Source organism: Nicotiana tomentosiformis, chromosome 2 (assembly GCF_000390325.3).
Source record: "Nicotiana tomentosiformis chromosome 2, ASM39032v3, whole genome shotgun sequence".
In the NCBI taxonomy this organism is placed as follows: Eukaryota; Viridiplantae; Streptophyta; class Magnoliopsida; order Solanales; family Solanaceae; genus Nicotiana; species Nicotiana tomentosiformis.
In genome coordinates this window covers 39,318,357-39,379,304 of record NC_090813.1, presented here as the reverse complement: position 1 = coordinate 39,379,304, position 60,948 = coordinate 39,318,357, and the positions used below count along the sequence as shown (strand labels likewise).

The window sequence follows — 60,948 nt, the reverse complement described above, 5'->3', positions numbered from 1 at the left end:
ACCGGGTCAAATGGTCCTTGCCCGTTTAACCCATTTGACCCGCGGTCCCGGACCTGGATCGGCCCACTTGCCACCCTTAGTGAAGTGAATGCACTATGTTATTTTTCTTTCTCTCTCTTGTTTTCTCAGTTAATTCCCTCTTAGGGTATCAAGCGGCTTATTCCCTCGTTATGTCTCCTTAAACACTGAAATTACAAAATTACCCTTGAATTAGAAACACGCAAATTGACGCCCAGATGTCTGCTCTTCGCTATAATATAAGAGTAATAGAAGAAGAAATACAAAGAAAAAACGCACTTCTTTGAGATTGTGCTTGTTAGCTGAACAAAGTCTTAGTGTTTGAGATTCTCTGAGTTGGAGGAAATGAATGCGGATGAGATTGAGGAAGAGGAGTTTGGGTTCTCAAGAAACTATTTTCTTGCTAAAGAAGTGGGCTCTTCACGAAAAAAATCAGTTCGTAAGCTCTCTGAAATCGATCTTGTGGACGAAGAGGTCTATGTTTGCTTTCCATATTTTCTCAACTGCTTATATTATTAGTTGCTAGATCTCAACCAAGGTGGACTGTGTGAAGTACCATTGCTCCCAATAGGGGATGCAAACTTAATGTAGATTACTTCTTTTTAAAAATTGTCCAATTGTATATACTGCTGACTTGACGGTGAGAGAGGCGACAACCAACACGAAGCGATAGTTGCTAATGGCAGGTGACGGCTATGGAAGGAAGCAATGTGACCTTGAAATTGAACTAAAAGATTCAACAGAGAGAGAGAGGCAGCGAAGATTTAAATAGGAAAACTGTATATTAAAAAAAGGAGAGTTCTGACTGGTTACTCAAGACCTTGTGGAAAACTTGAACACACTTTGCCAGCAGGCTAAGCGTCGTGATTGTTTCAAGCGGGTTCAAAAAAAATTTTATACATAAGATTTTCTTAGAAAGATAAAATTTACTTATATATACAGTATTATTTTTCGACGAAGCGGGTTCATATGAACCCTCTTTGACCCCATGTGGGTCCGCCCCTGATATCAACAAAGGGTCAGTGGACAATACCCTCGAAGATGAGGGGTAATATGCATTTTCCAAATTACACTTGCTGTACATGGTTGTGCCCCTGATACATGTTTTAATCTTTCCTGACCAATGCATAATGGATAAAGTTCCAGTTATAATTCTTCTTACTGAGAGTCCACAATGATGATTGTTGAATGCAGGAATTAAGAGAGGTGGCAGCTAATATTGAGCCCAAACATGAGAAAGAAGTAAATGATTTGATCAATAGCTACAAAAGTTTGTTTTCAGAATGGCTTTTCGTGCTAAGGTCTGTGTCGTGATGTATAGGTTTACTCCACGATATGCTTTTTCGATAAGTTTTTTATTTGCCTTGTATTCATTTGCTATCAAATGTAAACCTGGAAGGTTTTCCTTTCCAATTCTTTACTACTCTGATAGGTGTGGTTTTGCACTTTTGATGTATGGCTTTGGATCAAAGAAAGCTTTGATTGAAGATTTTGCCACAAGATCTTTAACTGAGTATTCTGTTGTTGTCGTCAATGGGTATCTCCAATCTATAAATCTTAAACAGGTATTCACCCTATTGTTTTCTTGTTTAAAAGTGCTGCTTGCTTGGTACCCTTGTTTTAGAAAATAATTTTGGTGTAGAAAGTCTCAAAGCCAGGATCTTCCACTTTGCAAATTTTCTGAAAAACAAAGTTATATGCCCGTGTTTTTGGGTTAGACAGATTACTACAAGAACACTGATAATGACAGGAGCTTTTGCTTATGGAGCTATGCTGTTTAGTTGCAAACTTCCTCCTTTAGTGCAGCACATGCTCGCTGACATGGATTTTTAAGTTAGCAGTGATAATTTTTGAAGTTTAGTTGTTATCTGGTACATACCAAGGCTGTGCCACTGGATTTAATGAGAGGGCAATAACTGAAGATTTCACATTTGCTGGTCCAATATGATTTTATGCCCAGACTTCAACAACAACCCAGTGAAATCCCACAAGTGGGGTCGGGGAAGGGTAGTGTGTACGCAGACCTTACCCCTACTCCGGAGTAGTAGAGAGGCTGTTTCCGATAGACCCTCGGCACAAGAAGATGGAACGAGACTATGCGCAGTAACAGCAAAAGAAACCAGAAAAGATAACACCAATAACACAATAACCAAGAAATAGAGAGGAAAGCAATAACACTAAGCAGTAATAAAGGCACAGTACTACAGACGCAATGGAGTAATGTGGATAAAACAAGAGCCACTAACATCCTAAGACAAATAGACTAGCTTACTACAACCTAACCTACAACCCTAATGAAGTACTAAGGACGCAACTGGAGCCACTAGCAGCGTAAAACACAACATTATCAGACTAGCCTCCTATCTCCTAACCTACAACCCTAATGTTCGACCTCCACAACTTCCTATCAAGGGCCATGTCCTCGTAAATCTGCAGCCGCCCCATGTCCTGCCTGATCAACTCTCCCCAATACTTCTTAGGCCGCCTCTACCTTTTCTCATACCCGTTAAGGTCAGCCGTTCACACCTCCTTACCGGGGCATCCAGGCTTCTCCTCCGCACGTGCCCAAACCATCTAAACCTAGCTTCCCGCATCTTGTCTTCCATGGGAGCCACGTCCACCTTCACTCGGATATCTTCATTCCTAATCTTATCCAGCCTAGTGTGCCCGCACATCCATCTCAACATCCTCATTCATGCAACTTTCATCTTTTGGATATGGAATTCTTGACTGTCCGCACTCTGCACCATACAACATGGTTGGTCTTACCACCGCTTTATAGAACTTGCCTTTAAGTCCCGGAAGCACCTTCTTGTCACAATTTACTTGGTGTTATGGAGGCTATCAATACTTGAAACACATATTTTTGACACAGTTCATTTGATTCCTTGTGCCTGGGTCTTGATATAACAATAGTAATTTCCTTTTTTAATTTATTATACTTCTTAATATCAACAATTATTGCAGTTATGAGCACCCCCTCTTTTATGATATTTTATGATAAGATACGCATGAGATGCACAATACACGGGTTGCTGGCACAAAATCATTCTAGTAATACTAAGAGATCTGCTATTGTTGATGTTTTATTGCAGGTAGTGATAACACTAGCTGAGCTCCTTTGGGATCAATTAAAATTGCGAAGAAAGACAACCTCTGGAAATCCGTCTAAAATCCAACAACCATTTAACCCCAAATCCATGGACGACCTTCTTGCTTTTCTAGACAAACCAGATCTAGGAGATGAGTGTTTTGTTTGCATCATTGTTCATAACATTGATGGTCCTGGATTGCGTGATTCTGACAGCCAACAATGTCTTGCTAGTATCGCTGCTTGTTCTCATGTCCGTATGGTTGCTTCCATTGACCATGTCAATGCTCCTCTTTGTAAGTGTTTTCTGCACGCGTGTGTGAGCATGTAAATGATTGGACGTATGCATAATAGAGGATGTCTAGAGGTGTAAGGGAGCGTTTTATGAAGTCCTTTTCCGTAGTTTGCATGTATTTGTGCCTTTTGCTAATTTTACCTGGTTTAAGAATTACTAGGTATTACTGCCTTTTGCTAATTGCTGCTTGACTGTAAATATATATCACCTTAACTGTACCATCTGATGCTGAAATGTCAAATTCTGATCATTCCTTAGTATCTCTCTTAACACCTGGTATTAGAACTCTTATATTTATTATGTGCATGTCACATTGAAAAAGGTCTGACATTTACTACGTTGGCTATGTCATATATACTAGTGTGGGATAAGAAGATGGTTCATACACAGTTTAACTGGTATTGGTGCCATGTTCCTACTTTTGCTCCATACAAGGCTGAAGCAATGTTTTTTCCTTTCATTCTCGCTCATGGGGGCACTGCTCAAAGTGTGAAGACAGCTTCAATTGTCTTACAGAGTCTGACACCAAATGCTCAAAATGTTTTTAAAGTTCTTGCGGAGCATCAATTAGCCCATTCTGATGAAGAAGGCAAGTTCTTTCATACGTTCGTTTCCCCCATTTCTATTTCCATTTCCATGTTTGTTGAATGCAATAGATCTATCATTCATTTAAATTGGACATTGTTCTTCTCAGGGATGCCAATCAATAATTTGTACACTACAAGCCGAGAACGGTTCCTAGTGAGTAGTCAAGTTACTTTGAATTCACATCTGACAGAATTTAAGGACCATGAGTTGATCAAAACCAAAAGGAATTCGGATGGTCAAGATTGCTTGTGTATTCCTCTTACAAAGGAAGCCCTTCAGAAACTTATTGCGGAGATCATTTAATAGAGTTTCTATGCAAGAAGAGAAATTACTAAGTGGCAAATTTAAAGCAGATGCATGTTTATGTATGGGAAAAATTTTATGTGCAGAAAAGTGCATCTATTCACTGCTTGTGCGTAAGAAATACTAGCCTGGTTCTCCGCTGACTGTCCCATTGACATGTTAGGATATCTGTTAAGTATGGGAAACCTATCAAGCATCTCTAAGAGGGAGCAAGGTACAGCATTCTCCTGGTTTCAGTTGTATATGGTGTGTGGTTTATTAGATCCTCTCGTATTGTTGTAATGGTAGTAATTTCTGTTGACCGTCTTCTTATTCGAAGATTCAGCTTTGTAAAAGTGCCAATTACTTTTTATGTGCTTATGAACATACTTGAGCACCGTTTAATGTTATGTAGATTCTTGCTTCTTTAATGATCCAGGAGTTGTAAATCTGGACTAGTTATAATGTATTAATGATCATCTACCTGATGTATAGCTCTGAATCTGTTCATGATGTTAAAAGATATGCGTAGAGCCTACAGAAAGGTGTATTCACAGCTAGTTGCATGCACAAATATGCTATATGAGGAAATACAATATAACTGGAGACAAAAGTCCAACAAGAACTTATAAAGAAGTCTGTTAACTCCCTTGCACATTAACTCTGTAAGTGTGGAAATGCCCAAATACTCTAACAGAGATTAGAGAACCAATAGATAGTGTGCGGCCCATTATTACCCTAACCTCCAGCTCCCTCTTTTCTTCCTTATATATTATATCACAGAGGGAAGCAAACTTCTTGTATTCGCAAATAACAATGGAAGGAATTAACTTAAATAGCGGGATTCTTTCTGACCGTTTGACCAGAGGGATTACACCTACTAATACAAAGGAACTCTCATACAAAGTGGATTGGTTGTTGGGAAGTCAGGTCTGGAATATGTGCATTTTTATACATGGCGGGATAAGGCTCCATATGTGAGTGTTAGTGACCGTTTGGTTTTACCTACAATTCAAAGCTGAGTCTTCAAAATACAGACACACACAATGGCCATAGCGGGGGAGGAGGAAAAACTCAAAATGGTTAGTGGTTATGCGAGTCCCTCGTCGTCACCTCCAACTCCACAATCCCCACTGCCTGTGAGTGTAGGACCTGCACATTTCCCCTACTATTTCTCTTCATCTCCTTCTCCTTCCCCACCATTCTCACCACCCCCCTCCCCTCATACAGATATCCTCCACCCGACGTCTCCTGCACCGCCTTTTTCCGTGGATCGCCAACTCCAACCACATCATGAACTCCATTCCACATGCTCCTGTCTTTTAGACTTGTAAGCAAGCTCCTTTCCCTTGTTAGTGCTCTGCCTTTCATTTCTTTCACCTATGGATGGTGTTTGCCATGTATCTTATTACCTTTAAAAGCTAGAATTGTTACTCTTTTGCCTTTTTAAATTTTTTTATTTTGTTTTGTCTGTACCCCTCGAACTATGGAGAATATGCAGGCTGAAATGGTTCCTTCATAGATGTTGCACTTCTTTTACAGCCAGAAAAGGGTTGAAGACAATGACTATATGAGGGAAAAAGCAAAGCCAGACGGAACTTGCAGGAGCCAGTGCTCAAATGGCTTTATAGGAACCATGATCCTCAGTAAAGGTATTTCACGAAAAAATCCCCTGTTATTGAACAAGTATTTTGGAATTTAAGGGAAAATGTAGTATTTCCTTCGCTTCATCTGGATCCCATTCTTATCATCTCAAATTGAGACTCCAACTATAGCTTCTGGTTTAGGTATAAGGGAAGAACGCGGTACAAGGAATGTGTAAGAAAGATGTGGAATAGCAAATAAGTGCTGATGGCATGACCATCTGATTTACATTTAGTTCTGAATAATGTACAAAGCATGTAATTATACAATCTTCTTTTAACAAATGTTATGTTTACGTAATAAAAATTTACTGCAACAACCTGGCATTGGAATACTGTATCGAGGTCAGTACTAAGCAATACGAAAAGTTAGAGGTTTGGTATGCATATCCTCTTCCTTCTAATTTTAGACACTTCACTGTTGGCCCTGTGGTCTTTGTTGCTGAAAGGAAGGGTGGGTCTGAGGCGTGTTCTGAAGAGGCATCATACCCTGCTGCAGATTCTGTGTATTTTGCGACATGTTTCCAAATGTGCCATGCTGCTGCTGTTGTTGGATTGGCATCATACCAGGATTGTTTCCACCCATATTGAACACTGCAGAGAAAACGACATCCCTGTTTAGGGAAATGTTTTGCAACTAGAAACAAGCTGCACTTTTATTTGGTTGACAACATTTTCTCGTCGGGCTAAAAAGGAAGAAAAATCCATTTGAACAGAACTATAAGAAAGATGAGCAAAGGAGGCGCTTTTACTTTGATCACTCAGGTTTGCAGCAGCAAGATTCCGAGTTCCACCAGATATTCCAAACTGAAAGTAGTAATATGAGGCCATAAAATAATCGGCAACATAATAAAAAAGAAACGTGTAAGAATTAGGTTATTCCCATGCAAATGACTTTCAAAAGCATAACTCTCATATTGGAAATACAAAATGTCCTCGACCATGTGAAAGAGTAACATACATCCTTAATCATATATGGTCAACTTCAAGAAATGTAAGTTAAATGCAACGAAAAGATTATACTTAGCTCACACAAGTTGGCAGCACAGGGAAGCTGCTTCCCATCAATTTACAGCAAATTCACAGTCAAGACAGAATCTCAAAAAATATTTGAGGTGTATAATGCCGATAAAATAGAAAATTCCAATCAACACTCTAAATAAAGACATCAGGATCGCTCTTTACACTCAGAGAAGGCACTAAGTTCACCTCGTCATGAACTATAATTATAAATAGACCTAATAACTCCAACATGCATGACGAAAGCAATAGGTAATATATTTTGACACACCTGCATTCTTGGCGGTAGAGTTTGCGATGTCATCATTGCTGACATATTCGAGATCTGCCATACAGAATAAGTTTAACATGATTCGAAGCAGACTGGATATTTGAAATTTTAAGGTCAAGAAAAGAATGCAGGACACTTTGAGAAATTATGATGCGTACTGACTGAACTGGTTCATCAACAAAACACAGAATAAAGCAATGAACAGCAAATAATCAAAAGATCTAATGAAGCATGACACAGAACAGACCAGATGAGCATTGCATTAGCATGTATACTGAGGAAGTTAGCTATATCTATGTCATAGGGGAGAAATAGACACACAGCTGAGCTAATTAATAACCTCATAGCATGTGCTGTACTGCTGTACAACAATGAGTGCCTTCTGAGGGAAAAACCTAGTTGACAAACTGGGTTGCAACCAAATAGATATGAAAATTTTCTATAACTTTTGTAACTGCTTCAATGCAACAAATATTTAGTTAGAACCGTCAATTTCAAAGATCCCCGAAATCTTCAGTATGTGAAATACCAGCTCAATGCATGTGATAAACAACTTGCAGTTAAACCCAATAGGAACTGTATATGAAGATGTCTTAGTTGGTAGAATGCGCAGTAAGAATTAGAAAGAAAGTTCATCTGCACCAACATGCTGTTGAAAAATACAAGTAAATGTCACCTAATGCACATAAGAGGCAATCGGAATAAGTATGTCACTTCATTAGACATATCTAGTCTACCAGGAAATAGAACAAGAGCACATAGCACATCAGTTAAAAGATTTAATTCATTCTTCACTTCTGCAACTTCCACAGTAAGAAAACAGAATAAACACATTAATTTAAATAGGCAGAAAACAGCAGAATCCGGTGAATTTGAACTCAAAACTATCAGAAAAAGCAAATAATTCATTACCGATAGGCTGCCTAATGAAGAAGCAAATAAAATAAAAACTGAAATTTGTGACTCACCATCTGAGAGTTAGGTGTACTTTGGGCAGAATTGAATAGTGCAGTATTCATAGGACTAGAAAACTGGTTTAGATGTCGATTCAGCTGATTTGCTTGGTTGAGCTGACTTTGACCCATACCATGATGAATGGCACCAGATGCTAGCTGCCTACCCTGAAACTGCTGTGCTCCCAGTGGCTGAGAGAACTGCATCTGAGGCTGACCATGCAGCTAATAAACAGGCTCTTAGTTATTACATATTGTCCAATGTAATGAACTACAGAAACTAATATACTATTTCAAAGTAAGGTAACATAGTATTCATCAGCACCAAGTTGGTATTGGTATTCAAAAGAAAAAAATGCAAAGATTACAGGGAGCCTTGCATCTTACAAGGAATGAAAGAAATCTACAAGTGATTCTGCATCATCCATATAGTTCTCTTTACACCAGAAGTGAAAAGAAAAAAAACGATTCAGCTTAATTCTTTGAATGGAACTACTTTTGTCCTCAAAACATCTACTATTCCTTTCTCTCCATACCGTCCACCAAATAAGAAACTAATATACTATTACCAAATAGGATAATGATTACATTCAGTCTGAAAAATCCGTTCATGGTAAGCATATTAAGAGTGCAGAAAATCAATGTTTTTTTATGAAAATGGTAACATTGTATTAATATCAGCATAAAGGCTGTGCTGGCGCTATATTTACAATTCAAAAAACCATACAGTATCCTCTGTTCTATCTTACAAGGAATCAATCATGTCAAGTAAAGGTTCTGCATCATCTACAAAGGTTTCTTTACACCAAAAATTAAAAAAAAATACAGTTCGCCATAATTTTCTGGTTTGCAGAAAATCAATATTGTCATGTTTTTTTTTTAAGATTAAAAAGTTCTTACTCTAAAGAATTACTATCTAGATAAGAACTTAACTAACCTGCCCCCTGAAAAGAATTAGAATCACATTTTTATGCTTTTGTATGAGAGAGATGTTTCGCAGTTGGAAGGTAATTCATCAGGCTCTCCCACCGTTAAATCCATTATGGGTTGTCATAAGGAGTCAAGACCAAAAAAGTAGCATTTTTGTGAGAACAGTTGCCTCGGATTCAATTCTCACAGTTGACAATTGGAGGAAACAAAAGAAGATATAAAGGGTGTTTGGCTAAGCTTATAAGCTATAAGCACTTTTTGGCATATCCATACGTTTGGTAAACACCAAAAGTGCTAATAAGCCAGGCACTAAGATAAAATCAGCCAAAAGCCATAAGTTGGTCACCCCCAACTTATGATTTTTCAGCTTATAAGCACTTTTAGGTTGACCAAACCTTTTACCATTTTGTTCCTAATATCTTTTGTAATCTCCAAAATACTATTCCTAAAACAGAACTCCTAATTATCTTTATATTCTATTTCCGTCATTCATCTTTTTTAATGTGAAAATACTTGCATATTTACAAATCTTTAAGGACTTTTCAGTCATTCAGACAGAAAAAGTGCTTATCAGCACCTTTTTACCAAATACACTAACTGATTATAATCAGTTTCAACACTTCTATCCAATCACATAACAACTTATTCATAAAGTTAGTTTCAGCATATAGAAGTGCTATTCAGCATTTTATACTTTTCGGCTACTTTCAATCAGCTAACCAAAACGGGCACATAGTGCGTTGATCCTTTAAGTGTAAAGGGGATAAGAAGTAGCCCATTTATTAATAAACCGTATTTTTGCTGATAAATTATGGGGCTGCTGTTTATAGGTATCTACAATGTTAAAGAGAGCTTGGAATGCTCGAGATCTTAGATAAGGCAGCAAAAGCAGAAAAAGAATGGCAGAAGGCATACAACATGCGATATACTGGACAATCTAAAGCATACAACAGATATTTGAGCAGCGGAAAATCTGATGCTACACAAAGCATTCTTTGTTATTTTTATCGTATTTTCAGAGCACAAAGCAACTCGCAGATTTTTAAGATGATAACAAAAGCAAGTGATCTATACGGTTCTCGCTTGTATACAGCTAGCAATCGCGGTAATCGCGTTATTTTGTTAGTAAAAAAGCTAGCTTAATTGGTCATTAACAAAAAAGAAAAAAATTGACGAAAAGGAACAAGCATATAGGATAACGCAAGAGATACCTTAAACCAGTCAAGATGGTTGTACAAACCCGTACCTGTCCCAGTCCAGGCATTGAGGCTTGCCTAAGCTGCTGTTGGGCAAGAAGTTGCTGTTGATGCTGAGGTAACTGCATTATTTTCTGCCTCTGCTGGAGCTGCTGCTGCTGCTGCTGCAACTGTTGCTGCTGCTGCTGTTGTTGTTGCTGCTGCTGCTGAAGGCTCTGCTGCTGAGGAGATGGTGTATTCATCATGTTAGCACTAGACCTAGGTGAGTTGACATGTGGCAAGGGGGATGCTGTTGTAGTATCAAAGGAAGTAGTCCCACTAGGAGAAGCCGCTGCTCGAAGTGCTCCAGAAGCCTACTCCAACAACAGCACACAGATACTAGAATTGAAGAACTTCTACGGAGATATGGACTCAATATATTAACAGAACTTCGGGAACATTGATTTGTTGTTGTGTATAAGTTAAGGAAAAGAAGGGAAAAAGGATATGATTAATTTGCTTCCTGCAGGTTAATCATTTATTCTTTCCCTAATGCTATTTAGCGCAATGTATAGAGGTAAAGAGTTTCAATCTGATTACTCAAGTATTTAATAGCAAACATGGAGTCATGTCGAACATGTTCACTTAACTTCGGTTCCTCCATTAAATTCAAATAAGTGAGGGAAATAATTCTTACCACCTGCTTCACCCCAACCAAAAAGAAAAGGTGTTAACACTTGCACGAGAAGTAGATGGGTAACCAAGGCAGTGTTGCCAAAAGCGAAAAGCTCTAAAAAGCGATCCAAGTCTATTGGGGTTTAAGCACGAAGCGTAATTAAAATGTGGGCTTTAGTGAAAAAAGGCGCAATGGAGGAAAAAAATAAATATATATGTAATTCAAGAAAAAAGAGTAACATATGCACTCGTAATGTTTATCTTCATTCCTTGAGCAAAATGCTCATTTACGAGGTAATTATAAGAAATCTGACCTGTAACAAAGCTCCCTGACTATTGACATTGCTCGATGAAAAGGGAGAAGTATTCTTCAGATAAGAGCCTGTTTGAACGTAACATCCGTTTCTCTAGTCAAATGTTCATGAAATAAAGTGGAGAGAGCATGACAACATTAGTTGATAGATTACCAGATGAATCAGGGAAAGACTGGGGCCCGTCAGTGATTGTAAGCACATCTACCAAATGACCAGGAAGTGCAGAAGTAATATGCCTTTGGTCTCCAGGTACACGTAACCCTGTGTAAGTACCAGTTTCATGAAATCTGTGAGTATACATGTAATCAAACAAGTCATAAACCAGTGTACCTCCAAACAGCACCGAAGAGATGCTACGAATACACTAGACACGTGGCGGATGAATTTGTACATAAATGTTGTGATCCATAGCAGCAGCATATAGAATCATTTGACTTGAAATTTTCACCCTTCCTATACTGTATCAATTCTTCAACGGAGAACATGTGCAATTTACTGATAAACAAGGCACTCAATGGATATGATCGTTTGCAAGAATCCTTCTCTCTTTCTTTTAGTTTAAGTACAATACACATCAACATAGGGACCATTGGGGTCCAAGAATCTTAAGCCTCAATTTCTCATGCATGCCAAAAATTTAACAAATGCTGAGAGGAAAAAAAAAGTACTATCTTTTTAGGCAAAGGACTCACGACACAAAATTATCACCTTCACCGTGATTTACTGCGGTTCGAAGTAAACTTTCTTGTTCCTGAATTTTTGCTGCTTGTGCCTTGTCAATAGTTGGAAGCAGTGTTGGCCCTTGTCTGGTTCCAAAGTAGGCCTTGCGGGTATCAGCTATGACCTTCTCAGCACTTTCACATGCTGCTCCAATCATATCAATTCTAACCTGCTAATTTATAGGAATCTTAGAATGCCACACAGATAGACAAACATAAGAACATCATCTGCAGAGTTTGCCACCTTCAACTTCTCAATTTGGGCTGCTACTGATAGGTTTTGCATGCTGTGTAATAATTGCTCCCTTTTGGCATTATCTTCGACTTCCATCTCTGGCAGCAGCTTTGATGACAGCATAACAGGTAGAACTGCATGGAAAAGTATTTGCAACTAACAAATGACAGAAAGTATCTTCCAGATTTTCTGTCAACACAAATATCACATAGCCACGACCCAAAAAATATCTGCTTCTTTCTTTCTTTAACCTTTTCGCAAATTTGACAAGATTTGATGCTCAAACAATACCACAAATAATTTGGGATTGGGCATCGTTGATTGATCAATCAATTATGCTCAAACAATCTCACCACATGACAACAGAATTGATAGCAATAGTAACTGACCGCCATGCTATCTAGTTAGCCACACATGTATATCAACCAATCCAAAGCAAGTCAGAAATAAGTAAAAATGCCAAATAAAGAGTCACTTAGCAGTCAAACTAAATATGTATATACCCTTAGGTAGCATCCAAGAGAAGAGAATTAGTAAGACATCAACTTTCTTGGTGATCCACTTTCTTCTAGCCAGTCTATATACTTGCTCATACGCAACTACGAGCCCGTTTGGACATAAGAAATTTTTCCCTTTTTTCCAAAAAATTTCACTTTTTTTCGAAATCAGCATTTGTTCATAAAATTTTCAATTTTCACTTGAAGATGCATTTTGTAAATTTTCGAAAATTTGAAAAACTCCAAAAAGCTGTTTTTCAAAATTTTCACTCAAATCATTCACAAAACTTCAAAAACAACCCAAAATTATATTCATGTCCAAACACAACTCTAAATTTCAAATACCATTTTCACTTGAAAAATGTTTTCCCCCTATTTTGGAATTTTACAATTCTTATGTCCAAACGCCCACTACAAGTATCACTGGTTCGCATGTATATTTACAAAAGGACAACAAAAAGTCCAACTTTACAAATTTACCAAGTGTGAGTGAAGAAGTCCGTACTTGCAGCATTCTCAGCATTTACATTCTTGGGGTGTACAACGAAAGCCTTGGAAACCTTCTTAATATCTTCAACAATGTTAAAAAGCTCGAGATTCACCATAGAAAATTGCCCCAGAATATCTTGCCTGGCAAAAAGGATTTATTAAAACTAATGGTTAACATGTTTGTTGAATGAGTTGGAAATCATGCATGAGTTTTATATACTTCCAACAATCTCTTTCTTTTTTTGATTGGTAATTCTTAAGTATATACCATCAAGTATTACTTCATCTCAATTTCCAACGAGATCCAAATTAGTTAAACGGCGTCTATAGGAAAATAAAGAGTGTGGAAGTGGGAGCTCAGATTTCATGTAAGGAAAATTAGGCTTTATTTATCTCGTGGAAAATTCGGATTCCATTTTCCAAATAATATGGAAAACAGAAATCAGCAGTATAATAAGATACCAAAAAGGAAATCAGTATGAAATGTGCAAGCCGTCCTTCTTATACATCATTCCCTTCTACTAACCAATGTGCAAGTCTATCTTAGGTTGGATTTTTTTTTAATTCTATTTTATAAGGGGAGTTGGATAATATATAAGTGCTAGAGAGTGAAGGTGTAAACTCATTCAATTGTGATAACCCACATGTATAAGCAGATCAATTTCGTATTTCCTCCTACTGTTTCAAATAATAGAAGAAAATAAAGAAGAAAGAACCATTTGGGGACAGCACTGGTGCGAGCGATGGCGTCAAAGTCTTCGAGGATGCGAGAAATAGCCTTGAAGAGACTAATGGCTCGAGTTTTGACGGATTCCAGGTTCAGTTGCTGTTGAACGGCGGGGTTCAGGCCCTCCACCGCCCTGGGCGGCTGTTGCTGTTGTTGATCTTGAGCTGCTTCCATGGCAGCCAACACTGCCCTCGCACCTTCCTTATTCCATCGACTTATATACAAGTCCCATTCGGTTTCTTGCGATGAATAAGTCGCAGTCAATTAGCGATTTATAACTCGCTTTCAAAGTGCGATTACTAAGTCGCGTTTCATAATTGCAATTTATCCTGTAAAGTTATATTTATGTCCACTTACGAAGGAGATACCATAGCTAATTTTGCAAACAAATCTCTATTTTTTCCTATGGTACTCGCAAAGAAGTATTTATTTGAACATATAGTATGTAAAAGCATGTAATAAAACTTAACTATATAAAAGAGAAATAAAATATGGAAAAAAAAACTGCCTTTAAAATTACGTTCTAGTCGGCTCTAAGTCTCAATCACACGCTCCACATGAATCTTCCTTCATCTGCACAATAATATTAAAGACTCGATAAAGAATGACTTATATAAATTTATTAAATATATATTATTTGAAAAAAGTGAAAAGTCTAATAACTTTACAAAAATAACAAATATTAATAAGGAAGTAAGTAGAAAAAGAACAGTAGTATCTATAGAACACTAGAGAAGGGAAAAAGTAGAAAAGAGTTAGCTTGTTTTGCACCTTGAACTCATGTCAATCGGGAACTAAAATAGGATGAAATATTCCAACGAAGTCAAACCTAAAGAAGCCTAAACCTAAAGGAAAGTAACACATTATTAAAGACTAAAGAATGCTAATCCTAAACAAATAAAGCCTAAAGAATCCTAAACTTAAATAAAGTCATCTCCGATAAAAACGGTGATACACGGCAGTTTTGGTTTTATCCCCAAAATTAAAATAAAAAATTAGTAGTGTTACAATTACAATTAGGAAGTATAAAAAAGGCGAACGACATTTCGATAGAGGTTTCGTGCTTTTAATATAGTATAGATTACTGAGGTAGCCAATATTACTGCAATATTCTTGTAGAAAATTTCATAATTCGTGTAAATTTGATAGCTTTTTTTTGGTATTACCACAAATTTCTGTAAAATTCAGGACAAATATTTATGTTCCGGTAGGTGGCAGTCATACCTTGTTTTCATCTGAATCTCTCTCTCGGTTAAATTGTCTGTATACGGTCGAAACTGATTTCGATTTTCGTACGTCTGATCGAGTTGGGATCATAATGGACCGAAGAAAGTCTTCATAAAATCGAGATGGATCCGAAGATGGCACAAACGAGCTTCAGATTTCAGGTGCAGGTTAAACACGAAGCTCGAAGTTATTATCGAGCTCGCGTCCGAATCGAACTATGACGCAAAATGAAGTTGTCGAGCTTATGAGGCAGAGACCGACCAACACTGACCCCGAACCAATACAAGGCTCCGAATCAGAATTGAGCTAAAGTCAAGATCGAGAGCTCGAATCAATATCGATCTCATACACAAGAGTCGTTGCAACCGCACTAGAGGAGAGTTCCTGGCAGGAATCATGGAAAAGCTAATTTATCATGGGTCTCCCACCATGTATTTTTAATTATATCTAAAGTAGGATCCCTCCGCTATAAAGGGGGTGGTTATTATTTCTGTAAGATCAAGTTTTTTCATATTTTGTAACTGAGATATCATACACTCATATATTGAAGAATTATCATTTTTTAGCTTCATAGATTGATTCATCTTACTTAATCCATAAATCATCTTCTTTCTAACTTTACTTATTTTTCATTCTTTACAATCAATATTCGGTACTTCCATTTTACTCTTATGATTTGTATCAAGTTATACCACATACCCTTAGAACTACGTACAAATTCAACTCTATCTTTTTTTCGGGTAAACAGTTTGGCGCCCACCATAGGGCTAAGGATAATAGTGATTATTTGATACGAATCTGAAAATACACACCGTTTTATGCTTATTTTCGGAAGTGCCTTTGATTTCGGATTAGCAACGACAAGCTCTCAAATTAAATGGCTTTGCCTATCGACAACGAAGCTGGCCTTCAAGGTAAAAACAACAACTTGACGCCCAGGGCCGGAATGCCGCTTGTCGACGCCGTTGGAGCTCAAGTCGAAGTGCCAGTAGACGTTAATTCGCATGTGGCCATTGAGACAAACCTGCATTCTGAACCTGAAAATAGCGTCTATGGTGGCACTCGATCTGCAACTAAAAATACACATAACGCCGAAGAAAACGACATCAGCTTGCATATGATTTTCGAAATATTGCAAGCTCAACAGGCAGCAATAGCTCAGTTACTGAGTCAAACCCAGATGTCGAGCAGGCCGGAGCCCAGTCCACCCCGAGAAATCGACCACAGAACAGAACCAGCTATAGTAAGGTCAAATGAGCAAGAGTCGGGGACTAATCCCGAAATTGTTAAAATGTTCGAAGAACTGACCAAACGAATAGAATCAGGAGAAAGGAGGATCAAAGCAAACGACAAAAAGGTGGAAACATATAACTCCAGGGTTGATCAGATCCTAGGGGCACCACCAATATTGAAGAGCTTAGATTCTAAAAAATTCGTACAAAAGCCTTTCCCTCCCAAGCGCGGCTCCCAAACCGATCCCAAAGATATTCTGCATGCCCGAGATTCCTAAGTATAACGGAACTACCGACCCCAACGAGTATGTCACCTCTTACACATGTTCCATTAAAGGGAACGACCTAAAGGACGATGAAATCGAATCCGTATTATTGAAGAAATTCGGTGAAACCCTGTCAAAAGGAGCAATGTTATGGTATTATAATTTACCATCTAATTATATCGATTCTTTTGCTATGCTTGCGGATTCCTTCGTAAAAGCGCATGCCGGGACCATAAAGGTTGAGACCAAGAAATCGGACTTGTTCAAGGTAAGACAAAAGGATAACGAGATGCTAAGGGAGTTCGTATCTCGTTTTCAAATGGAACGAATGGAACCGCTACCAGTCACAGACAATTGGGCTGTCCAGGCTTTCACTCAAGGTTTGAACGAACAAAGTTCGACGGCTTCACGGCAGTTGAAGCATAACCTAATCGAGTATACAGCTATTACTTGGGCCGACGTGCATAATCAGTGCCAGTCAAAAATTAGAGTCGAAGATGATCAGTTGGGTTCCGAACCCGCTGCTAGAAGGGACATCAATCGGGAACACGGTCCGATCAGGGACCGATACCGACCATATAGTGGAAACCACAGGACCAATGAATCGAGACGTAACCCCAGACAAGGCAATAAAAGGAGTGATCGAGGTCAAGGGTCTCGGTGGCTGATGAACAGAGATAGGTTCGACAGGCCTACCGGACCTAAGGAAGCACCAAGTTTATCGGAGTATAACTTCAGCATCAATGCATCCGCCATTGTGTCGGCTATCGGATACATCAAAGACACTAAATGGCCTCGACCCATGCAGATCGATCCTGCCCAGAGAAACCCCAATCAAATGTGCGAATATCATGGCACCCATGACCACAAAACATAGGATTACAGGCAACTAAGAGAGAAGGTAGCCCGGTTATTCAATAAAGGGCACCTTCGAGAATTTTTAAGCGACAAGGCCAAAAATCGTTTCAAAAACAGGGATTTCGGTAAACAAAACAAACAAGAAGAACCAAAGCACATCATCCACATGATCATCGGTGCCGTCGATACCCCTCAAGGACCAGTGCTTAAATGCACTAAGACATTGGTTATGAGAGAAAAGCGACCTCGTACTCAGGAATATGCACCTAGAAGAACCTTGTCCTTTAATGATGAAGATGCAAAAGGAGTCATGCAACCTCACAACGATGCACTGGTAATATGTGTACTTATGAATAAATCTAAAGTTAAGTGTGTGTTAATTGATCCAGGTAGCTCGGCCAATATTATTAGATCGAAGGTTGTAGAACAGCTCGGTCTACAGGACCAGGTCGTACCCGCGATCTTGGTTCTAAACGAATTCAATATGGCATGTGAAACCACCAAAGGTGAGATAATCTTGCCGATAAACATGGCCGGGACCATCCAGGAAACAAAGTTCCACGTAATCGAAGGCGACATGAGGTACAACGCCCTTTTTGGAAGGCCATGGATCCATAATATGAGAGATGTACCTTCGACCCTCCACCAGGTGCTTAAATTCCCAATATCGGAGGGAGTCAAAATAGTGTGCGGAGAGCAACTGGCCGCAAGAGAAATGTTTGCCGTTGAAGAAGCAATTTTGATATACTCACATTTGTCAACAAAGGGATCGGACTCAAAGGGGGAACGAGATGCCAAATATCAATCACAGACGTCAGCTTCAACACAACTAGAAAATCAGAAGATTGACGAAGATGATGATCAAAGGATCCATCAATCCTTCGTGATCCCCGATGATTCCGACACTACCCAATCAACGATTAAAGAACTGGAGCAAGTCATACTAATCGAGCATTTGCCTGAACGAAAGGTATACCTGGGAACGGGATTAACCCCCAAACTCAGGAAAAGGCTTATTCAATTTCTTATCGATAACATAGATTGCTTTGCTTGGTCCCATTTAGATATAACAGGGATCCCACCGAATATAACGATGCATCGGCTAAGTTTGTACCCTAGGTTCAAACCGGTGAAGTAAAAGAGAAGACCCCAGTTCGAGGTAAAGCACGCATTCATAAAGGACGAGATAACTAAACTTCTCAAAACAGGGTCCATTCGGGAAGTAAAATACTCCAAATGGTTAGCCAATATAGTTGTAGTCCCTAAAAAAGGGAACAAACTTAGAATGTGTATAGATTATAAGGATTTAAACAAGGCGTGCTCCAAGGATTCTTTTTCGCTGCCCAACATCGATCGCATGATCGATGCCACAACCGGCCATAAGATCCTTACTTTTCTCGATGCCTATTCCGGGTATAATCAAATCCAAATGAACCCGGAAGACCGGGAAAAAACTTCATTTATCACCAAGTATGGAACATATTGTTATAATGTAATGCCCTTCGGGCTAAAAAATTCAGGGGCTACTTACCAACGCCTAGTAAATAAAATGTTCGAAGAGCAAATAGGTAAATCGATGAAAGTTTATATTGATAACATGCTAGTAAAGTCCCTGCGCGCAGAGAACCATTTAACTCATTTGCAGGAAACGTTCGAAATTTTAAGAAAATATAACATGAAGCTCAACCCCGAGAAATGTGCTTTCGGGGTCGGTTCGGGCAAGTTCCTTGGCTTCATAGTATCGAATCGGGGGATCGAGATCAACCCCGATAAAATCAACACCATCGAAGACATCGCTGTCGTGGACAGTGTAAAAGTCGTGCAGAGACTAACGGGACGGATTACTGCCTTAGGCCGATTCATTTCAAGGTCGTCAGATCGAAGTCAAAGATTTTTCTCTCTACTCAAAAAGAAAAATGATTTCACCTGGAACCCGGAATGCCAACAAGCATTAGAGGAATTGAAACAATACCTATCGAGCCCACCGCTGCTTCACACTCCGAAGACAGATGAGAAACTTTACTTGTACTTGGCGGTATCGAAAATAGCGGTAAGTGGTGTCCTAGTTCGAGAAGAGCAAGGTACGCAATTTTCCGTTTATTATGTAAGTCGAACCTTAGGGGAAGCAGAAACTAGATATCCACACTTAGAGAAATTGGCACTAGCACTGATAAGAGCCTCTAGAAAGTTAAGACCATACTTTCAATGTCACCCCATATGCGTGTTAACCACTTACCCACTTTGTAATATTTTGCACAAGCCCGAATTATCAGGATGATTGGCCAAATGGCCTGTCGAACTCGGTGGGTACTATATCGAATATCAAACCCGGACGGCCATCAAGTTTCAAATTTTAGCGAATTTTGTGGTCAATTTTACGCCGACCCTCATACCCGAAGTTGAAAAAGAACTCTTGTTGAAATCGGGTACATCATCGGGGGTATGAACCCTTTTCATGGACGGGGCTTCAAATGTGAAGGGGTCCGGGCTGGGCATCGTTTTAAAGCCGCCCACGGGTAACACTATTAGGCAATCTATCAAAACTACTAGGTTGACTAACAATGAGGCCGAATATGAGGCCATGATTGCAGGTCTCGAGCTAGCTAAAAGCTTGGGAGCAGAAGCCATTGAAGCCAAGTGTGACTCTTTGCTGGTGGTAAATCAAGTAAACAAAACCTTCGAAGTTCGAGAAGATAGAATGCAAAGGTATTTGGACAAACTGCAGGTAACTTTGCACCGTTTCAAAGAATGAACCTTACAGCATGTACCTCGAGAACAAAACAGTGAGGGCGATGCACTTGCAAATTTGGGGTCATCGGTCGGGGAAGATGAGATCAGCTCGGAGACTATCGTTCAACTCTCGAGATCCGTGATCGAGGAAGGTCATGCCGAGATAAACTCTACAAACTTAACCTGGGATTGGAGGAATAAGTATATTGAATACTTGGAGAATGGAAAGCTCCCATCGGACCCTAAAAATTCGAGGGCCCTATGAACCAAAGCTGTTGAGTTCATATTGACTGCAGATAGAACATTATACCGAAAGACATTCGATGGACCATTGGCAGTATGCTTAGGACCAGGGGACACCGATTACGTCCTACGTGAGATTCACGAGGGTACTTGTGGAAATCATTCCGGTATCGATTTATTAGTCCGAAAAATAATTAGAGCAGGATATTATTGGATCGATATGGACAAATATGCAAAGGAGTTTGTTCGAAAATGTGACAAATGTCAAAGGTTTGAATCGATAATCCATCAGCCCGGAGAGCAACTTCACTCAGTCCTATCCCCATGGCCATTCATGAAATGGGGAATGGATATCACCGGCCCTCTTCTATCGGCCCCAGGTAAAGCTAAGTTCATTTTATTTATGACTGACTATTTCTCTAAATAGGTTGAAGCACATGCGTTCGAGAAAGTAAGAGAGAAAGAGGCTATAGACTTCATCTGGGATCATATCGTATATAGATTTTGGATACCCGCCGAAATAGTATGTGACAATGGGAAACAATTTATCGGCAGCAAAGTGACGAAATTCCTCGAAGACCATAAGATAAAAAAGGATATTATCAATACCGTATCACCCTAGTGGTAACGGATAGGCCGAATCGACAAACAGAGCAATCATTCAAAATCTAAAGAAAAGGTTGAACGATGCTAAGGGGAAATGGAGAGAAATCCTATCCGAATTTCTTTGGGCGTATCGAACAACATCAAAGTCCAGTACGGGGACAACCCCAGTCTCCTTAGTATATGACTCTGAAGCCTTGATTCCAGTTAAAGTCGAAGAACCCAGTGTCGGGTTTCGATATACAACAGAAGAGTCAAATCATGAGGCTATGAATACTAGCCTTGAATTATTGGATGAAAAACGAGAAGCCATTCTCGTCCGATTGGCCGCTCAAAAGCAGCAGATCGAAAGATACTATAGTCGAAGAACCAATCTTCGTCATTTTAAAATCGGGGACCTAGTGCTAAGGAAAGTCACCCTCAGCACTCGAAATCCGAATGAAGGAAAACTGGGTCCAAAATGGGAAGGACCGTATCAGCTACTCGAAAACATCGGTAAAGGATCCTACAAGCTCGGTATTATGAACGGCAAACAACTACCAAGCAATTGGAACGTGTTGCACCTAAAATGATACTATTGCTAAGGTACGACCCTCCCATGTTCATTTATATTTCAAAACTAACCCTTGCAGGAGTTCGATCAGGAACAACGATGGATTATTCAACACGAAGCCTTAGGTCTGAAAGCACGCGTTGCACTCTTTTTTCCTTAGACCGGTTTTATCCCAAATGGGATTTTCGGCAAGGTTTTTAATGAGGCAACCATTGGTCGTGCTAACTTAGAATAATTCAATAGTATCTGAGGCCTCCTTACAATCAACCTCGAATACTGGAGGGGCATTACCCTCAAATACGTCAAGTTCGATACAAGAAATTTACTTCACAACAACAGGGTTTCGATAGGAAGAATTGTAAGAGCCAAATAGTCAAAATGAACCATGCTCATATAGTTTGCTCGATCCCTGGTACAAAACATAAACACATGTATAACGACATAAAGATAATTTCTTACCGATATCTCAAAATCCATCCTCTATTTTGTGATCAATTTTGCAAACAGGCTTAAGGGCTGATCGGGGACTGCCAACCAAAAAATCAATAAGATCAAGTCTCACTAAGCCTACGGACTACTCTTATTTCGATTTCGAGCAATCACTTACTCGACCATTAAGCCTACGGGCTACATTACTTCGAGTTCGAATCATTCACTCGATCTCTAAGCCTACGGGCTATATTACTTCGAGTTCGAAACACTCACTCGACCATTAAGCCTATGGGCTATATCACTTCGAGTTCGAGCAAACAGTCACTCAACTACTAAGCCTACGGGCTACTCTTATTTTGAGTTCGAGCAATCACTCACTCGACCATTAAGCCTACGGGCTATATTATTTCGAGTTCGAGCAATCATTCACTCGACCATTAAGCCTACGAGCTATATTATTTCGAGTTCGAGCAATCACTCACTCGACCATTAAGCCTACGAGATATATTACTTTGAGTTCGAGCAATCACTCACTCGACTACTAAGCATACGGGCTACCTTATTTTGAGTTTAAGCAAGCACTCACTCGGTTACAAAGGCTACAAGGTCCAAATTCGATCAAATTGCCTAAAGCCTTCATAAGGCATAAATGGAACAAAATCTTCACAAGGTAGAGAATAAAATAGAGGCAAGTCGGGAAAAGAAAAGATCTTTATATATATACAAGAATGATTACAATGTCCGAACATGACCCTACACAAAAAACCAAAATAGAAACTAAGGGCTAAGTTTCTTGGTTATCTACCGGGGCAGTCTCTTCTCCATCGGGCTTCTCCCCTCTCTCGAACCCACTCTTGCTCCCATCATCTCCATCATCATCATCGGAAGCCAAGGCTTCAGCATCGGCTTCGAGCTCTTTAGCCCTTTTTATCTCTTCGGTGAGATCGAAACCTAGAGCATAGATCTCCTCGAGGGTCTCCCTCCGAGATCAGCATTTAGCAAGTTCAGCAACCCGATGTGCTCGAGTATTGGCGGTCTCGGCTGCCTCTCTTGCTTGTACCTAAGCAGCTTCAGCATCAGCCCTATAAACGGCAATGAATGCATCCGCATCGGCCTTTGCCTTTTCGGCGTCAGATTTGGCCTTGGCTAGTTCGGAGGCCAACCGAGCCTCGAGCTCATCTATTCTTCTTGCATGAACCGAGCTTTTCTCCTTCATTCTTTGAAGTTGGTTTTTGGCCGATGATAATTGGGCTCAAGTAGTTTCTTTTTCTGCGACAAGACGGTTAATGCCATCTTTCCATCCCAAGGTCTCCGCCCTTATCATATCGACCTCCTCACGAAGCTTCCCAATAACTTCAAGCTTCTGCTGCAACTGTGAGATCAAAATATTATCCATCATTCCAGAATCGAGCCCATGGGTTTTTAAGATTATCATTACCTGCTCGGTCAGGTCGGTTTGATCTTGTTGAGCCTTGGCCAATTCAGCTCAGAGGTCCTTGATTTCTTCTTCCCTTTGTCCAAAGAGGAGTCTAAGGGCGTTCCTCTCATCCGTGACCCGTCGGAGGTCGGCCTAATACCGACGCAGCTCAGCTCGAGACCGAGAACATATTTCTCGATGAACCGTTGTGGCCTACGTAGGAAAGAAGAAAAAAAGTTAGAAAAGAATAGCAAACATAAGAGTAATATCAACGAAGAGAGTTAAAGCTTACCCGATTCAGAGCTTGCTGCACTTTGCAGAAAAGGCCCGACACATCACTAGGGCCAGCAGCGTCCTCGACACCAGTAAACAAATAACAGAAGAGGTCCTCCCCGTCATGAGACCGGCTCATCTCGAGGGCCCCCAAAGCTTGAGCTTCCCGAATCGCCCCTTTAGAAAAGGCAGGGAGAGTGGGCGAGTCTCCGATTACTATTGCACCAAGCGACTCGCTTGGGGCATTCTCCTCAGTTCGGAGAGCTTCAGGACCGGCCCCTTCCGATGTACCCACCATTCGTCAACTTCGGTAGGAAGAATCCCCGATCTCTAATGATTCGGGGACTCTGCTCGAACCTTCCTCCGATATCTCCTCAGTCCGAGGCAGAGCTTTATAAATCACCATCGATTTGGCTGCCTTTGGGGCATCGGCGGTTTTCTTCATTCGGGCGACCAGCACAGACCCGTCGTTTTCTTCTTCTTCGTTGTCTTCATCCCTTAGATGTAGGACTGATTCTACGATCAAAGGAATGGTATTCTTCCTCGGCTTATGATCCATCCTCGTCTTCGGTTTTGGATCTTCGGAAGCGGAGGCCCTTTTTCGCTTATTATCCTTCACAGGTTTTGGGATAGAGGCCGAAGCCTCTTCCTCAACGGACGGAGGCCTCAAAACTACATCTTTACCCACACCTACGTACAGGAAAATTGATTTAAGTATATGGAAAACATCTCGTTCAAACCACCAAAGATACGAGAAAAAGGCTTACCATGATTTTTGGCCTCCCATCGACCCTTTGACAAATCACGCCATGGGCGCTCGGCATATGTGAAGGTCGAAGCCAGATCCCGTACCCAGTTCTTAAGATCGGGAACTGCACCGGGCATCCAAGGAACCGCTGCACCACAGAAAGGGGATATCGGTGAGAAAGAAATGAAGGAGCAAAATAGTAGGAGATAACAACAGAATTACACTTACGCTTCATGTTCCACTCCTCGGGAAATGGCATCTTTTCAGTCAAAATCAGGTCTGAAGTCTTTACTCGAACGAACCTGCCTATCCATCCTCGATCCCTGTCCTCGTCTATACTCGAGAACAGGACCTTGGTAGCCCGGCGCTGAAGTTTTATTAACCCGCCTCGAAAAAGGCGAGGATAATATAATCGAATGAGATGGTCGAGGGTGAAAGGCATCCCCTCAATTTTGTTTACGAAGAAACGAATCAAAATAACGATCCGCCAAAAAGAAGGATGGATCTGACCTAGAGTTATTTAGTGTTGACAGCAGAAATCGATAATAACAGGGTTGAGGGGACCTAACGTGAAAGGGTAAGTATACACACTTAAAAATTCTTTCACGTAAGTGGTAATATCTTCTTCAAGAGACGGGATTACTATTTCTTTATTCTCCCAATTGTAATCTTTCTTTAGTTGTTCGAGGTGCCCCTCGGTTATCAACACATATACCTCGATAGTGGCTCACATCGGCCGGGAACCGACGAGCCTTTGTCGACCTTAAAATCGGAGGTAAAAACACACGCCCTAGGAACACACTCCTCAGGCCGTGGCTCTACCGGTGTTTTGTCGACGGCGGGCTGTGAAGAAGAAGCTTTTTCTTTTTGAGGAATGGTTTTTGATGTTTTTGCCATTTTTGGTTTAAAGATCAAAAATAGAAGGAGGTAACAAAGATTTGGTATTTTTTGAGAGAGACTTTACAGTTAAAGATCACAGATTTATAGATGAACTCAAAAGAAGAACTTGAAAAATTTGAAGATGTAAAAGTGATAAATGGTAAAAGGAGGGGCTATTTATAGATTGAGCAATGGCGGTTCAATATCAGCGGTGGCCGACCACCGTCTGACACGCATTAAATGCGTTGGAAAACTAAACCGATGGGACAGCTATCACGTGCGTCATGATCGAGTCCGATGTAAACGTCAGCTTATATCTGATCGAGCCGTTGGGAAATCATATCGTTTCTCGCCACATCCTTTCCGATAAACGAGGGGACTATCTGTATACGGTCGAAACTGATTTCGACTTTCGTACGTCTGATCGAGTTGGGATCATAATAGACTGAAAAAAGTCTTCGTAAAATCGAGATGGATTCGAAGATGGCACAAACGAGCTTCAGATTTCAGGTGCAGGTTAAACACCGAGCTCGAAGTCATTATCGAGCTCGGGTCCGAATCGAACTATGACGCGAAATGAAGTTGTCGACCTTATAAGGCAGAGACCAACCAACACTGACCTCGAACCAATACAAGGCTCTGAATCAGAATCGAGCTCAATTCAAGATCGAGAGAGCTAGAGTCAATATCGATCTCATAGATAAGAGTCGTTGCAACTGCACTAGAGGAGAGAATCCTGGCAGGAATCATGGAAAAACTGATTTATCATGGGTCTCCCACTATGTATTTTTAATTATATCTAAAGTAAGATCTCTCCACTATAAAGGGGATGGTTATTATTTTTGTAAGATCAAGTTTTTTCATACATTGTAACTGAGATATCATACACTCCTATATTGAAGAATTATCCCTTTTTAGCTTCATAGATTGATTCATCTTGCTTAATCCATAAATCATCTTCTTTCCAACTTTGCTTATTTTTCATTCTTTACAATCAATATTCGGTACTTCCATTTTACTCTTACGATTTGTGTCAAGTTATACCATATACCCTTAGAACTACATACAAATTCAACTCTATCCGTTTTTCAGGTAAACATTATCTTTGATTGCTTCAGTGTTGATTAGTTCATATCTTCAATAATAAATTGTCGTAATAAATTCGAAACAGATTTGACTTTAATGAACCTCACAGATATATGATTTTGAATATTTTTTTTTTCTTCCATTCATGGCTTCTGTATGTTGTTTATCTTGTGATACAAATATACTTCAACTTGTAATGTCAATCTTGTTTTATTTCTGGGCAGAAACTGAAGACATGAGTAGTGAAGAAATGACAATCCTGGATGGAATGAAGACGTTAATATTATCCATCACTGGTAATTAAACTGCTAATTAATCAGTTCAATCAATCAAACTGGTAATTAAATTTATTATGTATTTTTATTTCATAAAGGAACAAAATAACATAGTAACTTGTAATCTCTACTACATGAAAGAAATAAATGGTATCGTTGTTGACTTCTATTTGATACTAGGAGGGTGTTTGGCTAAACTTATAAGCTAGTCAAACTGGCTTATAAGCACCTTTTGGCTTATCTACATGTTTGGTAAACACCCAAAGTGATTATAAGCCAAGTGCTTATAAGCTAAAATGACCCACAACTTATGATTTTTCAGCTTATAAGCACTTTTAGTTTAACCAAGGTTTTTACTAGTTTATCCTTAATAATATTTTTTAATTCACAAAATACTTTTCCCAAAATAATTTTTCTAACTTTCTCTTCGTGCCATATTAGTTGTTCATGCTTTTCTTTACAAAGAATTTTTTTTAATTTATAATCTTTTGTAAACAATTTAAGGGTATTTACTCATTTAAATAAAAGAACAGCTTATCAGAACTTTTCTACCAAACACATCAACTGCTTATTATCAGTTTCAGCACCTCTATCCAAACACGGAAGTGCTTAATTAAAAAATCAGGTTCAACACTTAAAAATATTTTTCAACACTTCAATCTTATCAGTTAGTTACAATCAGCTAATCCACACGAGCTCTAGTTTGCTTTCAACTTTTTCAAAAGGAATCTAAGAAATAGGATATGCCAAGGCCGTGGCGGAGCAATGTGTGGTGACGGGATTCAAATGAGTTATCTTTGTCTTAAAATTATATTGTGCATATATGAAATTTTTTATGTATATAAATAACTTGTTAAATCCCCTTTATTATAAATGCAAACTTTTAGTGTAGTATTTTTTGAATCCTCATATTAGTAGAATTTTTGGCTCCACCGATGAATAAATGGACTTATTGTATTGTAACACTGACCTCCTAAGCCCTAATCATCACATGAATTTGTTATTTATGCGATCCTAAGTGTGATCCTAATTATTAAATATGAAATGGTAGGGGCAACAACTACTTAATTTCTCAGTGGGATACATTAGATGTATGGTGGTAGCATGTTGAAGAATCAGGGCGAATGAGCTTAACTTTTGTAAACAGTTTTTGTAAAAAATAGTTTGTGCATTATCAAGTCATTAACCGTAATAAGTGGAGTTAGTTATTTTGAAAATAAGGTGGATAAACATGCAACAACATGTTGAATTACAATGATTGTGTATACACTCTTTACGTTGTTAATTTGTGTATTAGTTAAATCCAGAGCAATAATAGCAGATTATTACTGCACTCTATTGGGAAAGGAATTTAGCTCATGAAGATCCAAGCAAAGACTGTTTCTAAGTGCTAGTAACCTCTACTTAATCTTCATGTTTGGAATTTGTAATTTATGCAATCCTAAGAATGATTTTCTGATTGTTGCTTTGTTCTTGTAATTGCAGTAAGTTTATGATAAGGATATATTTTCTCTCGGTGATAAAATGGGGGATGCACAACTAGACATATTTTTATTTATAGATGTTGTGAGAAAACACTTCGAGAATATTCCGAATGGAAACATAGTCATCAAAATAAGGTCAAGCAGGCAAAATTACTTCTCTGAAGAAAGCTGTATTGAATGAGAAAATGGTCAGGTTGTTCAAAATATGTTTATTATTTAATTTGCATAATGTTGAAAATAGTCAACTACACTGGATAGATATTCCTCGTTCTAAGGGCCTATAGTTACTTGTAACAACCTGTTATTCTGTCTATCCATCGTGTACAATTAGTATGTTTTCGTGGTTATCTAATTAGATTCATCTTGTATTAATCTCCCTTCTTTAATCTGTAAAGTTATGGCGAGATATTTGTGGTACCTTTTGCTAAAATTCTATTTCTATGAATATTAAAGATACATAATGAACTAGTTTATTATTATTAATCTTTACATTGTGACACTATTATGTCTAAGATATGCTTCTTTTGGCTTGATTATTGACGCTGAACAACATATCTAACTATATCCCCCCAAAAAAAGACTCTTTTTGCTTGTATAAGTTGCAGGATACAAAGACAATATATTCAAACTTGAAATCAATGTATAAACTTGTATTATGAAACCATGTAATTACAAGGATATATCTCAATGAGTTTATGAATCATGACCTAAATAATATAAAGCAGAAAGATAATATATTACATATATATCTACACTTTAGCTTGCAAAGTATCCGTATAACAGTGTAAAAATTGGACGCATATCAATGTCAAATAAAATCATTGTTTTGTATTAATTGAAGAGTGATTCAAACGTTTTAAAGCTAAAACAGAAAAGGAATGAACAAAACTTGAACTGTAACAAGCTAAAGTCCAATTAATCTTGCTTGAAATTAGGATTTTTACTAATATTTTGTATCATGATCAGGATGTTTTAAGTATAAGTAATATGCAATTCTCTTTATGTATGTTCAATTTTATGCTTATACGTAATAACTCTCGAGGAATATGCCAGACTTGTAACAACGCACACTACTTTCACATATCCTAATGGTTTTGAAAAACAATCTAACATCGGATTGAACTTAAATATAAAATCATATGAATTTTAAAAATTAATGCCAATTTGATTTGATTTATATTTGTACAATAACAATAAACTTAGTGTAATTCCACAAATGAGGTTTGGGAAGGATAGTGTGTACGTAGACCTTACTCCTATCTTGTGAAGATAAAATTGCTATTTTCGATAGACATTCTGCTAAAAAAAAAGTGAAAAAGAAAGCAGTAGCAACAAGCAGTAATAACAATAAGATAAATGAATCAAACGAAACAACAAGTTTAAAGATTTAAGAATAAGAAAATACAAAAATAGTACTGATTTACTGGTAAGGAAAGGCGAAAGTCTCGACTATCTATTAATCTTCAACCCTAATTTTCGACCTCCACACTCTTCTATTAAGGATTATGTCCTCGTTAAGCTGAAATAGTGCCATGTCCTGCCTAACCACTTCTCCCTAATACTTCTTTAACCTAACGCTACCTCTCCTCAAACCCACAATAATTAATCTCTCACATTTCTTAACATGGGCACCGGTGTCTCTCTTCTTCACATGTCGGAACCACCTCAGCCTCGATTATCACATATTGTCCTTCACAGGGGCCATTCTCACCTTGTTCCAAATAACTTCATTCTTAATTTTATCTTTTATGGTATGCTCACACATCCATCTTGGCATCTGATGGGTTCCATCTCATTCAATAGCCAAAGTAATAGGCATGTGCCTAAGGACAATTTCTTTGGTTTGGTAGCCAACTTTGTTGAATTTCTTTGGTTTGGTTGCCAACTTTGTTGAATTTCTTTGCGTTGGTAGCCAACTTTGTTGAATTGTCAACATTGAAGAAAAAGAAGGAAAAATGTGTGCAAAGTGTCAAATATAGTAGGCTTTAGAGAGTGAGGATTCGGCTATAAAAGGAGAGCTTCAACTCTCATTTCCACACACCAACAAAGAAAGAAAGAAAGAGTGAGGTTTCACAGACAAGGTATAAGAAAATAGTCTGTGAGAAAAATAGAGAGTGAACGATATTGTAGTGAGGTAAGAATATCAAAAGAGGGTTATTTCTTTTGAGTATTGTAGTGGTCTTTGGAATATTTTACTCGGACCTACAAAGTATAAAATTCCTTGCTATGGTGATATCAGTTGCTCGTCTTGGGGCCGTGATTTTTTTCCTTATTCAAAGGGATTTTTTACGTAAATATCTTGGTGTCGTTGTCACTCTTTTTCTTACTAATTACCGTATCTCGGTGCTACGTGATTATTTCGCTTTTATTACTGTGAATATTATTTTTGTAGGGGGTTTATTCCCAACAACTGGTATCAGAGCACAGGTTCTGCTCGTTCATAAAAATACTCTTCATTGTCGGTAGTACTATACTCGGTGAAAAATAAAAATGTCCGAAGTAAAGTATGAGGTAACAAAATTTAACGGAGATAGCGATTTCTCAACATGGCAAAGAAAGATGAGAGATCTGCTCATCCAACAAGGATTATACAAGGTACTAGATGCTGATGCCAAAATGCCTGATACCATGAAAGCTGAGGATTGGGCTGACTTAGATGAAAGGGCTGCTAGTACAATCATGTTACACTTATCACATGATGTGGTAAATAACATCATTGATGAAGAAATCACACGTGGTATTTGGGCAAGGTTGGAAAGCCTATATATGTCCAAAACGCTAACAAATAAATTGTACCTGAAGAAGCATTTATACGCCCTACACATGGGTGAAGGTACGAATTTTTTGTCACATTTAAATGTGTTTAACGGACTAATCACACAGCTCGCCAATCTCAGAGTAAAAATCGAGAAAGAAGATAAAGCCATCTTGTTGTTGAACTCATTGCCATCTTCGTACGATAATCTGGCAATAACCATCCTGTACGGTAAGACTACCATTGAGTTGAAAGATATCACATCGGTTCTTTTACTCAATGAGAAGATGAGAAAGAAGCCTCAAAATCAAGGACATGCTCTCATCACAGAAGGTAGAGGCAGGATTTATCAAAAGAGTTCGAGCAACTATGGTAGATCCGGAGCTCGTGAAAAGTCTAAGAACCAATCCAAATCAAGAGCTAGAAATTGCTACAATTGTGATCAACCAGGTCATTTCAAAAGAGATTGCCCAAATCCAAGGAAGGGCAAAGGTGAAACTAGTGGCCAGAAGAATGATGACAACACATCCGCCATGGTGTAAAACAATGATAATGTTGTCCTCTGTATAAACGAGGAAGAGGAATGCATGCACTTATCAGGTCTAGAGTCGGAATGGGTAGTTGATACAGCAGCATCTTATCATGCCACACCCGTAAAAGATCTTTTTTGCATATATGTAGCAGGTGATTTCGGCCTTGTGAGAATGGGTAACACCAGTTACTCAAAGATTGCGGGGATTGGTGATATTTGTATCAAGACAAATATCGGGTGCACATTGGTTCCGAAGGATGTGCGACATGTACTTGATTTGCGGATGAATTTGATCTCGGGAATTACTTTAGACCGAGATGGATACGAGAACTATTTTGCAAATCAAAAGTGGAGACTCACCAAGGGATCATTGGTGATTGCAAAGGGAGTTGCTCATGGAACGTTGTACATGACAAATACATAAATATGACAAGGTGAATTAAATGTGGCACAAGATGAGATTTCTGCAGATTTGTGGCACAAAAGAATGGGTCATATGAGCGAGAATGGATTGCAGATTCTTGCCAAGAAATCACTAATTTCTTATGCCAAAGGTATAACGGTAAAACCCTGTGACTACTATTTATTTGGTAAGCAGCATAGAGTCTCATTTCAGACATCTTCTGAAAGAAAATTGAATATACTTGATTTGATATATTCCGATATTTGTGGTTCAATGGAAATTGAATCGATGGGAGGTAAAAAAATATTTTGTTACTTTTATTGATGATGCTTCACGAAAATTATGGGTTTATATTTTGAAAACCAAAGATCAGGTGTTTCAAGTTTTCTAGCAGTTTCATGCTATGGTGGAAATGGAGACAAGTCAAAAGCTAAAGCGTCTCCGTAGTGACAATGGAGGTGAGTACACTTCAAGGGAATTTGAAGAGTACTGTTCGAACCATGGGATCAGACATGAAAAGACAGTTCCTGGAACCCCACAACACAATGGCGTAGCCGAAAGGATGAACCGCACCATTTTGGAGAAGTTGAGAAGCATGCTCAGAATGGCTAAACTGCCTAAGTCATTCTGGGGTGAAGCAGTTTAGACAGCCGGTTACCTGATCAATAGGAGTCCATAAGTTCCGTTGGCGTTTGACATCCCAGAGAGAGTTTGGACCAACAAGGAGGTGTCCTACTTGCATGTGAAGGTGTTCGGTTGCAAAGCTTTTGCATATGTACCAAAGGAGCAGAGAACAAATCCGGATGATAAATCTGTTCCTTACATATTCATCGGATATGGAGATGAAGAATTCGGATACAGATTGTGGGATCCCGTAAAGAAGAAGGTCATCAGAAGCAGATATGTAGTCTTTCGAGAAAGTAAAGTTGGAACTGTTGATGATATGTCAGAGAAGGCCAAGAATGGTATTATTCCTAACCTTGTTACTATTTCTTCTACTTCTAATAATCCCACAAGTGCAGAAAGTATGACCGACGAGGTTATTGAGTAGGGGGAGCAACCTGGTGAGGTTATTGAGCAGGGGGAGCAACTTGATGATGATGTCGAGCAAGTGGATCACCTCACTCAGGGAGAAGAACAACCTCAACCTATGAGGAGATCAGAAAGGCCAAGGGTAGAGTCATACAGGTACCCTTCCACGGAGTATGTTCTCATCAGTGATGATGGGGAGCCAGAAAGTCTTAAGGAGGTGATGTCCCATCCAGAAAAGAATTAGTGGATGCAAGCCATGCAAGAGGAGATGGAATCTTTGCAGAAAAATGGCACGTACAAGCTGGTTGAACCTCCAAAGGGTAAAAGACCACTCAAATGTAAGTGGGTCTTTAAACTCAAGAAAGATGAAAATGGCAAACTAGCCAGATACAAAGCTCGATTGGTGGAAAAAGGCTTCGAGCAGAAGAAAGGTATTGATTTTGACAAAATTTTCTCACTTGTTGTCAAAATTACTTCTATTCGAACAATCTTGAGCTTAGCAGCTAGCCTAGATCTTAAAGTGGAGCAGTTGGACGTGAACACTGCATTTCTTCACGGAGATTTGGAAGAGAAGATCTATATGGAGAAACCAGAAGGATTTGAAGTAGCTAAAAGGAAACACATGGTGTGCAAACTGAATAAGAGTCTTTATGGGTTGAAGTAGGCACCAAGGCAGTGGTACAAGAAGTTTGACTCATTCATGAAAAGTCAAACTTACACAAAGACATATTCTGATCCATGTGTATACTTCAAAAGATTTTTTCTGAAAATAACTTTATTATATTATTGTTGTATGTGGATGACATGTTAATTGTAGGAAAAGACAAGGGGCTGATCGCAAAGTTGAAGGGAGATTTGTCCAAGTATTTTGATATGAAGGACTTGGGCCCAACACAACAAATTCTGGGTATGAAGATAGTTCAAGAGCGAACAAGCAGAAAGTTGTGGCTGTCTCAGGAGAAGTACATTGAACGTGTACTGGAACGCTTCAACATGAAGAATGCTAAGCCAGTCAGCATACCTCTTGCTAGTCATCTAAAGTTAAGCAAGAAGATGTGTCCTACAAGTGTGGAGGAGAAAGGAAACATGGCTAGAGTTCCTTATTCTTCAGCAGTCGGAAGCTTGATGTATGCAATGGTATGCACCAGACTTGATATTGCTCATGCAGTTGGTGTTCTTAGCAGATTCCTTGAAAATCCTGGAAAGGAACATTGGGAAGCAGTCAAGTGGATACAGTCAAGTGGATACTCAAGTACCTGAGAGGTACCACGGGAGATTGTTTGTGCTTTGGAGGATCTTATCCAATCTTGAAGGGCTATACAGATGCTGATATGGTAGGTGACATTGATAACAGAAAATCCACTACTGGATATTTATTTATATTTTCAGGGAGAGCTATATCATAGCAGTCTAAATTACAGAAGTGTGTTGCACTTTCAACAACTGAAGCAGAGTACATTACCGCTACAGAAGCTGGCAAGGAGATGGTATGGCTCAAGCGGTTTCTTCAAGAGCTGGAATTGCATCAAAAAGAGTATGTCGTCTATTGTGACAGTCAAAGTGTAATAAACTTGAGCAAGAACTCTATGTACCATGCAAGAACAAAGCATATAGATGTGAGATATCATTAGATTCGTGAGCAGGTGGAGAACGAATCTTTACAGGTCAAAACAATTCACACGGGTGAAAATCCTGCTGATATGTTGACCAAGGTGGTACCAAGAGACAAGTTCGAGCTATGCAAAGAACTTGTCTGCATGCACTCAAACTAGAAGGCAATGCTACCTCCTTTAGATGAATAAGACTGGAGGGGGATATTGATGGGTTCCATCTCATTCAATAGCCAAAGTAATAGGCATGTGCCTAAGGAAAATTTCTTTGGTTTGGTAGCCAACTTTGTTGAATTGTCAACATTGAAGAAAAAGAAGGAAAAATATGTGCAAAGTATCAAATATAGTAGGCTTTAGAGAGTGAGGCTTCGACTATAAAAGGAGAGCTTCAACTCTCATTTTCACACACCAACAAAGAGAGAAAGAAAGAGTGAGGTTTCAGAGACAAGGTATAAGAAAATAGTGAGTGAGAAAAATAGAGAGTGAGCGATATTGTAGCGAGGTGAGAATATCAAAAGAGGGTTATTTTTTTTTTAGTGTTGTAGTGGTCTTTGGAGTATTTTACTCAAACCTACGAAGTGTAAAATTCTTTGCTATAGTGATATCAGTTGCTCGTCTCGGGGCCGTGGTTTTTTCCCTTATTCAAAGAATTTTTTCACGTAAAAATCTTGGTGTCGTTGTCACTCTTTTTCTTGCTAATTACCGTATCTCGGTGCTACGTGATTATTCTGCTTTTATTACTGTGAATATTATTTTTGTAGGGGGTTTATTCCCAACAACGTCTTTATTTCTACTACTTTTCGTCTTCTGGATGTAGGAGTTCTTGACTAGCAACACTCAGCCTCATACAACATAGTTGGTCTAACTACCGTTATGTAAAACTTGTCTTTAAGTCTTGGCGGTATATTCTTATCACACAAAACACTAGATGTGAGCCTCTATTTCATTCATCTCACTCCAACACAATGTGTGACATCCTCATTAATATCCTCGTTACCTTGGATTTCGGACCCAAGATACTTGAAACTCCCTCTCTTGGAGATAACTTGTGAATCAAACTTCATGTCCACTTCCGCTTTATGAGTCCCATCACTGAACTTGTATTTCAAGTATTCTATTTTGTTCTTGCTCAACTTGAAAACTTTAGGCTCCAGGATCTGTCTCCAAACCTTCAACCTTACGTTAACTCCGCCTTGCATCTCATCAATTAGTACTATGTAATCTGTAAATAACATACATCATGGCACCTCCTCTTAAATGTGTCGCGTTAGCACATCCATCGTTAAGACAAATAAAAATAGGCTAAGAGTTGATCCATGGTGCAACTCTATCACAACTCGAAAACGTTCTGAGTCTCCTCCTACAGCCCTCATCCGGGTCTTAGCTCTACCGTACATGCCCTTGATCACCCTAGTGTATGCTACTAGAACACCGCTAACCTCCAAACATCTCCGTAGAACTTCCCTAGCGATTTTATCGTAAGCTTTTTTCTAGATGAATAAACACCATATGCAAGTCCGTCTTCCTTTTCCTATACTGCTCCACCAATCTCCTCGAAAGAAGAATGGTTTCCGTTGTCGATCGCTCCGACATGAATCCGAACTAGTTCTCGAAAATAGACATACTTCTCCTCACCCTCACTTCCACCACCATCTCCCAAAATTTCATAGAGTTTGATACCCCATAATTATTACAATTTTTTATGTCACCCTTATTCTTGTACAATAAAATCATCATACTTCACCTCCATTCTCACCTCCATTCTTCAAACATCTTCTTCATCCTAAAAATGACAATATATATACAAAAAAAATTATATAATATGTCCTTAAAAATGTATCTAGACATATATTCGTTTTTGATTCCACCAAAATTCTTCACGATTCTATCTTATTTTCTCTTTATTTATGTATATTTTTTGTCCAACAGCATTAAAATAGTATCGGGCCCCTAGCCATGATCCAAAGTGTAAATTGCATTAAATTGGGAAAGCAGCCATTTTAATAAGAACATGAATTCAAGTAAGTCAAACGTTCAAACTGACGACCAACCACTATACCAGAGAGAGAGAGAGAGAGAGAGACGATAACTCAAAAGCGGCGAAGGAGAGAAAGCACCGGAGCACCCCCCTTTAATCTTTTTATTATCATTCAATTCAATTCAATTTTTGCATAATTCCAATTTGATCTTCCCAAAAAACAATGAAGGAGGATTTTCCCCGCTAATCATTCGTTGATCTTACAAAATTTAATCACGGCTCTTCTCGGATCTTTCGCTTTTATTCTCACAATTGATCATCGCCGGAAAGTGTTGACCGTTGACAATCCAAGTCTTCTGGTGGACGACAAGCACCGGATCCCTTCCCCTCACGGCGGTAGGGGTGCCTCTCCTTCTGAAGGCGGTTGCCCCTCCGATCTCCTCTTCCTCGCCGGCGGCGGTCCCCTTCTTCCGCTCTCCTAACTTTTCGTATTTGTAAAGCGCACATACGGACTTAGATATTGGTGTGTATTACGAATAGCATACGAGAAAATATTTATATTTTTGATCATCCATCCAAGAATAATAGGAGGGGATGCTGACTATTAAAAGGGTGCCGACCCTAGTTTCCAATTACCAAGAGGATGTTCCTGAAAGCAACAACGTAGTGGGTTGTGGCCGCAATTGCCTTGGAAAATGCTGCTTGCCTGGTTTGTCTTCTATTCTTAAATTTCTCCATCTTAATAAGTTGTTGTGATTATCAATTTCTTGGTGCTCAGCTCGTCTAAATTTTGGGCAACAGAAGTTGGAGGCCTTTTTCCTCAATGTTTGGTTTAAGGCCTGCTTTTTGTTTAATATTTTTATGTTGGTATACAAAAGATGGTAGTTTTAAGTTAGAATTGAGCAGACAATCTAAGGAAAATGTTAGTGTTTTTGCTATTCTGCTAAATTTAGCTTTTAAAATGGTGAAGTTGTAGTCCACCATTTGTGGCTTTAGTGTTGCTTACTGCTGATATAACCTCGTGTGTATCTTAGTTGAAACTTGAAAGTATGAGGCAAAAGTATCCACTTTGCAAATTCCTTAATGCAGACTTAAGCAAATATCTTGTGTTTTCTTAGGAAGGCAAAAGTGAACTCAGTGCCTGTGATGATTTTATTTATTAGTAATAAATTATTTGGATCTTGTTCCCTAGAGGATACATTTTGGTATGTTAAAAGTGTTAAAAATGCGTTTTAATTGTAATCGCTTGCAGTGTTATGTATGTTGATTAATCTCTTTCTTGATTTCAGCTTCCAGGCTTCCTCTATATGCATTCAAGAATGATGACAATGAGCCAATTGAAAATGATATTGATACCTTGCCTGGGGAGGATTGTCAGATATCCTTTTTGAACGATTTGCTGTTAGGCCTATGGGAAGAGCGGATGAGCCAGGGACTGTTTCGATATGATGTTACAACCTGTGAGACGAAAGTCATTCCTGGGAGATGTGGTTTTATTGCACAGCTGAATGAGGGGCGCCACCTAAAGAAGCGCCCAACAGAGTTTCGCATCGATCAGGTTCTTCAGCCCTTTGACGAGAACAAATTCAATTTTACCAAAGTGGGCCAGGACGAAGTGCTTTTCAGGTTTGAGCCAACTACTGACTACAAGGCCCATTACTTTTCGGGCGTGGGAGTTGATGCTGGTATTTCACCTAGTATTGTTGCTATCAATGTAAGGAAACTGTAACTTTGGTGCTTTTCTGATAGTTATGATCAGATGCATTTTGGCTTATGAAATCTTGTTTTTCAGGTGAGCCCAATCGAGTATGGCCATGTGCTTTTGATACCTCGAGTTCTTGATTACTTACCTCAGAGAATCGATCGTGATAGTTTCACGGCTGCTCTCCATTTCGCCAGAGAACTGGCAGATCCCTTCTTTAGGGTAGGTTATAACAGTTTGGGCGCCTTCGCCACCATAAACCACCTCCACTTCCAGGTAATAGGTTAACCAAATTCCCAATTATTTGTTTAGCATGACCTAACTCTCTATATGATGTTCTCTTATTGCCGTTCATGACAGGCCTATTACTTGTCAGTGCCATTTCCAGTTGAGAAAGCACCAATGCGGAAGATACTGATAAGGAAGGGGCTGGGTGACACTGGAGTGATTGTTTCCAAGTTATTAAATTACCCTGTACGAGGTTTTGCTTTTGAGGGTGGAAATGGAAGTACAGTGCGTGATTTGTCTGATGCTGTTGTCAATTCCTGCGTCTCCCTTCAGAACAAGTACATCCCTTTCAACATTCTCATTGCTCAGTCTGGAAAGAAGATTTTTCTGTTTCCTCAGGTAAATAAATCTCCCATCGTTAAATTCGTGGTCTGTTGCTATAGCGCTTCTCTTAGATTCACCAGTACGGTCTTGGAATTTGTCATACTCTGCCATTGAGAAGCTTTTATGAATACTTGTTCGATAAAAGAAATACTTATCAGATTTTTTGAGAAATTCCAAAATATCAATTAAGATGCAACTGAAGAATTCATAGGTGAAGTTGAAAAACTAATCAGTTAATACCTGTTGATTGCAAATCAAAGTGAACATATGTAGGAAGTCAATTTTAGTTGACGAATTTCTATGGGCTAGGAATTGGAAATAGGATAAAGTCGGATTATAATATCACGGAACTATAATGACGTCTGAAGGGGTTGTAATGAGGGGATTGTTAGTGATACCTCACATACTTGTTATGGGATTGGTGCAACTTTATTGCATGTGTGGTTCATCAAGTAGTTGTGGGTTTGAAGTTTGGGCGGTGGTTTGGGACTAGGATCGGGTGGAACACAGGGGTGATGGGAAGCAGCGGTGGAAGGGGCGAAGTCAACGGGTAAAATCCAAAAGTGCAAGAGAGGCAAGATAAGGTGCACGCCTCATGCTGCAATTCCAATGCCTTTTAAGGACTCATTTTCTAGTGAATTAACAGAATAAATGATTTAAAATTAGGAAAAAGGTAGGAACAGAGAAAAGTAACATCAATAGAGAGGAAACGGAGCAACAAAAAGCAGTGAATGGATAGACAACATATCTGGGCACCAGCTATTGGTGTTGCCAAAGCAGCAGCTACAATTGAAAGAGAGCGACAAGAGGGAGAGAGGAGATAGATAGAGGCTTTAGATACAAGGGTTTCATAGGTAAGTTTTGCTCTTTTAAATATGATCATCAGATTAAGCTAGTCAGATTAAATAGTCCATGCCAATTTATTGGGTTCCTGTTGAATTCACTTGGGTTCTCTTGAGGAGAAGCCATTTCCACAAGCACCAAGGTGGCTTGCATGAGACGTGGAGAATGAGTCACATTTATTACTTGATTTCTTCAAGAAAATGTGTCTGGACAATCCCAGATTAAATCCCTATTTTTTGGTCCTCTCTTGTTGCTTTCTAGTTGGTAAAATTACATAACCTAGATGAGATTATTTAAGAACTTGGTTTATCTGAGTCAAACCTTGTATTCACGTTGACTAAATCACCTGCAACCGGATCATAGAGATGACAGATAGAGGGTTTGCAGACAAGGGCATGCTGATTAGTTTGCTCTTTTCTTTTAATTTTTTAACTAAGCAAACAAATCAGATAGGCTTAGGATGACTAAATTACCCCCTCACTAGTTAGAAATTTCAAGGGCAAAAAAAAAAGAAAAAAACCTCCCAAATGCCACACATCCTATAAGCACTAGAAGGCAAAAACCTCAGCTAAAAACACAAACAACAAGCTCCATATGAAACAAGGTGTACACATTGTTGGACATCGGTCAACCTGGTTAGGCAAAGAGCCAAGCATTGCCTCAAGGTGCACCACTGGAGATATGGATGTTTCCACTAGAATCCGCATTCCTATCAGATGCAAGTAGAAGTTATCTTTATATCCTTCACGCATATGACATTATTTTTCCCATTAATTCTTGGTGTGTGTCAACAACTGCAATGAAAAGAAAGAAGTTTCTTCACCATTATCATAGCAAAAATAAAAGCAATTAGTTACACTTGTGATCTTTTAGCATTACTTGTCAATTAAGTTGCAGGGGAACTTGAAACATTCAACTTTTAGCTGGTTTTAAAACCGAGTTTGAGTTATAGTATAATAGCAGGGGTGCATGAACACATGATTTCATCTTGAAAATAGAAATTTTTGGGACTTGTGCTTTAAAATCTCTCTCTGATGGTTAAAGAAGCTTACTTCACCTTTTTCTGGGATGATTGCTTAGTATTATGCAGAGAAGCAAGCACTTGGAGTTGTAGACCAGGAGCTCCTCGACACTCAGGTGAACCCTGCTGTGTGGGAAATTAGTGGACATATGGTGCTTAAGCGAAGAAAAGATTACAATGATGCATCAGAGGAATATGCATGGAAACTTCTTTCTGAAGTTTCTTTATCGGAGGAGAGATTTGAAGAGGTGAAGGGTTATATTTCTGAAGCAGCTGATTTGCAAGAAGCGGGGGATAAAAGCATCAATCCAGAACCAGAGAAGGAAATTCCAGATTCTCCTGGTCCTCAAGTTGCCTCACATATGCCTCAAGATTGTTTGGTATTACACTGAGGAAGTTGTGGCCTGCCCGCTCTTGCAGGATTTAATAAAGGTTGAAGTATCTAGTATTTTTGTGTGCTACTTTTTGCACGTCTTGTTCAATGCGTATTGTTGTAGCAGTTGGGAGTTGGTAATCCCCAAATAGTGTTTTGTACATATGCTTTGTTTTTAATGCCTGCGAGCTCTAGCCTTTGGCTGGGTTGTTTAATAAATACTACAGTACTTTTTTGTTGGTGATTAACTGATTAATAACACCACTTGCCCCAGTTCTTGTTACAGCTTAATTGTGTTTCTAGATTTTATGTGGATTAAATTATTTTCTTAGAGTAGGTTTTAAACTATGTTTCTCCAATCTCCATTAGAGTGAGACATAGTGTCTTCGGAGTAATTAGTCGAAAGAACTTGCAGTTGAAATTCCCAAGGATGCCCTCATCTACATCGTTGAAATGAAGTCCATGGGATTTATTTTCTTCCTGGAATGGCTAGAGCAGAGCCCCTTCTTCAGCTAGTCGAGAACTCAATAAAAGTAATATTTCCTCCTTTTTCTTACACAAGTTTTCCCCTGTCTTCCCTGTAAATAGTACTATTGCTACAAATGGGACTGGAACAAGAAATAATACTTTTTTTTTATATTGCCGATTAATATCAGACCAAATTATCCAAACCAAACAGGTCTTCATGGTCTTATATTGCTGAAATAATGCTTGGTCATTTTCTAACGGAAAATTCAGTTATCTACCATATCACGCATCGAAATATTCTGGTTTCCTTATCTATTTGTTTGTTTTCATCACTTCCCTGTGTTGAGAATAAGAAAGAACATAGCAACTAGATGAATTACCTTCATTCTATACCAAACCAACTTCCAAAGTACGTTTTGTTGATTTAATATCATTTAAGAAATCAACATAGTTAAGTTGGTAATTATTAAGAATGTAAAATGTCCAAATTCACCTTTATATTATTCGAAATTGTTCAAATTTGCTTTCTATTATACTTTGTCATTCATATCTTTGTTGTTATAGAGTCGCCTCTATTTGCTCTTGTCCATCATTAAACGAGTGACATACTCCAAGTGTCCAAATTCATCTACTTTTGATTATGGTCCAAATTTAGATTGACACTCTAAAATGTTACCCTTTCCCCTTTTAAGAAAAAAGTGACTATAACTAAATCACGAGCGCCCTCAAATTCATGTCCAACTATTGAACATGATCTCTTATAGGGGTGTTCATGCTTCGTCTTTTCCCTAAATAGAAACCAAACCAAGTAAGTCGGTTCTTCAAATATTGGAATCAAACCAAACCAATTAAGTCAGTTTTTCGGTTATTTATCAGTTTTCTTTTTTAAATATGAGATATACACATAATCCGGAGGCTACATTTTCAACGTAAAACTATCAAACCAATTGCTCTTTGAGAAATCTATCATTTATCAAGATATATTCATAATAATTGAATCAAATAGTGATGAATAATTTAAGTACTCAATTAAAAATTAATTATTTTTAACATGAAAAAAAATCTTATACTTAGCAAAAGAAAACTACCAATCAAACTAGAATGTAAAGACAAAGAATTAGATTATTATAATATCAAAAAACTAGACTAAAATATAAACGACTAATATGTACCATAAAATGTTAGAAACTTTATATAAACAGTGTGTGTAATAATAAATTTAAATAACTACTTATATAGTCGGTTTGGTTCGTTTTTTCGGTTAATTTTTTATTAAAACCAAAACTAAACCAAATTTGATCGATTTTTAAAATTCAAAACCAAAACCAAACCAAACCTAAAAAGTATCGGATTTTTTTGGTCAGTTTAATTCGATTTTTCGAGTTTTTATAAACATGAAGTCCCAATGAGTAGAGGAAATTGGGTTTGCTGCTTCCTTCTGTGGTTGATATTATCTAAACATTACATCAGAGGTCTCCACTACTTTAAGTGATTTTTTGGTATTTTTATTGTGGTCCACAATATTTAATTTTTCAGATATCAAGAAGGAATTAATTTTTTTTCTAAAGTTACTCTTAAAGTAAAGAGTCTAGAAGTAATTTGTTATTAAGATTAATAGATCAATTTTCTTGTTAATTAATATTAAAAGTTAAATTTCTTGATATGTGTGAAAATAGTCTAAAAAAAAATCACTTAAAAGCCCTTCAACGTGTCAAACTTTGGGACGGCAGAAAGGGTAACAGAAATAATGATAATGTTAGTTCGGCTTCATAAGATAACCGGCTTCCCCACTCAATGCAGTTTGACCAGAAAAAAGTAAATTAGAGAAAAAGAATACTACAAAAAAGACACTTTTTATGCAAATTCATGCTACGCGACAGTAAACACATGTTACTCAAAAATCAGCGGCTATTCAATGCCACAGGAATACAGGATATTCAAAACGCCTCACAAGATTTGGACAAACACGAATTCAAAAGTCATAATCACCATGTATTGCGGGAAAATATTTTTCCACTAGCAAAATCTTCACCCATAAACTAAATATACATAAAACAATAAGAGTACTCTCGTACTAAACAATTTATTTTTGTGTTTAGGGTATCTAACCACAATAAAAATAAACTAAATTTAAATATAGATTGGTACATTTTAAAAAATTCCATAGTTAATTTTCTCTGAAAACGGACTAAAAATGACAAAAAGTGTCAAACAGGCAGAAGTAGTAATATTAAATGCTAGCCGCCTTTAATAAATGAAACACGGCGTTTCGGAGAGGAAAACCGATAGTGATACATACTAGTAGTAGCAATAAGAAGACCACAAGCGCGTTGCCCTATTAACACGATTACGATTCCGTGTGGTTTTTGGCACTACTCAATAATTTTGCATATTCGTAAGCCACAAATTTCTTCAGCAGCACTCCAAAGTATCAACCAATTACAATAAAGCAATAAAAACCAATCAAGAGGAGATAGAACAAATAAGTGAAATGGAATGCGCGTGACTCATCTATAGTAAAAGTCACAAGTACAAAATCGAAAGTAAGAAATTTAATTTTTTAAGTATTATTCTTTCCTTTTTTGAATTATAGTAATGAAATTGGATTTTAACAGACAATTTCTGCAAATATATTCCTAATAGTCCAATATTATAGAAGATTTTGCTGCTTCCGAATTTCTCGAGAACTAACTACAGTTAGAGTTGATTGACAGCAAAAACGCACAATAGAAATCTGTCAAACAAGAGCAACAGAAGCAGGCAGAGTATCTACAAAGTTCCGAAATCGGTTCCAATTAAAAACCTACCGTTGATTTATAATCTGAAAAGTCAAGTCCTACTCATCATCTTCTTAAACTCCTCGAAGTTAACACATCCATCGCCGTCAACGTCGACGGAACTGATCATACGCCGGCAATCCTTGAGCGAGCACTTCTCTCCTAGGCTTTTCATTACAGAATGCAACTCAGCCGCCGTGATCTTGCCGTTTTTGTCCTTATCGTACAAGTCAAAAGCCTCCCGAAGCTCTTTGCTATCATCACCGTCCGTTCCTCCTCCAGGACAGTGAAAAGCCGCGAACTCTTTCAAGTCAATAAAACCATCGCCATCAGTGTCAACTTCCAACATTATTCGCTTTACTTCATCCGGCGATGTTGTACTGCCGAGGGCATTCAGTATCGCGCCAAGCTCCGACAGAGAGATTTTTCCGTCGCCATTGGCGTCGAACTTCCGGAACACCTTCGCGACTTCGTCCATCTCCGCCGCTGAAACTGCCGGCTCTTTGGAATCGCTCGGAGTTTTGGCCATTGCGGAGTAGGAAAGTGGAGGGCGAAGAGATTTTTTCAGTTGCGAGTTAGTTGCTGGGAATATATATGGGAGGATCACGCGGTTTAACGCGCAAGAGTGGGATATAATTGTCTGTCACGCGGAATTTCGCGTGAAGTCCAGGCCGCTTTTAGTTGGTGAGCCAGGATCCAGTACGAACGCTCCCATGCTTCCTAACAATAAATGGAGGACTTCCAAATGGAGTAGTAAATTTCAAGTCTTTTTTTTTTTAATTCCTAATTTAAGAGAAAAACTAAAAATATGAAGTTGAAATGTGTGTTACTTTTGTTGTCGGAAGAATGCCAAATGTTGAAAACTAATTTAAAGTTGGAGTAAAAAATTTAAATTATTTAATTTAATATTTGTTAGTTTATTTAATTTATGTCTAAATAAAATTTATAAAATAATATACGATCAAAATATAGTTTGCACTATTATAAACATGAGCATTATTATTACTTATTTTCTTGTATGGAGAACATTGATATCATATTATTGATTTTTTTTGGAATTCTGAGTAATTTATTTTTTGGGTATTTGTATCCTACATCACATAAAGCAAATAACTATCCATAAATGAAAATAAAACATTTATTTTCGAATCGATACAACTTTCGTTTAAGAAAATGACCGCATATAAATTAAACAATTACGTTTTTGTTCATATATAGCTATGGCTCAGTTCTATGTTGGCTAGGATTCAATATATGAATTTTGTAATCAGTCAAGTCTATGTCGTGCCAAACTTATTGGACTAACTAGTGAATAAGCGCGATTAATAAAAGACTTAAATAATTTTTTCAATATATGTATATTAAAATTATATTAGTCATAAAATCTAAATGTATTAGAGTTCAAGTTCTAATCAATTTTATATTAACTGATTTTATATTTTTTCTTATTGGGGTTTTATTGTGAGATAGTTGATCCTTTTTCTTAATAACCTAAACGTATATACGTGATGCTATTACCTATTTCTCATCTTTTACCTTTCCTTTTTTTTTTTTATAATCTTTTCTTCTTATTTTCTTCCTTACTTTCCTAACCATTTATTTTTCAGAAAAAATTGTCAAATATGAAACTCAAATATAAATTACATAAAATAGTCCAAAAAAGTTGACATACTGATATTGTCGAGTCTCAACATGTTTAATCTAGCATGAAAACATTAAAAAATCCTACATTGTTGCCTCGCTCAACAAAGGCGTACGTAGTGTTATAGTACCGGGTTCATTTGAACCTAATAATTTTAACGCATAGTATAAATTTGGTGTAAAAAATTATTGAAATTATAACACATAGTGGGTATGAAATCATAACTTTTAAAATATAATAGATTCATTACTAAGAATCTATAATAGATTTATTACACATGTAATACGTCTCTATCGCTAGTAATATCTAGTACTTCCGAAGTAATGTTCTTTTTTATGCTAAGAAATTTCATATTAGACCCCCAGAAAAAAAAAAAATACACAATGTTAAACAGTTAAAGAATACAAATAAAAATTCAAATGAACAAATAGACTTCTGCTATGAAAATTAAAGCTGATGGATTATTATAAGCAGCGGAAGCAATTTCAGTATCAAAATTACATGTAATCTAGACAACTAATATAAACAGGATTTCACGGGTTACCTCTTGAAGCGTGAACAAAGTTCCTCTATCACGTGAGCCTCCAATTCCACAGCAACTCAATGAAATCTTCATCATCGGCGTGATAAAGATTCACGAACGTTCCACGGTCTTCTACTGTGTTACCTAAATAATATCCGAAAATAGTAATTTCTTGTGGGCGAAATTTTCTAGGAAAAAGGCTAAAACTTTCGGCCACCTTGTTCTACCCCCTCTAGGTGGAAAACATTATGTATTTATAACACAAGTTTTAAGGGTTAAAATCCTTTTCCAAAACCTGTTGAGTTTTCTTTTCCACCAGAAAAAAGATTCCTTTACTTCCTATTATTTAGGCACAACAGAGACCACATAATTTAATTAACAAGGCTTTCAATTATGGAATTAATTTATAATTTTCGAAATTAATATCCACCATAATTAATTACGAATTATTCCACTAAAAATTCGTAATTGCACTCCTTATTCAATTTCGAAATTCATCCATTAAATCTTATTTAACTCTCCATGTTAAGTTTCAGATACTAATCAATTAAATTAAATTACTAGCAATTTAATTTATTAATTATTTCATTTAGACTTTCGCTTAACTTATTTCATGTGTCGGATACAAAATTCACCGGTCGGGTTTACACATGAAAACTTATTAGCCTTCATAAAGGTGTATCATCAATCTCTAAACCGAGACATGGATTCCATCAACTGACTATTACTTCGCCAATGTACATTATTATTATCCAATTTACCAGGCATATTGACACACGAAAGAATTTCGCCTTTTAATAAATCAAAATAATAATAATATACACAGCTAATAATAATTATATCAAGATTAAAAGTATAAGTACATTTAATTGCTAGAGAGTTTATTTTATTAAGTCAGTATAAAATACGTGTCTCTACTTGGTCCGTTTAATACATACAAAATGTATTAGCACAAGAAGTTGGAATTAAACTATTACTATAATCAAGATAAATTATATTTAATCTTGTGCTACAATCATTCCTGATGGTTTGTCCAATTCCATCATTAGATTGTGAACTCAAACTTTATACTTATAAGAACCGATAGTTTAATCTTCCATGTAAAAGCTAAACTCTATACACTAAATTATCTACTATATAGGCAAATGACACAAACTAATATATGATCTATTTAAAACTTTATTAAAACTGAATAAATAATTATTTTATAATAAATATTATATCTAAACCAAACTCATGATTAATAGTATATATCCCAACAATCTCTCACGAACTTTTAACCATAACAATTATTAGAATATAATATATCCAAATGCATTGGTGAGCAGTATATGCTCCAACAAAAGCCTCACCCGTATTGGCTTTGACGAATTGCCTCATGTCCAAGCTATGTGGATTGGTTTAAAATGAAAGTGGAAAAAGTGATAAGATTGTGAATAATAAAAAAAAAATAATGACATTGGTTAATATAACGAATAAACTTTGACTGAAGAATTTTTTGAGGGAACTGCTATTGGTGGAAAAAAGATAGAGAAGTTGAGGAGGAGAAATTTTATTACCATACATTTTTCGTTTTTTCCCCCCTGTTTTCTTTCCTTATTTTTCTTTTTCTTCTTTTCTTTCTCCCCACCCCCCCTCTTTCTTTTCCTTTCTCTCCTTTATCTTTTTTTCTTTGTGCAAATTGGCGCTCCGCTCCTCTTTCCATTTGATTGACCAAAGTACTCCATTCTTCCAGATTTTCTGTAAATTTACAGACTTATTTTCTTTGTCTTGCTATACATTGTTCTTACATTTTAAAATGATCACCAAACTTTTTATATAAATTCAATGAAGAAACTGTAATAGAATATGTTTTATTTTTCAACAGCACTAACAACATGTGCCATCAAAGAGACCAATAATTTAATATTTATTTATAAAAGAAAAAACAAGCACATGTAGTAGATGAATAAAATCTCCAAATTCAATATTTTCAATCCCTGCCAAAGCTCTTAGGATTTGACCATGTATACGAGCTAGGAAGGCTTCTTGTTCTCCTTGGTAGATGTGTTTCTCAAGAAATATGTCCATTAACTGAGAATACAAGAAACTGAAAAAGTTATATATGGTGTTCTAAGGTATTATAGAAAGCATCAAATATCAAATACTGTCACATTTCCCATTTAAGGAAACAAAGGTATATTAAAAAAAAAAAATGACATCGCCATATCCAACCTAATGAATCAAAAGAACAATCCATCAATTTAAACAATCAAATCTTTATTTTAGGGAGGGAAAGAGAAAGCCGATATTCAATAGAGCCTTATAGACCTTCCTATTAAACCTTCCCATTACCTACTTTAAATTTTGTTTGAGAGTACACAGTATTCACCGCTGTAAAGCTTTATGAATTGGATTTTATTCATTGTCGAGTGTCTTTTGAAAGTAGCAGTTCTATACTTTTATTAATTGTTGCAATCTTTGTAAATCCTTTAAATTGCAACTGTTGCAGCCGTTTTTAGAAGAACACGACTGGTGAGTTTTTAATTATCATATTAGGAGAACTTAAATAATACAATAGCAGTTACTTTTATTAATTGTTGCAACCGTTGTGCATCCTTTAAAATTGCAATCGTGCTAATTTACTTAATTAGAAACAAAAGAAAATGGCAAAAATTTGAGAAAAAAGATAAATAAGAATCCTAATCTAAGAGACACTACTAGAAATTCGGCAAAAAACGACCAAGATCGACCAGTCAAAAAATCAGCCAAAAAACCGATCAAAGTTGATCGGTTTTTCAAAATATTTTATTTTTTAATATTTTTTTACAGAACCGACCAACTTTGGTCGGTTTTCTTTGGCGCAAAAATGCGGGAAACTATTTTTGAGTCCCGCGAAATTTATTTTTCAAGAAACCAACCAACTTTGATTGGTTTTTTAATTAAAATAAATAAAAATTAACATTAAAAAAATCGACCGAGATGGCATCTCACTCTGAGCCTCACTTTGGCCTGCTCTGGCTGGAGGCACCTGAATGTTACCCTCGCCCACAGCTATATCAAGCCGTTTACTAATCGCTTGCTTCCTAGTCGAAGGCATCGCTGAAAGAAATCAATGTGAATATTAGATATGAACATTTACGACTCAACTCTACGAACGATCTAGATTTAGGAAGAAGGTAACAACCCTAGATGTCACGTAGCCTCCTGATTATAAATGTGGCGCGCTACACATCCATAATCAAAACTCTACTAGACACGGCTCATAGACAATCCTAGGACAGACTTGCTCTGATACCAAGTTTGTCACGACCCAACTGGAGGGTCATGACTAGCACCCGGGCCATACTTGCCGAGCACCAACGTACATTTTATCTAACCTTCCTTATTATCTTTAAGGGCCGACAAGATCAATATAAATAGTAGACATGGATCATGAACATCCAACAATGAAAGATAATGTCATGAACATACATAACATGGGACGACAAGACTGTCAAGAAACTATATATAAGGTACGAGCTATCATGATGCCATGAAAGACTATACAACAAAAATCAGCCGAAAAGGCATTCTAAACCATACATAAGTCGACACCTGTCTATGAGCCTCTAAAAGAACATAAGTGCTACAACATTGCCGGAACAGGGCCCCGACATACCCATAAGGTCTATAACAAAAATGCATACCAAGACCACGGCAAGTCCGGAGAAGGGATCTCGCCAATAACCGCTGAACTGGACAGCCTACTGTGGTGGGGGAGCTACGTCTACCTGTCTATCAGGACCTGCAGCACGACATACAGCGTCCACAAATAAAAAGGACGTCAGTACGAATAAAGTACTGAGTATGTGAGGCAAGAAAGCATAAGTAAGAACAATAATGTAAACATGGATAGAGAATATACAACCTGTGACATCTGGGTACCTCTGAGGGCTACTGACATGAAATACATGATACATACATATATATACGTAAACTTTTAAAACATACGCCTTTGTGGGCATCACCATCATCATATCGTACCCGGCCATAATAGGCTCGGTAAAATGTACCCGGCCATCATAGGGCTCGGTAGAATCGTACCCGGCCACGTGGAGCTCGGTAAAACCCAACTGATCAGTGGTTGCACAATAGGTGCCATACCCGGCCAACTATAGCGCGGCTCGGTAGAGTAAAATAGATACATATATATGATGCATGCTGGACTCATTGGAATCACATTTTGAACCTTTCGGAGTGACGTAAGGTCGGTATCCTTCGTACACGTTATTAGGATTAACTCTTCATCAAGAAACTTATAAGAATCAGGAACTACCAACAACATTGATAATATAAGAATAAGAGAAGTAACATCAATACCAATCGTTTCATAAGAAGGGCAGCAATGTAAGTACTGCTAGCTTCTAAGAGTAGAGTATCTTTGGGAGCTCGTTCATTACATTATGTACAATCGGAGTCGTGCAAAAGAATGAAGGGGATAGCCTCACATACCTTGTATATACTGCCCAACCTCAAGCTATGCAAATATCACGACTCCTTAGTCTACAATAAGACAAATGACACTATCATTATCGTTTAAGCGTCGTAACTATTATGTATCGACCACAACCTATTTTACGATGAAACGGACAGCACCTTCCCTATTTATATGACTTCCCACAAGTAAATACAATCACCAAACAGCCCAAACAACATCATTAATAATCATATTGAGCCTCCAAAATAGTCCACCAACCAACAACATTACTACCAAGCTTTTCGATATATATTTCACAAGTTCTAGCTTCAACGACTTAGCTGCAACTTGGATAATCTTAAATATATATAGAGTAAGAGGTTCCTTACCTTTAAACAGAAAGAACAACTCCAATTTGACCTTAATTTTCCACGAAATATCCCTTCAATTCTGCCACAAGAACAAGGAAGCGAAACTAGCAATTAATTCGGGTTTTTCGGCACTAGAATTACTTTAGAAGACTTGAAATCACCTAGGGTTGATATTAAAAACTTGAAGGTGTATTTACAGGACATAAAACACTTAAAACAACCTCCCACACGAGCTGGAACAACACAAAAATCAGCAACAACAAGAAGAACAAGAAACTTACTAGCGCCACGGGATTCCCGACATTTGATTTGTGTTGTTTGCCCTTTGTTTGGGTCTTGGATCATGAGAGAACCTTGAGAGACTGTTTTTAGGGTTATAAGGTCTGAATATACTGAAAAATAATGACTTAAAACGGGGTTGAGGTATCTTATATATGTCCATATGTCTTAAACTGCCTTTGTGGGCCCCATAGAGAGCAGCTTGGCGCACTCTCGCGAAAACGCGAATATCTCTCTATTCTGAGATCGTATCAACGAACGGTTTAATGCGTTGGAAACTAGACTCATAGATATTCAATTTTATAGGTAGATCACCCCATAATTCCAAGCACATTGGGAGAAAAATACAGTAACATTTGACCTAAAGTTTAAGTAAAATTATAAACCTAAGTTGCGACAACTTTTATCGACTTTTGTTTCATAACTCGCTTGACTTCAAGACTTATGATGCGGATATTATATGATTCAAATACATTAAAACAAGACCTCTTGGGACAGTTAATCACCTCTAGTGTTACCCGAAAATACGGGTTACAACATCCTTGATTCGTTTAACTTCTAATATTTGTTAACCACTCTTATACACCCTTGTATCGTTTAAGACCAATAGGATTAACTTCTTATCATCTCAAAGATAATCTCTTCTTGGATTTACATCGACTAACTTACGACGTGATCTATGGTATGCGAATTTGGGTTGTAACACTCTCTCCCCCTTAGGAACATTCGTCCTCGAATGTAAGGGTTTATGGGGTGTCTAACTCATCGTGGATTCCGACGGAGATTTCTGGCTGAGTTTCCCCCATAAAATGGACACTAGCCAAACTTGCAAGCAGTTAAACCCAACCTATGGCCTTACAAGACTATACAAAGCATTATGGATATGTACATTATCTGCATATCACCATTTTGTATTAAAAAAAGAGTATTCACAAGCTATTGCTTACCTCATAGAGCCGTTTCACCTTATAATGCGTCCTTCTTTCCCCCGGCATCCTCGTTATCTTCACTCTGGAATAGGTAAGGGTATTTAGACTTCATCTCCTCTTCTGCTTCCCATGTCATTTCTTCTATATTCTTGTTCCTCCATAATACTTTCACGGAAGCTACATCCTTTGTTCTCAGCTTGCGGACTTGTCGATCTAATATAGCCACTGGCACTTCATCATATGATAGATCCTTTGTAACTTGTACATCTTTGATAGGGACGACCCGAGAAGGGTCTCCAATACATTTCCTCAACATAGATACATGGAATACCGGGTGGACAAATTCCAATTCAGATGGCAATTCTAACTCGTAAGCAACCTGTCCAATTCGTCGAAGAATTTTGTACGGCCCAATATACCGCGGACTCAACTTACCCTTCTTCCCAAAACGCATAACACCCTTCATCGGCGAGATCTTCAGGAAAACCCAATCACCAACCTCAAATTCCAGATCACGACGTCGGACGTCGGAATAAGACTTTTGCCTGCTTTGTGCCGTCCTCAGTCGCTCTTGTATCACTTTCACCTTCTCAATGGCTTGGTGAATCAAATCTGGCCCATATAATTCTGTCTCACCGACTTCGAACCATCCAACTGGTGATCTACATCTCCTCCCGTACAGTGCCTCATACGGGGCCATTTTAATACTGGAATGGTAGCTATTATTGTAGGCAAATTCTATAAGTGCCAGATGGTCATCCCAATTCCCCTTGAAATCTAGAACACATGCTCGTAGCATATCTTCAAGCGTCTGGATGGTACGTTCAGCCTGTCCGTCAGTCTGCGGATGGAATGCAGTGCTGAGATTTACTTGTGTGCCTAAACCCTTCTGAAAAGACCTCCAAAAGTTAGCCGTAAATTGAGCTCCTCGGTTTGATATAATAGATACCGGCACACCATGAAGCCTAACAATCTCCTTGATATACAACTTCGCATAATCTTCAGCCGTGTAAGTTGTCTTAACTGGCAGAAAATGGGCAGATTTTGTAAGTCGATCAACTATCACCCAGATGGAGTCAAACTTATGATAAGAGCGAGGTAATCCAATAATGAAGTCCATATTAATCACCTCCCATTTCCAGGTCGGAATCTCTATATTCTGAATCAATCCACTAGGTTTTTGATGCTCGATCTTTACTTGTTGACAATTAGGACACTGGGCTACAAATTCTGCAATAGACTTCTTCATGTTATCCCACCAATACTGCTCCTTAATGTCATGATACATCTTTGTCGAGCCAGGATGGATAGAATATCGGGACTGGTGAATCTCAATCATAATCTTCTCTCGCAACCCTGCCACACTAGGTACACATAATCGGCCCTGGTATCTTAGTGTCCCATCTCCTCCGATCTTGAAAGCTGTAATCTTACACTGCTGAATTCCCTCTCTCAATCTTACTAAGGTAGGATCTTCATATTGCCGTGCTTTTACCTCGGCTACCAAAGATGATTCTGCTGTATTCTGTACAGTAACACCTCCGTCATCAGAGTCCAACAATCTGATTCTCATATTGGCCAGCTGGTGAAGCTCTTTGGTCAACCCTTGTCTACCTGCCTCAATATGTATTAAGCTTCCCATTGACTTACAGCTGAGAGCGTCTGCCACAACATTAGCTTTACCGGGATGGTACAATATCTCGACATCGTAGTCTTTCAGTAATTCAAGCCACCTACGCTGCCTCAAATTCAACTCCTTCTGCTTGAAGATGTATTGTAAACTCTTGTGATCTGTGTAGATGTCAACATGGACGCCGTATAAGTAGTGCCGCCATATCTTCAAAGCATATATTACTGCAGCCAATTCCAAATCATGAGTCGGGTAATTCTTTTCATGCTTCTTCAATTGTCTTGATGCATAAGCAATCACCTTCCCACGTTGCATCAATACGCGCCCCAAACCTATACCTGAGGCATCACAATATACCACATAACCTTCTGTTCCTTCTGGGAGAGTGAGCACTGGCGCGGATGTCAATCGATTCTTTAGCTCCTGAAAACTATGTTCACAAGCATCAGACCACTGGAACTTGGTAGCTTTCTGTGTTAACTTAGTCAATGGTGCTGATATAGAGGAAAACCCTTCTACAAACCGCCTATAATATCCTGCTAGCCCCAGGAAGCTGCGGACTTCTGACGGTGTTGTAGGTCTCGGCCAATTCTTCACTGCATCGATCTTCTGAGTGTCGACACTAATACCCTCATCAGATATCACATGGCCAAGGAATGCTACTGAGTTCAACCAGAATTCACATTTAGAGAGCTTAGCATATAACTTATGATCCTGAAGGGTCTGTAATACTATCCGCAAGTGGCCCGCATGTTCCGCCTCCGAACGAGAATACACCAGAATGTCATCAATGAATACGATCACGAACACATCAAGATAGGGCCTGAATACACTATTCATGAGATCCATAAAAGCTGCTGGGGCATTTGTTAGCCCGAACGACATCACCAAGAACTCAAAATGCCCATATCTTGTCCGGAAGGCCGTCTTTGGAATATCCTTCTCCTTAACCCTCACCTGATGATACCCTGAACGCAAGTCAATCTTGGAGAAATACTTGGCACCCTGGAGTTGGTCAAACAGGTCATCAATTCTTGGAAGTGGATACTTGTTCTTTATTGTAAACTTATTCAACTGTCGATAATCGATACACATCCTTAACGACCCATCTTTCTTCCGCACGAACAAGACTGGCGCACCCCAAGGTGAAGTGCTAGGCCTAATGAAACCCTTATCCAGCAAGTCCTTCAACTGTGCCTTCAACTCTCGCAACTCTGCCGGGGCCATCCTGTATGGAGGGATAGAGATCGGTTGAGTGTCAGGCAATGCATCAATGCTAAACTCAATCTCCCTTTCAGGAGGAAGGCCTGGGAGTTCATCTGGGAAAACATCTGGAAATTCATTGACCACGGGGATTAATTGTAGAGTAGGCGGCTTCGCCTCCGCATCCCTAACGCGAACAAGATGATAAATGTAACCTTTTGAGATCATCTTCCTTACCTTAAGATAGGAAATAAACCTACCTTTCGGCGTAGCAATGTTCCCCTTCCATTCAATGGCGGGTTCACAAGGAAACTGAAACCTAACCATCTTCGTACGATAGTCAACATTTGCATAGCATGAGGCTAACCAGTCCATTCCTATTATCATATCGAAATCAACCATTTCTAACTCAAATAAATTTGCCGAGGTTTGACGACTACAAATCATCACAGTGCAACCTTTATAAACCCTTCTAGCAATCACAGAATCTCCTATCGGAGTGGATACCGCAAGTGGTTTACTTATCAATTCAGGTTCAATGCCAAACTTATTAGCCACAAAGGGTGTAACATATGATAAGGTAGATCATGGATCAATTAGCGCATATACATCATAAGAAAACACAGACAATATACCTGTAACAACATCCGGAGATGACTCGAGATCTTGTCGACCTATTAGAGCATAGGTTCGATTTTGAGCACCACTCGAACTCGGCACTGAACCTCTACCTCTACCACGACCTGTCGACTGTTGAAAACCTTGTGCTGGAGGTCGAACTGATGAGGAAGAACCAGACACAGATCCAGTCGGTTGAGCCATACCACCACCTCCTCTGTTAGGACAATCCCGCATCATATGGCCACGCTGTCCGCAAGAATAGCACGCATCGGAACCTCGACGGCACAGTCCAAAGTGGGCCTTGCCGCACTGATCACAACGAGGTGTTGGGGGTCTCGTCTGACTAGTATCTCTATGAAATTGTGAGCCTGATGCCCTCGAACTCTGACCTGAACCAGAATAGGTAAATCGATCATACCGAGGCCTCTGAAACTGTGGAGGAGCACTAGCTACAGGTGGCGCCGAACTCCTCGAAGATTGGGGCCTGATACTGCCTCTGAACTCATCAGAATACCCTGCAAATCTTGCCCTCTTATGCTGGCCCCTATCCTGCTCCCTATCTGCCCTTTGCTGGCGCTTACGATCCTCTAGGGTCTGGGCATAAGCCTGAATACGGGAAATATCCATGCCCTTCTACCAAGGAGGCTGTTGTGCACTCATTTATCAGATGTGGTCCCAACCCGTTCACGAACAGATGCACCCTATCACTCATCTCGGACACCATATGGGGAGCATACCTTGCTAAAGAATCAAACTGTATACTATACTCTCGTACACTCATATTACCCTGTCGAAGGTTCAAGAACTTATCAGTTCTAGCTCGTCGTATCTCAACTGGCAAGTAGTGACAAAGAAAGGCCTCAGAAAATTCCTTCCACACGGCTGGAGGAGCGTTCGGACCCCTAGATCTCTCCCAACTATCATACCAGAAAACCGCTAAATCCCGTAACCGATAAGAAGCCAACTCTACTGCCTCCGTATCACTAGCATGCATAACCCGCAATGTACGATGAATCTGATCAATAAATATTTGTGGGTCCTCCTTGGGGTCTGATCCGGTAAACACTGGAGGGTCTAGATTAATAAAATCACGAACTCTCGCACTAACCGGTTTATCAGCAGCACCGGTATTCTGCCTATGAGCCTGAGCAGCTACCAAGCTAGTCAACAATTGCACCGCACTGCGCATATCATGGTCTGTAGTGCCAGACGGAGGAACTGGATGTACTGGGTGCCTTCTAATATCCTCGGGAGGAGACAGAGAGGTATGAGACGGCATCTCACTCTGAGCCTCACTATGGCCTGCTCTGGCTGGAGGCACCTGAATGTTACCCTCTCCCACAGCTGTATCAAGCCGTTTACTAATCGCTTGCTTCCTAGTCGATGGCATCGCTGAAAGAAAACAAGGTGAATATTAGATATGAACACTTACTACTCAACTCTACGCACGATCTAGATTCAGGAAGAAGGTAACAACCCTAGATCTCACGTAGCCTCCTGATTATAAATGTGGCGCGCTACACATCCATAATCAAAACTCTACTAAACACGGCTCATAGACAACCCCTAGGACAGACTTGCTCTAATACCAAGTTTGTCACGACCCAACTGGAGGGTCATGACTAGCACCCGGGCCATACTTGCCGAGCACCAATGTACATTTTATCTAACCTTCCTTATTATCTTTAAGGGCCGACAAGATCAATAAATAGTAGACAAGGATCATGAACATCCAACAATGAAAGATAATGTCATGAACATACATAACATGGGACGACAAGACTGTTAAAAAACTATATATAAGGTACGAGCTATCATGATGCCATGAAAGACTATACAACAAAAATCAGCCGAAAAGGCATTCTAAACCATACATAAGTCGACACCTGTCTATGAGCCTCTAAAAGAACATAAGTGCTATAACATTGCCGGAACAGGGCCCCGACATACCCATAAGGTCTATAACAAAAATGCATACCAAGACCACGGCAAGTCCGGAGAAGGGATCTCGCCAATAACCGCTGAACTGGACAGCCTACTGTGGTGGGGGAGCTACGTCTACCTATCTATCAGGACCTGCAGCACGACATGCAGCGTCCACAAATAAAAAGGACGTCAGTACGAATAAAGTACTGAGTATGTGAGGCAAGAAAGCATAAGTAAGAACAATAATGTAAACATGGATAGAGAATATACAACCTGTGACATCTGGGTACCTCTGAGGGCTACTGACATGAAATACATGATACATACATATATATACATAAACTTTTAAAACATACGCCTTTGTGGGCATCACCATCATCATATCGTACCCGGCCATAATAGGCTCGGTAAAATGTACCCGGCCATCATAGGGCTCGGTAGAATTGTACCCGGCCACGTGGAGCTCGGTAAAACCCAACTGATCAGTGGTTGCACAATAGGTGCCATACCCGGCCAACTATAGCGCGGCTCGGTAGAGTAAAATAGATACATATATATGATGCATGCTGGACTCATTGGAATCACATTTTGAACCTTTCGGAGTGACGTAAGGTCGGTATCCTTCGTACACGTTATTAGGATTAACTCTTCATCAAGAAACTTATAAGAATCAGGAACTACCAACAACATTGATAATATAAGAATAAGAGAAGTAACATCAATACCAATCGTTTCATAAGAAGGGCAGCAATGTAAGTACTGCTAGCTTCTAAGAGTAGAGTATCTTTGGGAGCTCGTTCATTACATTATGTACAATCGGAGTCGTGCAAAAGAATGAAGGGGATAGCCTCACATACCTTGTATATACTGCCCAACCTCAAGCTATGCAAATATCACGACTCCTTAGTCTACAATAAGACAAATGACACTATCATTATCGTTTAAGCGTCGTAACTATTATGTATCGACCACAACCTATTTTACGATGAAACGGACAGCACCTTCCCTATTTATATGACTTTCCACAAGTAAATACAATCACCAAACAGCCCAAACAACATCATTAATAATCATATTGAGCCTCCAAAATAGTCCACCAACCAACAACATTACTACCAAGCTTTTCGATATATATTTCACAAGTTCTAGCTTCAACGACTTAGCTGCAACTTGGATAATCTTAAATATATATAGAGTAAGAGGTTCCTTACCTTTAAACAGAAAGAACAACTCCAATTTGACCTTAATTTTCCACGAAATATCCCTTCAATTCTGCCACAAGAACAAGGAAGCGAAACTAGCAATTAATTCGGGTTTTTCGGCACTAGAATTACTTTAGAAGACTTGAAATCACCTAGGGTTGATATTAAAAACTTGAAGGTGTATTTACAGGACATAAAACACTTAAAACAACCTCCCACACGAGCTGAAACAACACAAAAATCAGCAACAACAAGAAGAACAAGAAACTTACTAGCGCCACGGGATTCCCGACATTTGATTTGTGTTGTTTGCCCTTTGTTTGGGTCTTGGATCATGAGAGAACCTTGAGAGACTATTTTTAGGGTTATAAGGTCTGAATATACTGAAAAATAATGACTTAAAACGGGGTTGAGGTATCTTATATATGTCCATATGTCTTAAACCGCCTTTGTGGGCCCCATAGAGAGCAGCTTGGCGCACTCTCGCGAAAATGCGAATATCTCTCTATTCCGAGATCGTATCAACGAACGGTTTAATGTGTTGGAAACTAGACTCATAGATCTTCAATTTTATAGGTAGATCACTCCATAATTCCAAGCACATTGGGAGAAAAATACAGTAATATTTGACCTAAAGTTTAAGTAAAATTATAAACCTAAGTTGTGACAACTTTTATCGACTTTTGTTTCATAACTCGCTTGACTTCAAGACTTATGATGCGGATATTATATGATTCAAATACATTAAAACAAGACCTCTTGGGACAGTTAATCACCTCTAGTGTTACCCGAAAATACGAGTTACAACATCCTTGATTCGTTTAACTTCTAATATTTGTTAACCACTCTTATACACCCTTGTATCGTTTAAGAACAATAGGATTAACTTCTTATCATCTCAAAGATAATCTCTTCTTGGATTTACATCGACTAACTTACGACGTGATCTATGGTATGCGAATTTGGGTGTAACACAATGTTGGTCGGTTTTTACCAGATTTCTAGTAGTGAGAGATGCCAAGTCACCTCTTCAACTTTGGTCGGTAATTTTATTTTTTAATAAAACCGACCAACTTTGATCGGTTATTTTCGTGCGAAAATACAATTAAAGAGTATAAATCAAATAAACGACAGTTTTAAAATAAAATGCATCAATGGTCTAGTGGTAGAATAGTATCCTGCCACAGTACAGACCCCGGTTCGATTCCCAGATGGTGAATTTTTTGATTAGATAATTAAATACCGACCAACTTTGGTCGGCTTTTTTGCAATATTTTTTTTTTGAATTTAATTGACCGACCAACTTTGGTCGGTATGCCTTTCCGACCCCTAAAATACCGTCCACACATAAATAGTCGCGTTTTTGATGGTTATTGACCATTACCGACCAAAATTGGTCGGTTTTTATCAGATTTCTAGTAGTGAAAGGTGCCAAGCCACCTCTTCAATTCCCTCCTTTATATATATATATATATATATATATATATATATATATATATATATATATATATATAAACACGTGCGTTGCACCTGTAGTCCATATCAATTTTCACAAAATGTATATCAAAATAATTGTGATTACAAGTATATTGTATATAATAGCTTTTGTTTGAAATAGAATTATAAATTAAACTGTAGAAAAAGTTACCTCTACAATATTGATTATTTTAGGTATAATTATATTAGTTTTATTTTATGAATACGAATATGTAATGTTGGTATATGTTTTATCCTGTTATCTCGATTCGCTTTATTATTACCATAACTCTCAGATATAAATATCCCTTTTATACTATAATACATAGTTGTTCATGTGATAATTTTATATGTTTTACAAATTATTTAACCAT

The 60,948-nt window shown here is 38.4% G+C and overlaps 4 protein-coding genes and 1 long non-coding RNA gene across 12 annotated transcripts; 3 read left to right on the top strand and 2 right to left on the bottom strand.

The window, feature by feature from the left end:
- The first annotated feature begins 223 nt into the window (after nucleotides 1-223).
- Nucleotides 224-4,705, top strand: LOC104119103 (origin of replication complex subunit 2-like). 2 transcript variants are annotated; one of them, XM_009630518.4, is made up of 6 exons: nucleotides 224-457; nucleotides 1,213-1,319; nucleotides 1,451-1,583; nucleotides 3,114-3,405; nucleotides 3,766-3,993; nucleotides 4,099-4,705. In XM_009630518.4, exons 1-6 carry the CDS (start codon nucleotides 368-370, stop codon nucleotides 4,293-4,295), a joined length of 1,047 nt encoding a protein of 348 aa, XP_009628813.1. In that variant the 5' UTR covers nucleotides 224-367; the 3' UTR covers nucleotides 4,296-4,705. The 2 variants fall into 2 exon arrangements, with proteins under 2 accessions (XP_009628813.1, XP_009628811.1); XM_009630516.4 differs by having other exon boundaries at nucleotides 225-492.
- Nucleotides 4,706-5,073: 368 nt separating this feature from the next.
- Nucleotides 5,074-6,237, top strand: LOC104119101 (uncharacterized). Of its 3 annotated transcripts, none has more exons than XR_011413818.1 (2): nucleotides 5,074-5,604; nucleotides 5,817-6,237. It is a non-coding gene; the product is annotated as an uncharacterized lncRNA (long non-coding RNA). The 3 variants fall into 3 exon arrangements; XR_004503119.2 differs by having other exon boundaries at nucleotides 5,776-6,237; XR_004503120.2 differs by having other exon boundaries at nucleotides 5,767-6,237.
- LOC104119102 (mediator of RNA polymerase II transcription subunit 8) lies at nucleotides 6,092-14,223 on the bottom strand. Of its 4 annotated transcripts, none has more exons than XM_033652256.2 (11): nucleotides 13,912-14,223; nucleotides 13,212-13,336; nucleotides 12,219-12,343; nucleotides 11,964-12,144; nucleotides 11,409-11,516; nucleotides 11,256-11,323; nucleotides 10,338-10,640; nucleotides 8,177-8,374; nucleotides 7,209-7,262; nucleotides 6,670-6,724; nucleotides 6,092-6,511 (listed from the first exon to the last, which is right to left on the bottom strand). In XM_033652256.2, the coding sequence occupies exons 1-11, from the start codon at nucleotides 14,094-14,096 to the stop codon at nucleotides 6,333-6,335; spliced, it is 1,581 nt and encodes a 526-aa protein (XP_033508147.1). In that variant the 5' UTR covers nucleotides 14,097-14,223; the 3' UTR covers nucleotides 6,092-6,332. The 4 variants fall into 4 exon arrangements, with proteins under 4 accessions (XP_033508147.1, XP_009628808.1, XP_009628810.1 ...); XM_009630513.4 differs by having other exon boundaries at nucleotides 8,177-8,386; nucleotides 13,912-14,220; XM_009630515.3 differs by having other exon boundaries at nucleotides 8,177-8,386; nucleotides 13,187-13,336; nucleotides 13,912-14,120.
- A 22,356-nt stretch (nucleotides 14,224-36,579) lies between these two features.
- On the top strand, nucleotides 36,580-41,372 carry LOC104119100 (GDP-L-galactose phosphorylase 2-like). Of its 2 annotated transcripts, none has more exons than XM_009630509.4 (5): nucleotides 36,580-37,247; nucleotides 37,828-38,252; nucleotides 38,331-38,516; nucleotides 38,601-38,867; nucleotides 40,776-41,372. In XM_009630509.4, exons 1-5 carry the CDS (start codon nucleotides 37,133-37,135, stop codon nucleotides 41,106-41,108), a joined length of 1,326 nt encoding a protein of 441 aa, XP_009628804.1. In that variant the 5' UTR covers nucleotides 36,580-37,132; the 3' UTR covers nucleotides 41,109-41,372. The 2 variants fall into 2 exon arrangements, with proteins under 2 accessions (XP_009628804.1, XP_070051312.1); XM_070195211.1 differs by having other exon boundaries at nucleotides 36,638-37,247; nucleotides 37,945-38,252.
- Nucleotides 41,373-44,101: 2,729 nt separating this feature from the next.
- Nucleotides 44,102-44,955, bottom strand: LOC104119099 (probable calcium-binding protein CML18). The gene has a single exon (XM_009630507.4). The coding sequence runs from the start codon at nucleotides 44,861-44,863 to the stop codon at nucleotides 44,387-44,389; it is 477 nt and encodes a 158-aa protein (XP_009628802.1). The 5' UTR covers nucleotides 44,864-44,955; the 3' UTR covers nucleotides 44,102-44,386.
- Between the last annotated feature and the right edge of the window lie 15,993 nt (nucleotides 44,956-60,948).

What these genes read in the sequence shown, in the direction of transcription:
- LOC104119103 (XM_009630516.4), top strand. Translation starts at nt 364, where the DNA reads ATGAATGCGGATGAGATTGAGGAAGAGGAGTTTGGGTTCTCAAGAAAC. An exon ending in GAATGGCTTTTCGTGCTAAG is followed by an intron (nt 1,320 to 1,450) that starts GTCTGTGTCGTG and finishes CTACTCTGATAG; the next exon opens with GTGTGGTTTTGCACTTTTGA. An exon ending in CCATGTCAATGCTCCTCTTT is followed by an intron (nt 3,406 to 3,765) that starts GTAAGTGTTTTC and finishes CATATATACTAG; the next exon opens with TGTGGGATAAGAAGATGGTT.
- LOC104119102 (XM_009630513.4), bottom strand. Translation starts at nt 14,096, where the DNA reads ATGGAAGCAGCTCAAGATCAACAACAGCAACAGCCGCCCAGGGCGGTG. An exon ending in CCCAAATTGAGAAGTTGAAG is followed by an intron (nt 12,145 to 12,218) that starts GTGGCAAACTCT and finishes ATAAATTAGCAG; the next exon opens with GTTAGAATTGATATGATTGG. An exon ending in TGCAAACCTGAGTGATCAAA is followed by an intron (nt 6,512 to 6,669) that starts GTAAAAGCGCCT and finishes TTTTCTCTGCAG; the next exon opens with TGTTCAATATGGGTGGAAAC.
- LOC104119100 (XM_009630509.4), top strand. Translation starts at nt 37,133, where the DNA reads ATGCTGACTATTAAAAGGGTGCCGACCCTAGTTTCCAATTACCAAGAG. An exon ending in CTAGTATTGTTGCTATCAAT is followed by an intron (nt 38,253 to 38,330) that starts GTAAGGAAACTG and finishes CTTGTTTTTCAG; the next exon opens with GTGAGCCCAATCGAGTATGG. An exon ending in TAAACCACCTCCACTTCCAG is followed by an intron (nt 38,517 to 38,600) that starts GTAATAGGTTAA and finishes CGTTCATGACAG; the next exon opens with GCCTATTACTTGTCAGTGCC.
- LOC104119099 (XM_009630507.4), bottom strand. Translation starts at nt 44,863, where the DNA reads ATGGCCAAAACTCCGAGCGATTCCAAAGAGCCGGCAGTTTCAGCGGCG.